At 45.3% G+C, this 70418-nt stretch overlaps 3 protein-coding genes across 13 annotated transcripts; 2 read left to right on the plus strand and 1 right to left on the minus strand.

Annotated features, from left to right (window-relative positions):
* Window positions 1-18784: 18784 nt before the first annotated feature.
* Window positions 18785-30629, minus strand: BRD2 (bromodomain containing 2). 9 transcript variants are annotated; one of them, XM_060111209.1, is made up of 14 exons: window positions 28052-28148; window positions 26316-27640; window positions 24799-24960; window positions 24412-24715; window positions 23672-23809; window positions 23026-23164; window positions 22728-22942; window positions 22256-22630; window positions 21608-21736; window positions 21177-21422; window positions 20775-21040; window positions 19976-20280; window positions 19619-19741; window positions 18785-19512 (listed from the first exon to the last, which is right to left on the minus strand). In XM_060111209.1, exons 4-14 carry the CDS (start codon window positions 24601-24603, stop codon window positions 19376-19378), a joined length of 2265 nt encoding a protein of 754 aa, XP_059967192.1. In that variant the 5' UTR covers window positions 24604-24715; window positions 24799-24960; window positions 26316-27640; window positions 28052-28148; the 3' UTR covers window positions 18785-19375. The 9 variants fall into 9 exon arrangements, with proteins under 9 accessions (XP_059967192.1, XP_059967191.1, XP_059967187.1 ...); XM_060111208.1 differs by having other exon boundaries at window positions 24799-25132; XM_060111204.1 differs by lacking the exons at window positions 24799-24960; window positions 28052-28148 and adding an exon at window positions 30227-30629.
* A 12672-nt stretch (window positions 30630-43301) lies between these two features.
* LOC132497048 (HLA class II histocompatibility antigen, DM alpha chain) lies at window positions 43302-47641 on the plus strand. Of its 3 annotated transcripts, none has more exons than XM_060109933.1 (5): window positions 43302-43485; window positions 44689-44973; window positions 46407-46685; window positions 46911-47039; window positions 47381-47641. In XM_060109933.1, the coding sequence occupies exons 1-5, from the start codon at window positions 43398-43400 to the stop codon at window positions 47383-47385; spliced, it is 786 nt and encodes a 261-aa protein (XP_059965916.1). In that variant the 5' UTR covers window positions 43302-43397; the 3' UTR covers window positions 47386-47641. The 3 variants fall into 3 exon arrangements, with proteins under 3 accessions (XP_059965916.1, XP_059965917.1, XP_059965918.1); XM_060109934.1 differs by having other exon boundaries at window positions 46911-47036; XM_060109935.1 differs by having other exon boundaries at window positions 44689-44953; window positions 46396-46685.
* Window positions 47642-57642: 10001 nt separating this feature from the next.
* On the plus strand, window positions 57643-62818 carry LOC132497211 (HLA class II histocompatibility antigen, DM beta chain). The gene is made up of 6 exons (XM_060110275.1): window positions 57643-57718; window positions 58563-58844; window positions 60102-60386; window positions 61811-61927; window positions 62274-62309; window positions 62672-62818. The coding sequence occupies exons 1-6, from the start codon at window positions 57664-57666 to the stop codon at window positions 62686-62688; spliced, it is 792 nt and encodes a 263-aa protein (XP_059966258.1). The 5' UTR covers window positions 57643-57663; the 3' UTR covers window positions 62689-62818.
* The last annotated feature ends 7600 nt before the right edge of the window (window positions 62819-70418 follow it).

Raw genomic sequence — 70418 nt, forward strand, 5'->3', positions numbered from 1 at the left:
CACGCCCCGCAAGCTCCTCCTGTCACTTTCTCTGAAAGAGGATTCTGCATGGGCAGCATCCACATCCCCTCTTCCAATCTACTTTCTTTCTTAAAATTTTAATTTTTAACAACGTAATTTTATCCACATAGTTTAGAGAATCCAATAGTTCTACCAGATTCGCGTAAAAAAAAAATTCCAGTCTCTAGCCCCTTCTCCTATCGTGTTCTTGTCCCCAGAGTTGATAAGTTTTCAACTGTTTTTAACTAATTCTGTTGATACTGACCTTCTGTCTCTAAATAGTATTCTTGCTTTGCTATATCTTGATTTTTCAGCTTCAGGCCTTTTCCCTTTACTTCCTGCTATGGAAGAAGAGGATTTAAATTTTTTCATTCTCACACCACACACATGCACCCCTTCCTCCAATATAGTTATATTGTACTTTTGGCTAGGTTGGTGTTCAGTGTTTATATTATTATGATCTTGTGAAGGGTATTCATAGCCAAACTACAGAGTAAACCATGCTTGCTCTTCCTTTCCTAGACAACTTTGTGTTTTCCCTGGGATGAGTAATCAGCCTCTTTTCTCTTTGCTTGGTTTTCTTGGTACCTATCATTAATGAATCACAAATTTCTTCACAATACAATCAGCTACCCTGGGTATTCTGTCCATTTTACTGTCAGATAAAACTCCCAGAACCTTGTGTCGACTTCGATCTTAACTAGTTGCTCTCAGTGAGACAGCTGTCATCCTGGGACCACCATTTACCATCCTTGTCAGGATTTACCTGTCCTCTGTGTTGGACCTTCTGTTTCTCATATCCAACTAGAAGAATGACCAGGTTTTGGAATTACTGATGAGATGTTACTTCTCCCAACCATTCATGTAACTCCTCTTTTTCAGACTTTCTCACGTAGGATAGACTCTCAATTCCTTACTGGCTAAGGCTCTCCAATCTCACCCCTCCTCCGGCCTTCCTTCTTTCATTAAGTTACAGCCACACTCTCTTTCCTTAGAATCCTCCTGCCTGTGATCTTAACATCAATGCTTCCAACTCATCATTCATTCACAACACATGTGGTACAAATTCAGAGGCTTCCCTGATCAGCTTTGCTAAATAAACCACCCAGCTCCAGTCCTTCTCGATCACAAGACTCCATTTATCTTTGTGGACAGACCTCTCTCCTGGAATGGAGGCCCTCCTCTCAGGCTTTCTTTCCTCCTTCAGGGGAGTGACCCGTCATGTAGAGACGTCACTTCCTCCCTTCTCTCCATCTCTCCCCTCATCTCCAGTCATTTCCACTAACTGTGGTTTGGCTCTGTCTTGTGGTTTGATTCCACCTCCTGTGGAGGCTCCAAATTTGAGTAAACCTCCTCTTCCCAGGAGAAGACTCCCTGGCATTTCTGCCCCCCGGAGACTTTCTGTTGCCCCATCCCTAGAGCCCCAGCGCCACTCCTGAGACCCGGTTGGATTCCCACTTTTCCTTCATTCCTTCCCTCAGGCCTGCAGTATATGCTCTGCTCCAGGTACAAGTTCTTACCATAACGCCTGGAACATGGCAGTTACTCAGTAACTGACCAAAGAGTAAGATGTAGTCTGCTCAGCTCTCAAATTCCTTGATGACACACCCAAATGAAGAAAACATTTTAAAACTTTCTGCTGTTATTGACATGATTGCTTTTATGATTACTATTAGCTTTCATGTATTGAGCACTTCCAATGTGCCAAGCACTAAACACTTATATCTGTCAAAGCTATGAGTTTGCACACTTACCACGGTGCTTCCTAAATTGTTCCATGGAACTCAAATGTGCTGAAGGATGTTAATAACTAAATTAAAAACAAATCAATGTAAGTAACCTTTTTTTTCTAAAACATATTTTAATATGGGTAAGGAAATGCCAAACATAAGTATGCAGGTTTTAGTATATAGCAATCTGCCTTTCAAAAATGACATGTCATGTTTGGTAATAGGAGAAGATTGGAAACATGTCCAACAAGAATGGAAAAGTTGAAAGAGCTATGGTACATCCATGAGAAGGAGAAACATTAAGCTGTTAGAATGAGGAAGATCTCTTTAAGCTGATATGGAGGGATCCCTAGGACGCAGTGGAAAAATGCAAGATACAAAAGAATGTACATACTGTGTGCTACCTTGGGGTAAGAAAGAGGGAAGATATATGTTTGTAGAAAGCCACACTGGAAAGATAAACCAGAAATTGTTAAAAAAAGTAGTAGGGGGGAAGAGCAGAGTTGAGGGAATGCATTTGAGGCAACAGGGATAAAAGTGAATATTGACTTTTGAAATATACAAATGCTTAACAATTTTTATAAACATGAAACAAAAAGCCCTAAAATTTAAAACAAACATAAACAACTGAACCAAGAGAGAAGACTTATTTTAACTCCTATTAGAAAACAGTACTGTATATTCTTAGTGGACTATAATCTAAGGACAAGTACTAAAGAAGTACTAAAAACGTTGATAGTCATTCAGTAGTTTTATCATTAGTAATAATATTGTATTGTTATTTTGAAACTATGTTTATATATATTACAGGATAAAGCAACTCAGGAATGATGTAATGCATTTGGGAACTGTGATTTTAGTGTATAAAAGGAAAGAAAAAAGTAGCTGAATTAAAACCCTAATATTAAATTTGAATTAGAAACATCAATTTAAACTAATGATTTATAAATATATATATTTTCTAGCTCTAGCAAATGAAAGAACCTGGAAGCAATGGTCCTTCAGGAGTGATGGGCATCCTTAGAGCACAGATTGTGGTTTCTTAATACCATTACCCAATAAAAGGAACTGGAGTTTCTTAGAGAAGTGACTTATTTCAAGTCTAAGCTAGGGAAAACACAAAGCAAGGTTGTTTCAGAAAACAAGAAAGTGCTCAAAGACTACCAGAGTCATGTCAAAAGAAAAGAGCATCCACCTTGAAGGGGCTCCCACTGGCCAAATTCGGGACAATTTGAGGATTAAAAAAAATTACTATAATCAACTTAAACACATTGAATGGATAAAAATGCATGAGTCCCTAATAATAATCAAATAAAGATAAAACAAACAAGCAACAACAACAAGACTTTTCTATCACCACTGGTGTAATATTCTATTTCCAACAAAGAAAATTGATACTTAAACAAAACAAGCGGGCTTCCCTGGTGGCGCAGTGGTTGAGAATCTGCCTGCTAATGCAGGGGACACGGGTTCGAGCCCTGGCCTGGGAAGATCCCACATGTCGCAAAGCAACTAGGCCCGTGAGCCACAACTACTGAGCCTGCGTGTCTGATGCCTGTGCTCCGCAACAAGAGAAGCTGTGACAGTGAGAGGCCCGCGCACCGCGATGAAGAGTGGCCCCCGCTTGCCACAACTAGAGAAAGCCCTTGCACAGAAACGAAGACCCAACACAGCCAAAATAAAATAAATAAATAAATAAATAAATAATATCTCTCTCTCTCTCTCTCTCTCTCTCTCTCTCTCTCTCACACACACACACACACACACAGAACAAACAAACAAAACCCAAGCAGATATCCTGACTTTTCAGAAGGAACTCTATAGTTCCCTGGTTGAGAAAATGTCTTCCTTTCAGATGATGGCCAGGTGGGAAAAATAGAATGATAAAATCAGTATTTTGCAACCCTAATAAACAAATTGTTTCAGGGAAGGCATCTAGATGTTAGGAGAACAGATGACTGGAAACGGGAGAGTCCCATTACACCAAAGTATCATGCCTACAGATTATTTACTATTGATGAAAGGGAGAAAATATCTTCACAGAGGAGAGAGATCTGGCTGTCACTGCCTCAGCTCGGCAGTCCAACTTGGCTTCACCAATAATGAGACAACAACACAGTCATCACATCATTCTTGATGAGATGAAAAATACACAGTATCACCTATGAAGAATTATAGTCAAAAAGATCTTTAATCTGAATCTAATCAAACCTTCTGTTCAAAGTTCTAGTTTATAAAAAATACATTGGATAGAGGAATAAGTCAAATGAAGCCAGGAAGAAATAATCATACAAATTCAGAATGTGAGATATTCTATAAGAAAATTGCCCTGGTCTCTTTAAAAACAACATTAGAAAAAGGAGGAGGGGGTGATTAAGAGAGACTTGAGAGACATTACAATCAAATTCAGTGGGTGATTCTTGTCAACATCTTTGGGGGAAAACAGATATAAAGACACTTTTGAGACAAATGGGAAAAGAGACTGGGTAACCAGTGATATTTGGAAATTATTTTCAATTTTTTTCAATATGATTACTGTACTGTGGTTATGTAGCAAGACAACTTTAAGTATTTAGAGATAAAATGCCATGATGTCTTTATTTTGAAATGGATGCAGATATACACACACACACATGCGCAGTTGCAACAAATATGGCAAAATCTTGATAGTTGTTGAATCTATGTTATGGGTAGTCAAGTATTCTTTGTGCTTTTTCCAGCTTTTCTTTACATTTGAAATTTTCATAATATTTCATAATAAAGTGTGTGTGTGTGTGTTTGTGTGCTGTTTTTGAAAATAGCAGGAAATTAAATGAGAGATCATTGGATTCCTGAACCCATGAGTTGATATATGCTACTGATTGAATAATTACTCCTCTGTAATAGATATTTTGTACTTTAAATATAAATAAGTTTAATCTTTTGTCCTTTTTTTAAATTAAAATAAAGTAAGCATGATGTAATGCCTTTTTTTGGTTACATTACATGGTTATTAAATACACACATAAAATTTGGCCATTTCTTCCAGCAACCTTTTCATCCCCAGGTTCAAAGCACAGCCTCATTTTATTCTGGAAGCCCTACAATTGCTTCCTCAATATCTTATCCTTTGAGAAAATGTTCTGTAGTCAAAAGTTACTATCACACTGCCTGTAGTCATCTCAGGAACACCAAGAGTAAGTTCAACAGTAAAAATATTAAGATGGTTTGTAATTTTGTACTTTTATCCATGTTTGAGATTTTTATTGTCAATCCCAATCAGAAAAGAGAGAAGATTAACCAAAACATTTTTAAAAAGGAGAAGATACAAAATTTCCAAAATCTTACAAAGTTCATGTAATTTTTATTATTCTTATTATTTTTTATTTATTTTTTGGCTGCGTCTCTGTTGCTGCTCGCAGGCTTTCTCTAGCTTCAGCGAGCAGGCACTACTCTTCCTTGTGGCGCTCGTGCTTCTCTAACTGAGGTGACTTCTCTTGTTGTGGAGCATGGGCTCTAGGCACGTGGGCTTCAGTAGTTGTAGCACGTGGGCCCTAGAGCAGGTGGGCTTCAGTAGTTGTGGCATGTGGGCTCAGTAGTTGCGGCACACAGGCTCTAGAGCTCAGGCTCAGTAGTTGTGGTGCATGGGCTTAGTTGCTCTGCGGCATGTGGGACCTTCCCGGACCAGGGATTGAACCCGTGTCACCTGCATTGGCAAGTGGATTCTTAACCACTGCACCACCAGGGTAGCCCTGGTCTATAATTTTTTCATCCTTTTTCTCTCCTTTTTACACAGTCAATACAAGCCAAGGTATCCCCCTCCCCAACTTTCCTCTTGTGGATCCTGTCCAGCTGGTCAGAGCCCCATCTCCTTCACATCCACCACCTATACCCTGGCAGCCTTTTTCCTTCACAAAAGTCCCAGTCTCTAAGCCAAGCCTGAAGGATGGTAGGTATGAATAGTCACCATTCAGATATTACTCAGTGATATTACTGAGTGAATACCACTCAAAGTGAATAATTACCACTCATCTTGGTTCCTCTTCACACAGCAAAAGTCATCATTGGGGATTCCCTCACCTGTACTGATGGAACAAAGTTGTTTCATTTTTCCTTTTGTGTCTTCACACTTCCTAATATTTCTTCAGCTAAGCTCAATTTAGTTGGGTTTGGTGAAAAAAAAATTATTTTTCCACAGCATGGTGAAATCTTGGACAAAGCTACACTTAAAAAGATGTTGAGGGGCTTCCCTGGTGGTGCAGTGGTTGAGAGTCTGCCTGCCGATGCAGGGGACATGGGTTCATGACCTGGTTCGGGAAGATCCCACATGCCGTGGAGTGGCTAGGCCCGTGAGCCATGGTCGCTGAGCCTGCACATCCGGAGCCTGTGCTCCACAACGGGAGAGGCCACAACAGTGAGAGGCCCATGTACCACACAAAAAAAACAAAAAACAAAAAACAGATGTTGAGGAGGCGGAGTCAAGATGGAGGTGTGGGAAGACACAGAGTTAGCATCTTCCCACAACTAGGGTACCTGCTGGCTGCTGGTGGGGGACTCTGACACCCAGGGAGATGGGAGGAAACCCAAAGTGAACAGGTAGGATGTAGGGGGACTGAGGGGGAGGAGAAGTGAAGGCCAGACAGGATCGGTTCACCTAAGGCTGGGGAGGTGAGGAGAGGCAGGCAGGAGGAGCCATCCCAGATTGGAGGAGCAGGAGAGGAAAGGAGGGTGTTTGCCCCACCCACTCGAGCTCATGAAGCCTGCTGGGCTCCCAAGTGAGGTCCCCTGCCCTCTGAGACCAGGGGTGGGGGGCACGCCTGGGCCCCTTCTGTTCCTTGAGCCTAAGACCCACCCCCACAGACCCCAGGGCCTTTTCCATCCCTGTGGGTCCTAAGCATTGGCCCTGCCCACCACCCAAACCTCGCCCTTGCTTGGCCCTGCCCTCCACAGCCAAGGCCTTCCCCCCCCCCTTTTTTTTTTGCTGCCCCAGGTGGCTTGCAGGATCTTGGTTCACGGGCCTGGGGCTGGGCGGAAGCTCTTGTGGTGGGAGCTCCAAGTCCAAACACTGGACTAACAGAGAACCTCAGACCACAGGGAATATTCATCAGAGTGAGGTCTCATGGATTTCCTCATCTCAGCGCCAAGACCCAGCTCTACCCAACAGCCTACAAACTCCAGTGTTGGAAGCTTCAGGCCAAACAACCAGTAAGACAGGAACACAATCCCACTCATTAAAAAAAAAAAAAAAAAGAGACAGCAAAAAATTATATCACAGATGAAGGAGCAAGGTAAAAACCTACAAGACCAAATAAATGAAGAAATAGACAATATACATGAAAAAGAATTCAGAGAAATGATAGTAAAAATGATCCAGAATCTCAGAAATAGAATGGAGGCATGGATTGAGAAAATACAAGAAATGTTTAACAAAGATCTAGAAGAACTAAAGAACAAACAAACAGAGAAGAACAACACAATAACTGAGATGAAAAATACACTAGAAGGAATCGATAACAAAATAACTGAGGCAGAAGAATGAATAAGTGAGCTGGAAGACAAAATGGTGGAAATAACTGCCGAGGAGCAGAATAAAGAAAAAAGAATGAGAAGAATTGAAGACAATCTCAGAGATCTCTGGGACAACACTAAATGCACCAACATTCGAATTATAAGGGTCCCAGAAAAAGAAGAGAAAAAGAAAGGGTCTGAGAAAATATTTGAAGAGATTATAGTTGAAAATTTCCCTAACATGGTAAAGGAAATAGTCACCCAAGTCCAGGAAGCACAGAGACTCCCACACAGGGTGAACCTTAGGAAAAACACTCCAAGACACATATTAATCAAACTAACAAAAATTAAAGTCAAGGAAAAAATATTAAAAGCAGCAAGGGAAAAACAAAAAATAACATACAATGGAATCTTCATAAGGTTATCAGCTGATTTTTCAGTGGAAACTCTACAGACCAGAAGGGAGTGGCAGGATATACTTAAAGTGATGAAAGAAAAACCTACAACCAAAATTTCTCTACCCAGCAAGGATCTCATTCAGATTTGATGGAGAAATCAAAAGATTTTCAGACAAGCAAAAGCTAAGAGAATTCAGCACCACCAAACCAGCTTTACAACAAATGCTAAAGAAACTTCTCTAAGCGGGAAACACAAGAGAAGAAAAAGACCCACAAAAACAAACCCAAAACAATTAAGAAAATGGTAATAGGAACATACATATCGATAATAACCTTGAATGTAAATGGATTAAATGCTCCAACCAAAAGACAGAGACTGGCTGAATGGATACAAAAACAAGACCCATATATATGCTGTCTACAAGAGACCCACTTCAGACGTAGGGACACATACAGACTGAAAGTGAAGGGATGGAAGAAGATATTCCATGCAAATGGAAATCAAAAGAAAGCTGGATTAGCAATACTTGTAGCAGATAAAATAGACTTTAAAACAAAGACTGTTATAAGAGACAAGGAGGGACACTACATAATGATCAAAGGATCAATCCAAGAAGAAGATATAACAAGTATAAATGTTTATGCACCCAACATAGGAACACCTTAATACATAAGGCAAATGCTAACAACCATGAAAGGAGAAATCGACAGTAACACAATAATAGTAGGGGACTTTAACACCCCACTTACACCAATGGACACATCATCCAAACAGAAAATAAATAAGGAAACACAAGTTCTAAATGACTCAATAGGCCAGATAGATCTAATTAATATTTATAGAACATTTCACCCAAAAGTGGCAAAATACACTTTCTTCTCAAGTGCACATGGAACACTCTCCAGGACAGATCACATCTTGGGTCACAAATCAAGCCTTGGTAAATTTAAGAAAATTGAAATCATATTAAGCATTTTTTCTGGCCACAACACTATGAGACTGGAAATCAATTACAGGAAAAAAACCTGTAAAAAACACAAGTACATGGAGGCTAAACAGTGTGCTACTAAATAACCAAGAGATAACTGAAGAAATCAAAGAAGAAATTAAAAAATACATGGAAACAAATGACAACGAAAACAGGACGACCCAAAACATATGGGTGACAGCAAAAGCAGTTCTAAGAGGGAAGTTTATAGCAATTCAAGCTCACCTCAAGAAACAAGAAAAACCTCAAATAAACAATCTAACCCTACACTTAAAAAGACTAGAGAAAGAAGAACAAAGAAAACCCAAAGTCAGTAGATGGAAATAAATTATAAAAATCAGAGCAGAAATAAATGAAATAGAAATGAAGAAAACAATAGCAAAGATCAATAAAACTAAAAGCTGGTTCTTTGAGAAGATAAACAGAATTGATAAACCCTTAGCCAGACTCATCAAGAAAAAAAGGGAGAGGACACAAATCAATAAAATTAGAAATGAAAAAGGAGAAATCACAGCTGACACTGCAGAAATACAAAGAGACTACTACAAACAACTAGATGCCGATAAAATGGACAACCACGAAGAAATGAACAAATTCTTGGAAAGGTACAATTTTCCAAGACTGAACCAGGAAGAATTAGAAAATATAAACAGACCTGTCACAAGTAATGAAATTGAAACTGTAATTAAAAACCTTCCAGGGCTTCCCTGGTGGCGCAGTGGTTGGGAGTCCGCCTGCCGATGCAGGGGACACGGGTTCGTGCCCCGGTCTGGGAGGATCCCGCATGCCGCGGAGCGGCTGGGCCCGTGGGCCATGGCCGCTGGGCCTGCGCATCCGGAGCCTGTGCTCCGCAATGGGAGAGGCCACAGCAGTGAGAGGCCCGCGTACCGCAGAAAAAAATAAAAATAAAAATAAAAATAAAAACCTTCCAACAAACAAAAGTCCAGGACCAGATGGCTTCACAGGCAAATTCTATCAAACATTTAGAGAAGAGCTAACACAGATCCTTTTCAAACTCTTCCAAAAAATTGCAGAGGGAGAAACACTCCCAAATTCATTCTACGAAGCCACCATCACCCCGATACCAAAACCAGAAAAAAATCACAAAAAAAGGAAAATTATAGACCAATATCACTGATGAACATATATGCAAAAATCCTGAAAATACTAGCAAACAGAATCCAACTGCACATTAAAAGGATCATACACCACGATCAAGTGGGATTTATCCCAGAGATGCAAGGATTCTTCAATATGTGCAAATCAATCAATGTGATACACCACATTAACAAATTAAGGAATAAAGACCATCTCAATGATGCAGAAAAAACTTTTGACAAAATTCAACACCCATTTATGATAAAAACTCTCCAGAAAATGGGCATAGAGAGAACCTACCTCAACATAATAAAGGCCATATTTGACAAACCCACAGCAAGCGTCATACTCAATGGTGAAAAACTGAAAGTATTTCCGCTAAGATCAGGAACAAGACAAGGATATCCACTCTTTCCACTCTAATTCAACATAGTTTTGGAAGTCCTAGCCACAGCAATCAGAGAAGAAAAATAAATAAAAGGAATCCAAATCAGAAAATAAGTAAAACTGTCACTGTTTGCCGATGACATGATACTATACATAGAAAATCCTAAAGATGCCACCAGAACACTACTAGAACTAATCAATGAATTTGGAAAGGATACCAAATTCACAGAAATCTCTGGCATTCCTATACACCAACAATGAAAACTCAGAAAGAGATATTAAGGAAACACTCCCATTTACCACTGCAACAAAAAGAATAAAATACCTAGGGATAAACCTGCCTAAGGAGGCGACAGACTTGTACTCAGAAAACTATAAAACACTGATGAAAGAAATCAAAGATGACATAAACAGATGGAGAAATATACCATGTTCTTGGATTGGAAGAATCAATATTGTGAAAGTGACTATACTACCCAAAGCAATATACAGATTCAATCCCTATCAAACTACCAATGGCATTTTTCACAGAATTAGAACAAAAAATTTTACGATTTGTATGGAAACACAAAAGATCCCGAATAGCCAAAGCAATCTTGACAAAGAAAAACAGAGCTGGAGGAATCAGCCTCCCTGACTTCAAACTATGCCACAAAGCTACAGTAATCAAGACAGTATGGTACTGGCACAAAAACAGAAATATAGAACACTGGTACAGGATAGAATGCCCAGAGATAAACCCATGCACATATGGGCACCTAATTTATGACAAAGGAGGCAAGAACATACAATGGAGAAAAGACAGCCTCTTCAATAAGTGGTGCTGGGAAAACTAGACAACTACATGTAAAAGAATGAAATTAGAACACTACCTAATGCCACACAAAAAAATAAACTCCAGATGGATTAAAGACTTAAATGTAAGACAAGACACTATAAAACTCTTAGAGGAAAACATAGGAAAACACTCTTTGACATAAACCACAGCAAGAGCTTTTTTGATCCACCTCCTAGAGTAATGGAAATAAAAATAAACAAATGGGACTTAACTAAACTTAAAAGCTTTTGCACAACAAAGGAAACCATAAACAAGGCAACCCTCAGAATGGGAGAAAATATTTGCAAATGAAACAACAAAGGATTAATCTCCAAAATATACAAACAGCACATGGAGCTCTATATCAAAAAAACAAGCAATTCAGTTAAAAAATGGGTGGAAGACCTAAATAGACATTTCACCAAGGAAGACATACAGATGGCCAAGAGGCACATGAAAAGATGCTCAATATCACTAATTATTAGAGAAATGCAAATCAAAACTACAATGAGGTATCACCTCACGCTGGTCAGAATGGCCATTATCATTCTATCATTATCAAAAAATCTAGGAACAATAAATGCTGGAAAGGGTGTGGTGAAAAGGGAACCCTCTTGCACTGTTGGTGGGAATGTAAATTGATACAACCACTGTGGAAAACGGTATGGAGTTTCCTTAAAAAACTAAAAATAGAACAACCATATGACCCAGCAATCCCACTACTGGGAATATACCCTGAGAAAACCATAATTCAAAAAGAGACATGCACCACAATGTTCATTGCAGCACTATTTACAATAGACAGACATGGAACCAACCTAAATGTCCACTGACAGATGAATGGATAAAGAAGATGTGGCACATATCTACAATGGAATATTACTCAGCCATAAAAAGAAATGGAATTGAGTTATCTGTAGTGAGGTGGATGGACTTGGAGTCTGTCATACAGAGTGAAGTAAGTCAGAAAGTAAAACAAATACCATATGCTAACACATATATATGGAATCTAAAAAAAAAAAAAAAAGGTACCGATGAACCTAGTTGCAGGGCAGGAATAAAGAAGTAGACATAGAAAATGGACTTGAGGACATGGGGTGGGAGGGCGAAGCTGGGGTGAAGTCAGAGTAGCACTGACATATATACACGACTGAATGTAAAATAGCTGGCTGGTGGGAAGCAGCAGCATAGCACAGGGAGATCGGCTCGGTGCTTTGCGATGACCTAGAGAGGATGGGAGGGAGGCTCAAGAGGGAGAGGATATGGGGACATATGTATGCATATGGCTGATTCGCTTTGTTGTGCAACAGAAACTAACACAGTGTTGTGAGGCAATTATACTCCAATAAAGATCTATCTAAAAAAAAAGATGTTGATAGATCAATAGATGATAGATAGACAGACGTGTGTGTGTCCGTGTGTGTGTGTGTGTGTGTGTGTGTGTGTGTGTGTGTATCTCTAGCCTTATTCTTCAGTTCTGGTTGGTGGAGTTAACAAAAATTTCACTTCTGAATTCCTTTTTTGCTCATATCTATAATATAACCAGAAACTCTGGGCATAGAAGAAAGAATATAAACTTTGAAATCAGCACTACCCGGTCTCACCAGCTCTACGATCTTGTACACATTGTTATTATTTCCTCATCTCTAAAATAGGAACAATACATATGCCATAGGGATGTTCTGTGGACTAAAGAGATCACTATGAAAAGTGCCCATGATAGGACTTCCCTGGTGGCGCAGTGGTTAAGAACCTGCCTGTCAATGAAGGGGACACTGGTTTGAGCCCTGGTTCGGGAAGATCCCACATGCCGTGGAGCAATTAAGCCTGTGCGCCACAACTACTAAGCCTGGGCTCTAGAGCCCACGAGCCAGAACTACTGAAGCCGTGCACCTAGAGCCCATGCGCCTGGAGCCTGTGCTCCGCCATCGCAATGAGAAGCCTGCGCACCTCAAAGAAGAATAGCCCCCGCTCGCAGCAACTAGAGAAAGCCTACGGGCAGCAACAAAGACCCAACGCAGGCAAAAATAAATAAAGAAAGAAAGAAAGAAAGAAAAAAAAGAAGTCTTCATAGTGGAGTTAACACTATGTAGATTGTGTAGGATTTGCTGATGGGTGAAAGAGCATATTTCAGGCAGAGAGAACAGCACGTGCCAAGGTCCAGTGGCAATAAACAGTATGGGAGAATCCGGGAAGGCCTCTCTTCAGCTCTGAGTTGAGCACAGGTTTCAAGGAAGGGTGGATGAGGGATATATCCTTATAGAGATGACAAGGGCTAGAGAGAGGCCTTGCAAAGCAGTTTAATCCTTAAAGGTAATAAGCAACATGACCAGATTTCTTTTCTAAAGGATCTCCCTGGCAGCAACAGTGTGGGGAATGGATGCCATGGAAATAGGACTGTGGCTAGAAGACTAGAAAGAGGGGAATTCCCCAGTGGTCCAGTGGTTAGGACTCCACGTGGGTTGATCCCTGCTGGGGGAACTAAGATCCCACATGCCATGCGCTGCGACAAAAAAAAAAAAAAAGACTAGGAAGAAGAGAGTTGTGACAGTCCAGCTGGGGGGTTGGGGGGGCACTGAAAGGAGAGAAGAAGAAGGCTCAGGAGGGCTCAGTGGCTGAGCAGAGAAGCAGAGAGCAAGGGTGAGACCAGCAGGCAGGACACCAGGGAAAGTAATGATACCTTAGCAATACTGGTTCTGCTAATTATCCACTGTAGAACAGAATGGTTCTGAGCCTCAGTTTTCTCATCTGTGAAACGGTGATGGGTACCTACTTCGTAGGATTATTATGAGGACTTACTTTGTTTTTTTGGCTGCGCAGCACAGCTTGCGGGATCTTAGTTCCGCGACCAGGGATCGAACCCGGGCCCAAGGCGGTGAAAGCGTGGAGTCCTAACCACAGCACCGCCAGGGAATTCCCTATGAGGACTTAATTTTAAAGGCATTCTAAGTGTGGCACATTAATGAGTTCTGTACGAATGCTTGTTACATAATCAGATAACTCACAGAGGGAAATGTTTGGGGGAAAAGACAGGATCTTTTCTAGGTATGCATTGAGTGCCAGGAGCCTATGGGACATTGCTATGAGGTCGCTGAAAAACAGATTTGGAACTCTGGAGCAAGGTCTAGACAAGAGATAGATTTTATGAGTGGGAGTTGCCTCCAGAGGAATGGATGAAATTGCTTAGAAATACTGTGCAAATAAGAAGAGGGCAAGGACGGTAACATGACAGAAAACATCTCATGGAAGGCTGAGGCAGGGACCCCAGAGAAGTCGACCAAGAGGGGCTGTCTACAGAGGATGAGCGCTAGGAACTGGGGTATCAAAGAACCAGGGATGCTTCAGAGGTAAAGGGAGATAATGGTTTCTGGGTCAGAAAAGTGAAGGCTCATGTTTCAAGAGCTGAAGCTGGAGGCAAGGCAAGAAAGACCTAAACGTCAGAGGATGGGGGGAATTCCCTTGTGGTCCAGAGGTTAGGACTCCGCGCTTTCACTGCCGAGGGCTCGGGTTCGATCCCTGGTAGAGGAACTAAGATCCCACAAGCCCCACAGCGCAGACAAAAAAACCGAAAAACAAAAGATGGGAGGGTGGGCACAAAAATATCTACAACAGAGATTCAGGAGGATGTCATTGGTAACATGCTCACCAGGTGGCGCCAAAGGCCCTCTGTGGCGATTAACACGGGCCTTAGCACTCCTGCCCCTTAGGGGAGCCTCGCGGCGGTTGCTCTTCCTTTGGTACGTGAAGATAAAATAAGAACTTTCAGAGAATAGTCCCGTCCATTTTATTTCCTACATAGTTTTCAAATCTACCCACGTCTTTTCATGCGCTTTGCTACCTCTCCATTCCAAACCACTATGCTCACTTGCTGGGACCCACTACCACCGATGCTTTCTAAATTGTCACTCTGCATCCATTCTCAGTGCCCCACTAACCCAATGTGACTCTTCCCACTGCAATTTCTTCCAAGTAGGTATGTCTCCTAGCTTCCTACCAGACCACAGTATTGGAATTCTTAGTGTAGTAGTTCCTGGAGCCAGATTGCTGGGTTCAAATCCCAGTTCCAGCACTCACTGGCTGTGTTGCAATTTTGGGCAAGTTCCTTCACCTCTCTGCCTCAGGTCTTCATCTGTTACATGGAGATAAGATTTACCTCAGGGACTTCCCTGGTGGCGCAGTGGTTAAGAATCCGCTTGCCAATGCAGGGGACACGGGTTTGATCCCTGGTCCGGGAAGATCCCACATGCGGTGAAGCAACTAAGCCCGCCCACCTAGAGCTGATGCTCCGCAACAAAGAGAATCCACCGCAATGAGAAGCCGGCCCACCGCAATGAAGAGTAGCCCCTGCTCACTGCAACTAGAGAAAGCCTGTGCGCAGCAACAAAGACCCAATGCAGCCAAAAATAAAAATAATTAATTAAAAGAAAAAAAAACTTACCTCAAAGGACCATAATGAGGACCAAATGAGTTTACAGTTTGTTTTTAGTACACTGCTTGGTACACAGTAAGTGCTCGATAGATGAGAGCTGTTATTAAAAGTCTTCAGGATAAAAAGTCAAATTCTTATTGTGGCCTAATTGACCTCCTTGATCTAGCTTTGCCCGACGTCATGGACTCATCTGGAAGCACGCATCCTTTTCTGCTGCCTCAGCACCACCTGCTCTCAGGCAGTTACCATCACTGTTTCTTTTTTTTTTTTTTTTTTTTTTTGTCATGCTGCATGGCTTGCAGGATCTCAGTTCCCTGACCAGTGATTGAACCAGGCCACGGCAGTGGAAGGCCGGAATCCTAACCACTAGATCACCAGGAAACTATCATCACTTTCTTCTGCTGGCAGTGCTCACTCCCGCCCTCCCTGACACAAACACTAATCCTTCCCAGATATGTCTGAACAGTTCTCAGAAATCTCTCAGATCAGAACCCTCCTAAATTCTTTACAGATCTCTGTATATTGCACTGCTAAAGCTTATAAATTTTATTAAAAACTGTGATCTGTTGTCTAATGTCGCCCCTTTCCCTGCTCCCAGAATGTAAACTATGGGGACAGCAAGACCTGCAGAGCTTGAACTAGGGTGACAATCCAGGAAAGGGGAAAGAAGCAAATACAGAAATCATCAGATCAGTTCCATCTACCATTCCCAGTCCCCTTCCTGGCTCTCTGGGAGTCCTTTTCTCACTGATCAGCGAGTCCTCCCGTGTGTTATTCTTGGCAAGCCTCAGAGAGTAACTCCAACCAGCTTTGGTTCTTGTCCTGGGAGCCCCTCGGGGAAGCAGGGCTTTTCAGCCAGGATAGTGCTGAGAGAATCCAAGAGCAAGGCTGGCAGGGCTTGGACTGGGGTGCACACATTTGGGTGCAATTAGAAAGAATCATCTGGAAGACTGTCATGCCTTCATCTGAGAGCAAATCAGCCCAGTTAACTGCACTGACAAAGCAAGATTCAGACAAGGCAAGGGCCTTGTCTTTATCTTCAATGCCACATCTCCTGATTGAGCAGTTTGACAACGTCTAGATCTATTGATGCAATGGTGTTTATTGAAAAATAAGACAATCAAAGGAACTCTGAATAAATGATTACTATGGAAACATTAAAGGGGAGCAAATGGCAAGAGGCAGCAAAAAAAAAAAAAAAAAAGTCAGTGTAACCCATGCTTACAAGAGCTGGAAAGAGCATGGGAGGTAATACTGCCCACGGTAGGACTCCATATTGTTCCTTCTGGTTGTGCTGGGGACTGTGCTTGTTACTTTGGAAGATAGTAATTCCAGCCAAAATGGGGATCTGACTCCTGAAACTATTACAATGCCTCAGTTAGAGGATGGGATAGAGCTAAGGTTTGGACCAGTAAATTCGACTAAGCAAAAAAGTAAATCAAAGGGCTAAATGGCAACCTCAAGGGTCAGGAACCAGGGAAAGGACTCAACAGACTTACCATCAGGAAATTCACGAACGTTTGTAAGCTGTCTAGTAAAGTGGAGAGGGAGGTGTAAACCAGGTCCAGAGCCACTCTTGCCCAGTCTCACTCAGCCTGCTCTGTAGTCAAGGGAATAAGCCAGGCCACCTACTTTTATAGCACTTAGACTGTCCTGGATTCAGTCTATAGGGAACATTAAATTGCCTCCACAGGTACAATGTCAGAAACTCACCTTTTGAGAGTTGAAGTCTTTATTTTCCCAAACCACAATTTAAAAAGACTTAAATGACATGAACAGAAGGGGATGCAGCCACAGACAGTCTTCCAAGATTGCATGCCTGGTCTCCTCCCCAAACTAATCTCACACCTTAAATGCCCATTTAAATGAGATGTAGTGTTAGATTGACACACATCTATTTGAAGTCAACATTTATCCCTTTGGACTTAAATAAATCCTATCCCACACCCACAACTCTTAAGTACTTCTGAACTTTCAAAATCCTTTCCATCACTTTTCTCTAGATGAACAAAGCTCAAAGGGAGTTGAAGAGTTCACTCACTGAGCTCCACAATTAAGTGGGCTGAAAATCCCAATCAGGGGGCTCCTCCCCTTTAAAAAACTAAGGGCCTTGGCAAAATGGTAACAAGTGATTCCCAGCCCTGCTTGGGTATTACCATCTCTTTGAGCTTTTGAAAAATCGTTGCCCAGGCCTCAATTTAAGAATTCAGGGCTTCCCTGGTGGCGCAGTGGGTGAGAGTCCGCCTGCTGATGCAGGGGACATGGGTTCATGCCCCGGTCTGGGAAGATCCCACATGCTGCGGAGCGGCTAGGCCCGTGAGTCATGGCCGCTGAGCCTGCACGTCCGGAGCCTGTGCTCCGCAACGGGAGAGGCCACAACAGTGAAGGGCCCGCGTACCCGCGTACCGCAAAGAAAAAAAAAAAAAAAGAATTCAGGGAATTCCCTGGTAGTTCAGTGGTTAGGATTCTGCACTTCCACTGCAGGTCTGGGTTCAAGCCCTGGTTGGGAAACTAAGATCACACAAGCCCCGGGGTATGGCCAAAAAAGGATTCAGACAGAAACCCAAGTTACAAGCTTTTAGCAGCTCTCGAGTCCAAGTATGCAAGGGGTGAGTCACTGCTAGAGCCCAATTTATTGCTACCTCCAAAATCATCACTACCATCTCCACCATATTCCACTTTCCACGTTTTCAGCAACATTACAGCAAAATAAACCATTAGGTTTACATTCCCGGCCTTCCATTTAAAAATTCAGATTTTCTACTACGGCCCATTATTTTAAACTGTCCCCTTTTGCAGGGTGTAAAGCCCCCAAAATTCCAGAAACCAGACATCTCATCCTTCTCATCTATAGAACCCTTCTGTCTATATAGCATGAGAAGGGGTTGGACTTGTGGAAATGAGTTCTTGTGATTTCATTTTGATAAGGATCACTGGAATTCTCTGAACTGGCATTGTATTAACCAACTTTGCAAAGCTATGTACATGTGCAACTTGAGGCCAAAGCAGCAAATTATAAAAGTAGACAAACTGCCTTTTTAAGGCAGATGCCCAGTGCAAGTACGTACTGTTGGCTACCTCCCATCCCTTTCACATCTTGCTAAATGTCCAGGAAACAATCCACATATCCAGCACCAGAGGAGAACTTGAGCCTATTTCACATCTTGAGTTTGAAACTCTTGGTTAAGATATGAATGAGCCAGAGAATTTAGTTTTCTTCATCTAAAACCAGAGCAAACTGCAAACCTTAAGTTTATTTTGGGGGATTCGCTTTACAAAGGGCAGATGCACTTTTATCACTACAGCAACAGCCTACTGGTTTATTTAAAACAGGATGGTCCTTCTTCCCTCACCTCAGGAGTACTTTCCTCAAAATCTCAATTGTATCACATTCCTTTTGAAGCACTAGAAAAAGAAATGTCATTAAAGTAATAACTCAAAACTTGAATAATATTTTCTTTATTTACAAGTTAGAATCAACAGACAAAGAAGAGACAATCTAGGGGACCAAACGGGGAGATGACTGAAACCCCCAGGGGCCCCAAATGGAGCAGAAAGGAAAACAGAGTAGAAAAAAAAAGTCAACGTAAAAAAAGAACACCTTCCTCCCTCCCCATGGAGGCTGAGGGGACCACGGCCCCACCCTGCCTCGGCCTTACCTAGCTTAAAATAAATTAGAACAAACAACCTCAAAACAGGGCCCTTACAAGTGAACAGGGCAGCTACGGCCTCAGGTAACCCCGTATCAGGGCCTTTGCCCATTCCCACCCTTTACCCCTGCCCCACCAGTCATTTTGAATAGGGGCTCTATGCCTAAGAGGTCACTCTCCATGGGGCTGGGAACGCAGTCGTATTTTGTCCATTTATGTACCTCCTTCAGTAATTGTCCCTGCATTCCTCCCCCCTGCAGAGCCAGCTCTCCTACAGTGGGGGGAGGGGGTGAGATGAGGAAGTATCACAGCAAAGGGAGAGTAGGGGTGGGGCAGGGTGGTCTAGGGGTCCGGTCCTGCGGAGCCTCCTGCCCCATCTGGCCTGGCCCCTTAGCCTGAGTCTGAATCACTGGTGTCTGAAGAAGAGGAAGATGAAGAGGAGGAGCTGGAATCTGAGCTGGAGCTGGAAGCACTGAGGCGGGACACTGCTACCTGCTGTGCTGATGACGTCTCGGTTTTCTCACTCGCTGGAGAACAAAGTTGAAGTTTAACGATATTTAAGTCTGATTTCCATTTTTCAAGAGTCAAGAGGGCAGAATGTAGTGAATTCACAGTGGCTTACTGAACACTCACCTTTCTTGGGGGGCTTTTTGGTAGAATTGAGCTGCCCACTAACATCTTGTAACCGCTTTTCTAGTTCCCGCTTCTTCTCCAAAGCCAGTTCCTCCTTTGTCTTTCCCACAGGTTTCTTAATAGCTAGAAAAAGAAATATACCAGGATTAAGATAGCCAGAAGCACCCTAGTTTCTCTGTCCCCTATTGTTGCCAAATTCCTTTCTTGAACATTGGGAAGCAACTAATCCAACCCTTATGATCCCAGGAGCTGATGATCTCAAGTCCATCAAGCATATGCCTACTATCCTTCTCTAACTGTCCTCAGAACCTCGCGAGGATTTGCTGAGTTAACTGGTGGGCCTCATTTCATACTCACTATAGGGCTTCCGAGGTTTCTTTCGTAGGCAGGAAAGGACATAGCGTTCAAGCTCTCTAAGTGTGGATGGCTTGAGCGTTTCAAAATCAATCTCAATTTCTTCTGGGTTTGAGTCACGTAAAGAGGGCTCCCTGGCTTGAATTATGTGTACAACTCGACCCAGTTTCTCCCCGGGCAACTTGTTGATGTCCAGGCTCAACTGCCGCTTCTCGTCGTAACTCATGGGCCTGCTTTCTTCCTCTTCCTCTGAATCATAGCCTGCAGGCGGGGCAGGTGGGGCTGTCTTTGTGGCCTTTTTGGGGAGTCTACGGGCAAAAGAAAAATGTCAATTGTGGGACATTCTCTCTATTCAACCCAGTGACCTGGATTTCATGCCTGAAAAACTATTTTCCATTAAGGCAAATGAGTGGGTTACTAGACACTGTATCAGAGAGCAGAGCTTCTTTACATGCCAAACACTTTTATTAATCTCAGACTTTGAGAACTAAATGTAAGTACACTGGCACAGGTCCACTTGTTTTGCTCCCTAAAGCACTAACCCACCCTCGACCACAGAAGAAAACACGAAAAAACAGATTCACTGGTTTAGAGAAGGGGTAGGCAGACTACACTGTCAGAGTTAAGCAGCTTTGAGAGACTACAGTCTTGAAAGTCTACTTCATCACCTGGCCACTTGCAGAAAAAATTTGCTGGACCCCGATTTAGAGAAACCTTTGCAAGGAGTGGGAGAAATCATCCTCCCCGGAGAGATTAGAGACATAACTGAGCTGTCTCTGCCTCCATGATAGATAGTACTCACTTGGTGCTACTTCCTCCAGAAGGTCCAAAGCCAGGAGGGCCTAGTGTAGCAGCGCTGCCAGCCCCACTGCCACTCGCTTTCTTGGACTTCTTGGGCTGAGATGGGCGAGGTGCCCGAGGCCCTCTGTCATCTTCCTCAACCCCAGCTCGGCCTCGATGCTTCTCTGCCTTCCGTTTCTTCTTTTTCTCTTTTTTTTCTCTCTTTCGCTTGGGCTTGGATATTGGGCCTTGGGACAGGGCAGCCAGTTGTTCATGTACTGCTCGAAGCTAAAGAGGAAAAAGAATCATGTGAAATAGAAAAAATAAATAGGTAAAACGATAGACTAAAAAAAAAAAAATTTAGGGCCAAGACAGTGCATGAACCTCACCCAGTAAACTGAACAGCAACAAATTAAAGTAATACCTGCTCCTGTAGTTCAGCCAAGCGATGAGCCCTTTCTTCCTCAGAGTCAGAGCTTTCACTCTCTTCTTCCTCTTCATCCTCATCTTCCTCCTCCTCCTCCTCAGAAGAGCTCTCACTGCTACTTTCCTCACTGGAGGACTCTGAAGATGATTTGGCCAAGCCAGGGGGCAAGGCAGTAGAGACCGGTAAAGGCCCTGGTTCCAGTGGTTCATCTGGCATCTTGGCATAACGGAACTCAAATACATCCTAGAAAAAGACAGCAGACTCAAAACCATGCTAGTGGATATGCCCTGATCATACTCAGCCGTACGGCAGCTCCAATTTACAACTGTAGAGACTGGGAGAGCCCCATGTTGAGGTTGTGCACCACAGACAGCAAAATCTCTCTCCCCAGACCCATTCATTCTTCAAACTCCGACCTTGACACTCACCTGTAACTTTCGTGCCATGGCCACAACATCATGGTCTGGGGGATTGTACTTATAGCAGTTGGAGAACATTAGCCGCACGTCAGCAGCAAACTCCTGTGCATCCCGGTAATCACGATTCTCCATCTTCCGCTGCAGAAGGAGGCAGCATCAGAAGCTGCACAGGCAGGAAGACTCACCTTTCCCTGCCAGCTCCAGACACCGCAAGGCTAGCCCTCTCGAGAGCACGGGGGCGGGGCGGGGCGGGGGCAGCCTTAAGGATCTATGCCCTGGGGCTCAAGTTTGAAATCAAAGGAATTTGGGTGGGTTGAAGAAGTATCTATGTCTAGGGAAAAAAATCATTTCTAAGTTAAAAGAGTGGGTGGCCTCTGACTAACCAGCCATCCCTTAACTTTCCTATCCTAACCCAACATTCCTAATATGTAGGACCTAATTGTAGATGAGTAGCGATGCTCTGAACACAAAACCCACCACACTCTCTCAAATTTCAGAAAATATGGACTCCTAACAAGTACTTGACCTTCTGCCCCATTACTATTTTGTAAAAATAAAATGCCAAGACTGCTGTGTGCCCGGAAAAAGTGACCGTTTTATTGATCCCTAGGCTCCAATCACTGCCTGAGTATCCCATCTGCCCCATGCAGTGGGTACCTTGACAGTGCTGAGGTCCATGGGGTGCTTAATGATGTCATGGTAGTCATGCAGGCCAAGAGCAGAAGCGTCCACTGGTTTATAGAAAGGCCAGGCATAGGCAGCATGCTTCTTAGAGAGTAATTCCTTCAAAATGCCATTGCAGTGTTTTAACTGTTCTGACAGCTTTCCCTTCTTGGAGCTTTGGTGCTGTTGCTGAGAGTCAGGCAAGTCTTTGCGTGGGGGCTTGATAGGGCGGCCACTCTCTCTACGCATAGGGGGAAGCCGTGCTGCCTTAGGCTCAAGACCCCCGGGAGGGCTAGCTGGGGAGCCAGGAGCCAGGATAGCTGTAGGTGTAGGGGTGGTAGTATCTGCTTTCCGCTTTACCCCCTTTTTCTGCAGAGAAAAACAAGACAGGAGCCTTTTACCCTGGGTCCACTCCATTCAAGACCTTTCCCTCTTCACTGTCCCAAAGTTATCCACAGATGTATACCTTGGCAAGGGGCTGGGCTGGGGGAGCTGCAGAGACAGCAAGGAGCGGGGGTCCAGCGGAGTGCAAGGACTTGAGAAGGGGCGAAGAGATGACCGATGGGTGGGGAATGTTGAGGACAGTGGTAGGTATCTCAGGTGGTGGAGTATACAGGGCTGTGTGAGACACAGAAGAGACAGCAGGCACCTGATGGGCACTGGTGATACTGCCCTGGAGTGCTGGTGGGGGGGAGAAAAAAAGTTTAGTCTGATTATCTTTCCCATCTTTCCGTCTTCATTGGCAAAACTCCTACTCTTCCTACCTGCCAATTTGGCCCCTTTCTTGTGGCTGTTCTTAGGGATAGTCACCACAAGCTCTTGTTCCTCTTGTGGCATTGACGCCACCTTCTGTAGAAAGATCTTTTCCAGCGTTTGTGCCATCAGGACAATATCATCAGTAGGCTACAGGAAACACAAAGAAGTTCAAATGCTAGCAAAAGACAAGCAAAACCATTTTTCTCTGAGGAATTCCTAGCCCCAGGCATCACCACCACCCGCCTTACACAACTTCACCATCAAGTACTGAAAATCACCTATATTGGGCCATTAAATTCCTTTTTCTCTTCCAACTCTGCCCCTCAAGATGCAACAAAGAAATAAAGTTCTGAAGTAAGAAAATGAGAGCTGATAAAAAAAAAAAAGGTTCCTGCTCTACGCAGATCTCTGGAGATTTCTCTGAAAAACAGGGCCACTATCCACAAGAATAAAAAGTGTTCTACTTAAACACCTCTTAACTCTGGATCTCTGAAACCACATCACTGCTTTCAGTGATACCTTTTGGAACTCAGACTTTCTAGGATCCTGACTACTAAGAACACCTACAGTAAAACCCTTAAACCTTTCATTGATAAAGTAGTGATAAAAAATACACTCTCTCTCCCCAACTACTAATAACACAAAAACACTCACCTTGTTGTAGATATAACAGTTGGTGAACATGGTATTGAAATCCTGCATACACTCTGAGGCAGCCCAGTAATAGTTGTTTTCAAGTCTCCTCTTAATAGTACCCATATCCATAGGCTGCTTTATAATTTTGTGATAATCCTAAAGAAAAAAGTGGTAGGTCAGAGCTACAGAAAGATAAACACCTGTTCTTCTAAGCAAACTACCGACCCAACACACACGCACGTACACACCCCCTATGCATCAAGAATACAGTCTCCTAAACTGCGGCCCCAATTAAATCTAAGGGATAGGAAAAAAAAATGGAACAGGATTCTTATCACCCATAGGGAGGCCCCTACTGCCTTTCTCTAACCACCCACCTCCCACCCACTCTGGAAAAGCTTCCCATCCTGTGACATTACCTCTGGGGCTGGCTATCCATGGGCTGCATGAGGGAAAGGAAGAAGCTAAGAATTTTGGCCACCGTGGTCCTCTCCCAACCTGGGGTGGGAATCTGTAAAATGGAGCCAGGGCACAAAAGTTAAGGAAGGACACATGGAGGGCACAATGAGAGATGCTAAGATAGCAAGCGGTTGGATCAAACACAAAGGACCAAGAATCCAGAAATCTGGTGGCTATCTGTCCTACAGGGTAGAAATGGGAACTCCTAGGGGCCGCAGCAGCTATACTAGACAGCCCACCTCCACGCACACACATTCTTGTTCATTTCCATACCTCCCCACTCCAATCTCTTTACTCACCGGCAGACCCAGTTTGACAGCATCCACAGGCTGCCGGAAGGGCCATGCAAACTGATGTTTCCACAGAGCCTTCATCACCACCTTGTGCAGGTATTGCAACTGGTTGGTAACCCGTCCTGGCTTTTTGGGATTGGACACCTCCGGGGGTGGTGGGTTGGCAGGGGTTAGTTGCAAAGCCGGCACTGAAGCCATTGTGGGGCTCTCGAATCCCTCATACAACAGGGAGGGCTTTCGAATCCTTTTCCCAGGCGCTGCTGCCTCTGGGCCCAGCCCCAGTAACCCTGCATTCCCCTCCCCAGGGAGCCTGTGAAGACAAGGAACAAAACCATATGTGGTAATCTTGTGGAACTTGGGAGAGTACAATTTACACTAATTTACGCTACGTACCCTCAATAAATCCAGGCTTGGAATCTAGTGAAAGGTGGTCAAGATTATGAAAATGAAACCAGTATCCAAACAATCCATGGAGCTTTTGTTCTTGTACTTCCTACCACCTCTTCTGTTCTTAGTCCTACATTATGAATTCTCAAGTCTGATGGACTCTTTCATCTGTTTTTAAAATTTAAAGTGAAAAAGCCCAAGGTAATTTCTCACAGGGCACAGCCATTTGAGAATCACAGCATTATTGGGATGGGACTTAAGCAAAATGGGTGGAGCCGAGAAACTCAAGCCCCAAGCTTCCTCCTCACTAGGGGCTTGGTGGTTGCCATGGTGGTTGAGCCTGAGGGAAGCGGGTAAAAAGGAAACAAAATAGAACAATTTCATAAAACGCTAATTAAACAGACACTTAAGAATCCACCTGTGCAGAAGGAATCAGCATCCTCCACAAGCTCTGGATAGTTAACTCCAAACAGACCAGACATCTAACGGAAAACCCAATCAACTCAAAAAAAGAAAAAATCAGACAAGGGAGTATTTGTCACACTTCACAGCATGGAATACCCCAAGCTACCAGCCTCCAGAAATTATTCACAAATTCATCTCCTCCCTCGGAAGAACTCAAAAAATAGAACTGTCCAAACAGTCAAGGTCAGCGAGTTCCCTCAGAAAAGTGATACAGACCTCCCCTGCAACCCCTAACAGAAACTGCGATGCCGTTAACAGTTCCCACTGTAGCATCAACTCTGAAGAGCAAAGGCCAATAATGCACCAAGTTTACATTCTCTCTGGTGCTCCTCGACACCAGGTGTTTCCCAAGGCCCAAGTCTAAAGACGTTATACCGAAATCTCATTGTTTACATCCGCAGAGCTGGACTACAGGATCCTTAGCTCCACCCTCCTACCCTGAATGAAACTCCCAATTGTATCACAAAAACAAAAACAAAAAACCCAGTCCTCTGCAACAAGACACACAACTCTCAACACAAAGCCGCACCAGTCAATGAAGGACTAGCAGGAACTTAATGACCTACCCCAGACATTAGGAAAGAGAGTGATCCTTCTACCCTACTCAGGAAATCTCCGTTTCCAGTCCCGGAGCTCTATCACCATGGCAACCCTGTAAAGCACAAGATGTGGCCACGAACCCACCCCCCCAAAAGGCCCAACAAACCGTCGCTAGACACCAAGCCCATTACCCGCAGGACCTACTCCCCAATCAGCGTCCTTCCCCATTACATTTTGCCGCCACCTCCCTCTGCCCGACTCGGCCAAGATCTGACCACAGAGGAAAAAGCAACGTATAAACTGACAACCTGTGCTCCCTCCGTACTCAGGATCTGGGCCACTGCCTCAGTCCCAAACCGCCGCTCAACCGGCTGTCCGAGCCCGGCGAGCCAACGGTTGCGCCACGAAACAACAACGCGCCCCACTCGGTTCCGCACTCCCTCCGAATCCAACGCCCCACACCCGCGCGCTGCAACTCCCAAACGCCCCCTTCCCACACGCGGCTCGCGGGGACGTACTTATTGTGGGGAGTCACGTTTTGCAGCATCTTGATCACGGGGAACCGGCGCTGCCCTCAGCCGCGGAAAGTCCGGGTGGCCTCGGTTCCCCTTACCTTCCAGTCCAGCATAACCCGGGAAGTGAGGGGGGGGTCGGGGGCCGTTGCCCTCGGCCCACCAGGCGACAACCCCCCCCGCCGGGCCGGCACGAAAGCAGTCTCCTCCGCTGTTTCTCGGAGAACTCCCGGCAGCTTGGCGCGCTCCGCAGGAGGCGGACAGCGAGAAAATGGCGGCGGCCCCAGCTGAGGCGGGCGAGCGAAGGGGGACGGACTCTTCAAACCCCAGGACAGTCCCCGATCCCAGACACCGTCGTCAATATTGCCCGCCGTTGGTCTGCAAGGATCCCCTCTTCCTGCCAGGACCGTCCGGCGCGGACGAGGTCCCGTTTCGATCTCGGATGGAGGCGGATGAACACGAAAAGTGGTTTAGGGAGCCGCCGCCTCCATCTTTGAAATCCTCTTGAGGGCGGAGTAGAGGGGGTGGACAGACTCCGAGGACTGGGCGGGGCTCGAAAAAGGGGAGCTTCGGGGGCTTCTATGGGGTCTGTACTGTCCGCCGGGACCGGTCATAGGCCGAGACGAAGGCCATTTCCAAGCGGATGGACGTGGATTGTAATGGCGGTCCCGGACGACACGAAGGCTCTGTATAAGTAGGCAGAATCCTCCAGCTCGTTCTAGAGGCTGCTCCACTCCAGCGCGAAATGGCGCCGCCGAGCCCCGCGCCAGCCCTTTATATATAGGCAAGGAGGCGGAGCTTCGCCGCTCATGCGCGCCACCGCGCTCGCGACTTCCCCCACCCCCTCCGCGCGCGCGCGCTCGCTCACGCGCGTGAAGAAGCGCAGTCGAAGGGGGAGGAACACCTCTCCGCGGGAGCGTTTTCTATTGGTCGGCGGATGCGATGACGTCATAAGCCTCATTTCCAACGCGTTAGTCACCAGGCAGAAGAATGCCGCATAGACCCACAGGGAAGCGTCAACCCGCCACATCTCCGAGCCAATTGGCTGCGCTGTGGTTCGGCAACTCCAGGGAAAGAGGGAGGTTGGCAGGGGTGCAGCACCCTCTCCCCGCCTCCCCTTCCAACAAAGTCTTCCCAGGCGTCCAAGCCCGGTGCGACTGATGACTGCCAAGCTCGGGCAGGTCGTGCCGTTTGTAGCTCCTCCATTGGCCAGACTGGCAGGACTGGAGGCGGCCGCGTGGGCGTAGTCAGTCTGGGCCCGCCGGGGTGTGGCCACAGGACGCCCGCGGCTCGTTGTTCTCGGCAGTGAGGAGGCCGCCGCAGTGAAGAATCTGAAATGAGGAAGGAGACGCCATCTTAGAAGCCGCGGCCTGCCACTGGCAAACAGCTAAGGGCTCCCAAACGCAGCGAGGAAGGAACCGAACGTTCCCGTTCTCCGCAATCAAAAATACAGAATTTATAGAGTATTAAAATCCTCCCTTTCCTTCCCCAAGCGCAACAATCGAAAGACAAAGGCAAAACTCTCCCCAGAATCTACCATCTGTGAACTCTTAAAGGCTTTTCATCAACAAGGCAACCGAACAATACGTTCCAAACACTTGCACCCCAAGCACCTCTCCAATCCCTCCCACTCATACCTTCAGTTACCAATACAAATATCTGCCTGCTCGACAAAACCTCGGCAACCATTAACGGAGCAAAATCTCCAAACGCACCCATATACCCTTTAAAATGAAACCCACCTCCTCCCCAAACTTCATTCCGGTGTCTGGCTCAGAACGGAAAAAACAAGTCCCGCGAGGGGCGAATCAGGGTGAACGCCCTCCCCCTCTGGCGAGCTCAGACCTTTCCCCACGCTCCCCGCCCTCCCCCCACCCCGGAGGCAGGCCCACACCCTCTAAGGGTCCTGGCGTCGCGGGGCGGAAGGGCCCCCCCATCCCCCCCACCAGGGTTCGGAGTCCTCCCCACGGAGCGGCTGGTCCATCGGTCAGCGCCAGGGAGGAGGGCGAGCGGAGGAGGCGACGGCTGCGGCTCAGACTAGCCCTCCCCCTCCTTCTCTCCCCTCCCCCCTCCCCCCGGGCCGTCCGCCTCCGAGGAGGGGCAGGAGCCATTTTGGGAACTCAATTTCGCCCCCTCCCCCCAACCCACTCAACTTACATCTTTCCCACAATCTAGTACAGTAATCTGAATAGGGTTACAGACTACGTGTGAATAGAGCCAAAGCACAAGGTCAAGATCTCTAAAGCCATCTCTGGGGCTCCCCCGCCCCCTTACCGGAGAGTGAAAGAATTTCCCTCACCTGGGCTTTAGTGGGGGGCCTTCCCCTCCTCCACGTCCCCTCTTCTGGCTACCAAGGAAGAAAACAGACTATGCATGTCTGAATAGAAAATTAATGTAAGTTAAGGAATATAAGAGCCCCCCCCCAAACCCAGGGCTTCGGGAGGGCCTAGGTCCTTGAACTCCAACTGGGTCACCCTCCCACCGTAGCGGCCCTGGAACCCTAACCTCGCTTACTGTGTCTAAAATGGCCATCAATTCTCGACCACCCGAGTCCGGCAAACCCTGGGGGGGGGGGAGTGCGCACCGGGAAAGCAGTCTCTCTCCTCCCCCCCACCCACCTCCGATCAGACCTCGGCCCCAAAAGTACAAGCGGGCCCTCCCGGGTGGCTGCAGCAAAGAGAGCAATGACACAGCAACTTTGCAGAGGCCTTCTCCCCTCCCCCATTCCCCTCCCCCTAATGGCCCAGCCTCCCCAATCTGCCTTTCTCCACCCGGGGCCTTGCAGGTCTGCACACAGGCCCATCAGGGGGCCGGCCAGGGAAGAAAATTTAGGAGGTCGAGAGAATACAGGGCCCTATTAGAAAGGTAAAGGGCAGCCAGACAGTACTCTGGCTTATTTCCCTGCATTCCGGAAAATCACAGCTCTCCGCTCCCTCCCAGTTCTCCCTTCCCCTACATGAGTCACAGGGGAGGCTACTGCTACTCAGTAATTTGGAAAAGTAACTCTTCCCTCCTTTCCGTTCCCTCCCCCGCAATACACAAGAAGATAACTGTTCAGGAATGGGGGAGGGGATGAAGGAGGCAAAAGACGCCACCCAGGAGAAACCCGAAACCTTGGGAGCTGTGAAATCGTTCCAGGTCCTGAGACTCACTCTCTCCTGTCTCAGGCCACGATTTCCAACCCCTCCCAAGACGCCAGTTGGGCCGGTTTCTGCTCCCAAGAGGACCCCAAGCTTCCAGCCTGCAAGCCCTCCCCAGCCTGGGGTAGACACATGCTCAGCTAAGACCCCCGCCGCGGCAAAGAAGGTTTGTTCGGAAGGCTCCTTAGGCCATGTCCACGTGAATGCACACAAATTCGATAAGCGACTCGAAGCGTAACCTCCACCGTGCCATGTGGTGACTGCCAGTTTCCTACCGCTGACACAAAGGAAGCACAGAAATGCTCCTTAGTCTCTGCGGAGAAAAGGAGTGGGCGCCTGGGAACAATCTCAGTTTACAACCCGGGTTGCCAACTCTCAGCATTCCCATCTACGAGTAAGAACTACAGTCACCACTCCCACTCCTCAGCCCACTAGGTCACCCCACCCTCCGAACGCCAAAAGGATCCCTTCTCACCTGGCTCCAAGCTCCTGTACCCCCAGGGGACGAATGGAATGGGGGGGAACACCGCCCCCACGCCCCTTTGCCCTCCAATTGGTATTGAGACAGAGGTTGGCCATTCCCCTCCCCCACCCGAGGGGCCCTCTCCTGCTCGCCCCCCTACACATTCCCATTGGCTGTAAACTGTTTGAAGGACAAATCTTCCCACCCTCAGGATTCTTCTCTGCACCCCAAGAATCTCCCTCCCGGACTCCCCACCATTGGTTAGGCACTTAAATGACTGACAACGCCCCCGCCCGCCAAAGGCCCCTTCTCACCTGGATCCTGGAACCTTCCAGGGGGGCTCCAATGTTCCCCTTGTCTTGGTGCGGGGGGAGGATGTAATCCGGGGTGTCACCCCCCCGGAAACTGAGGTTGCTTTGGGGGAGGGGGCGTAGCCCCCAGCCCCTCCCTTCCCGACTGAGCTGGGGGGTGGGGAGAGCATCGGGGCCGCGCGGCCACGTCAGCAACATCCAGATTGGCTGACCCGGGTCACGTGCCAGCCGCCCCCTCCCCCCGCCACGGGGGCCAGTTTTCCGTAGGTTCCTAGGGGTCGCTCAGGGGGCCAAGGGGGCCGCATGGCCCAGGCATTTCTCCACAGACCCAGGGCACTCTAATGACGCTGCTTCTGCATATCCCCGGCTTCCCATCCCGCTATCGTCGACCCTATCCCCCCCACTCGCCTCTCCGTACGGGTTCAGCATGGCTGCCGCAGCCCGGGAACGTGCACAGCGCAGGCGCATGGGTGCGACCTCTTTGGGGGAGGGGAAAGGAAAGCGGGAGGCCGCGGGGAGAGCAGTGCGCAGGCGTGAGGGCGGGTTCCGTAACTCCCGCGGCGGGGCTCGGAGCGCGCGCAGTGGGTGGGGCGGAAGCGGGCGCGGCGCGCCGCCCTCCCGCCTTACCAGACCTTCCCCCACTGCGGGCGGCCTCGCGGGGCAGCCGTGGGGAGCCCTGCCTCGGTTCCTTTTCCGCAGGTGGAGGGTGCGGCTTGGGACGCCCGAGCCGGAGTTCAGTGGGAATGCGCGCCGCCGTGCTGTTGTCAGTGGAGGAGAATGGGGCCTGGACCTGGAGTTGTGAGGGTTTGCAGCGTGGGGTCTCTCCCCGGCTGCAGTGTGGTTCCACGACGGGGGTGTTGTCACCGCCCTCATCGTGCTTGCGGCGGGGAGAGGAGGTGCGGGCGGTTGGTGTGGGCGTTTTGTTCGGTCTCTTTGTCTTAGGCCGCTTTCTAACCTCTCATTTCCCCTGAGTCTACCTGGAGTTCCTTACTTTATTGAGACCTGCCGGAGCCTGGACTCCTTTGCCTGCTGCAAAACTTGACAGCCTTTTGATCACTTTTACTTCTTTACTGGGCTCGTCTCCACCATTTAAGTTAAAACACTTAGGCTTTTTCTAAGGCTTTACCCTCTGCTCATCTTGAATAAAACCCATAAAAATCTAATCTAGGGATGGTTGCCACCTAAAGGCGACCTTTTACTTGTTCATGGGCAGTAATGCCTCCCTTGACCCTCAGAATGTGGTTCAAATTTTCACTCTAGTTCGTAGCCCCCCCCCCCCACTCCCCACCCGCAGAACAGAACAGGAAGGCCAGCTTGAGCGAGAGTTCGCTTTCCATCTCCCACCTGTAAACTGGGCAGTGTCTGTGTTCCTTTACCACCATTGTACTCGAAGTCCTCTCTTCTGATTAAAGAAATGTATTTTCCTTTTGACCTGGTCAATCTTATCTGTTACTCTGAAGCTCTCCTCCATTTTCTACCAATTAGCATTTTTAACATCCCTTAATATGGGTTTCCCAGCCTAAAAAGAAGAAAAGAAAGGCAGTAACCTTATCAATATTGTATTCCCTTGTGGACTCACTTATCTAACAGTTCCCCTGCACAGTCAAGACCTGAAATTGTCATCTTAATTTTCCTCTCTCTGCCTCATTCCCCACTCTAGCTCATTTCTTCCACTACTGAAACTGTCCTGGCAAATGTCACCAGGAACCTCCTAATTGGCAAAGTCAGGAAGCAGTTTTCAGTTCTCACCTTATTTGACCTCTCAAGTATTTGACATTTGATCACGCTTCCTTCCTGAAATTCTCTACACCCTTTATTTCTGTGACTACTTCTCACTTGCTTCTTTTCCTACTTGTCCAGCTGTTCCTCTGGTCTCCTTTGTGGACTCTTCTTCGGCCCTGTTGATGTTTGCCAGGATTTTGCCTCAGTTTGCTTCTAGTTCTGTTCATCGTCTCTAAGTAATCTCAGTGGCTCAGAGCCTCTCAGATCTGTATTTTTAGTTCAGAGGACTCCTGAGCGAAACTCACTACTGAATTGCACCACTTGGATAATCTTCAGACACTTCAACATTTTCAAAATCGATACAACCTGTATGTACCCTAGACCTGCTCCGTCTGTATTATCCAGGTTGATGGCAGCTATTCAATCAAAAAGCCTGGAATCTGGGAGCCATTCTTGATTTCTTTTTCTCACAACATTATATCTCCTAGGCTTATATTGTGCCTCTAATACAGCCATTGACTTACACTCTGTCCTAGTCCTATCACCTGAGCTGTATCAACAGCTTCCTAACTGATTTCCTTATTTCTAAAGCTGCACTGTTCACTATGGTAGGCACAAGTGGCTGTTTAAATTAACATTAAATACTGTTTTAACTTTAGTTCCTCAGATGCCCTAGCCTCATTTTAAGTTCTCATTAGCCATGTGTGGCTAGTGGCCATCATATTGGATAGCACAAATTATAGAACATTTCCATCATTGAAGAAAGTTCTCTCGAACAGTGCTGCTCTAGATTTTTCTCTCTGCCTCTGCCACAATACTGCCAGGAATGAGCTTTCCAAAATACAACTCTAGCCATATGCTACTGTTTAAGCCCCGTATTAATTTCTTATTGCCTGTGTGATAAAGTCCAAATTCTTGTGCTTGCCAGAAAGGTCTGCCCAGCTCTCCAGTGTCATGTCTAGCCACTTCCTCTTGGGCCCTATATTCCAGCCGTATTGAACTGTTGCCCAGATACACCATTTTGTTTTACACTGTATTTCACACATACTGCTCTCACTACATGAAATACGCTTTTCTCCAGTCCATCTAAGCCCAAATACCATCATCTGAAAAGCCTACCCTTGCCTTCCAAATTGAGTTGACTGCTCATCCCTTGGTGTCCCTTTCTCTTATGATTGCACCTTTCACAGTGAATGGCATATATGTGATGCCACATGTTTCTCTCCCTTACTAGACTTTGATCTTGAGAACAGGGCCATGTTGTTTTGTTTTGTTTTGTTTTTATTTTAAATGCCCCCAGCTCCTGGCTCAGGACCTGGCCAATATGAGGTGCTCACAAAGTGAGCAAATGTTGAAGGAAGTTGATGTTTACATAAGTATGTGACTTAGGTAAGATTGTAATGTATGTGTTTGGAGGGGGGGCTCCATGCGTAGTATTGGGGAAATAATCATAGACAAAGTTATTGTTGTCAGATAAACATTTGAGACACGGGGATGGTGTGAGGAAAGACAGAACAGAGCAGGTCATTTTCACAGAGCATTGCAGTCCAATCTGGCCCGAATAAAATATAAGCTACAAGAAGGAGAGCTGGAGGAGATTGGAAGTTACATTTATTTGAGGCAGTATGATGATTTCCAGTGCTGTTAAGTTTGGACCTAGTGGAGAGCCACTGAAATCTTTTGAGCTATGGCTTGATTGGAATTATGTCATTAGATAGGAATTCTATCTTCATATCCCCAGTGGCTATCACTATACCTGTTAATAAACACCAAATAAAAATGCCACGTGTTGGAAGGAGGTGAGACTGGTGATAGCTAAAATTCATTGAGTTTTTGAAATGTCTCAGGCCCTATTATAATTGCTTTATATGTAGGAACTCTTCTAATGTTTATAACCCTATAAAGTAGATACTATTGTTATCACTCCCATTTTTCAAATGAAGCGACTGAAGCAAGAGATGTTAAATAATTTACTCACAGTTACATGTTTAATAAGTGTCCAGAGCTGGGATCTGAACCCAGGCAGTCTGTCTCTGGGTGGTATGTTATTCTGGTTGTTAGGCACAGCAGGTATTTTAAAATCAAAGATTGAAGTTCGAGGAAAAAACGATTAGTAGAGGTAGATTTGGGAGTCACCTTTGAGGTGTAGTTTGAATCAGTCATGCAGGTAAGTAGGTGAGATTTATAAGGAAGGAAGTATGGAACAATTTAGTTGTGGGTTAAAGATCACGCTCTGGGTTGCATCCTCACACAGAAAGAATAGGAAGAGAAACCAGTGTAAGAGCGTCAAACAAGTAAAAGCAGAACATAATATGAGGAAGCCAGAACAAGAGAGGGCTGCAGTGAGGATTTCATGTTTATTGAATGAATGACTAACCAGGAGTTGTGTTTTTTTTTTTTTTTTTCTGTACGCGGGCCTCTCACTGCTGTGGCCTCTCCCGTTGCAGAGCACAGGCTCTGGACGCACAGGCTCAGCGGCCATGGCTCACGGGCCCAGCCGCTCTGCGGCATGGGGGATCCTCCCGGACCAGGGCACAAACCCGTGTCCCCTGCATCGACAGGCGGACTCTCAACCACTGCGCCACCAGGGAAGCCCTAATCAGGAGTTTTTAAGCTTATTTGTGCCATGGACTTCTTTGGCAGTTTGGTGGAGCCTTTGGACCTTGTCTGACAATAATATTTGTAAATGCATAAATAAAATACACAGTTATCAAAATATTTAAAGAAATGTGTGATGATCTAGTAATAATGTGTTCCCTTATTAATAGGATACTAATACAATAAATAAAATGATTTATTGCAGGTCTAAACTCATAGTTGTAGAGGTATTTTGAGATGTCTATGATATGAAAATATTCATTGATGGTGATTTCTATTGATGACATTACAGGTGCTGCTAGTACTACAAAGACTTGTTTTCTACATTCATAAAATTAAGTTTCAGTTAATTAGATGTTCTTAAAAATAAAGGTGACTCTTTTTGTTCCATCCAAGTTCATGGACCCCTGAATTTTATGGCATGTGGACTGTAGGTTAAGAACCCCTGTTCTTTTTTTTCTTTTTTTTTTTTTTTGCCACGCCATGCGGCTTGTGGGATCTTAGTTCCCTGTCCAGGGATTGAACCCGGGTCACGGCAGTGAATGTGCGGAGCCCTAACCACTGGACCACCAGGGAATTCCCCAAAACCCCTGTTCTGATTGAATGAAGAGACAAGATCCTGCAGAGGGTGTGAGAGAATGAAGAAAGGGGAAATCTCACTAGGTTGGTGATTGGGGATCATTACTGATATTGGAGAGCAGTTTTGTAGTCTGGGGATAGAACTCAGAATATGGGGAACCTGAAAAACCCAGGCCAAGTAATTCAGACTGAATCTCGTAGAAAGGGGGGAGCCGTTTAAGTTTTGAGAGGAGAAGGAAGAGCTACCTTTATAGGAAGTTACTTGGCACCAGTGTGCACCATGGATTGGCTTTGGAGAGACTGGAGGTAGGTCAGGTAGGAATCACAGCACACATTCACCCATGGAATGAAAAGGAATAAAGTCATAGCATTAGAATTAATCACACTTAGAGGAGAATGCAGACCTCGCTGTGGACCACGAGGTCGCACGTGGTCTTGCTTCTTCCTGCCTCTGGCCTCATCTGCTGTCTGTGCTCTCTTATTCACTAATAATATGCCAGCCCCACAGGTCTTCACCTCCCTGAAGGAGCCAGCCCCTTGCCTGCCTCAGGGCCTTCTTCTTCTTCCCCCTCTGCCTGGCTAACTCCTACTCACCCTTCAGATCCCATCTCAATATCACTAGGTTTCACTTAGTGTCTCTTATGGATCTCAGTTCTTTTCCTTCACAGTACCTTTTACAATTTGTTTTTGTAGGTTTGTATGATCACTTGTTTAATGCCTCTGTTTTCATTAGACTATAAGTTTGGTCATGTAGGTGTCTGGTGCCCAGCATACTACCAGGTACACAGAGGGTAATCAGTAAATATTTGCTAAATTAATAAATGAATGAACCTTGTTGAACCACAGATTTCTTGTTTATATAATGGCAATAATAAATTCCAACCTTGTAGTGTAGTTGACAGGATTGCTGTATTCAAATAATACAGCTAAAAGGGAACAATGAATATGGATGTGAAGAGATCACTGAGCTGGGAATGAGGGTAAAGGTGGGAGCTGGATGGCCAGTTTTATTCTCTGAATTAGGCTGTGGCAGGGAGGAGGAAGAAAATGGGAAGAGGAGTGGGGTGCACAGGGAAGGCAGTGGGAGTGAAGATGTCTGTAGAGTGGCCCACAGACACGCCTGGTAAGATTTACTGGTTTTTTTTGGCTGTGTTGGGTCTTTGTTGCTGCGCGCGGGCTTTCTCTAGTTGCGGTGAGCGGGGGCTACTCTTTGTTGCGGTGCGCGGGCTTCTCATTGCGGTGGTTTCTCTTATTGCAGAGCATGGGCTCTAGGCGCGCGGGCTTCAGTAGTTGTGGCACGAGGGTTCAGTAGTTGTGGCTCGTGGGCTCTAGAGCACAGGCTCAGGAGTTGTGGCACATGAGCTTAGTTGTTCTGTGGCAGGGATGTGGAATCCTCCCGGACTGGGGCCCAAACCTGTGTCCCCTGCATTGGCAGGGGGATTCCTAACCACTGCACCACCAGGGAACCCCAGATTTACTGTTGAAATATCCATGTTAGAAGGAATGACCTAACATTCATCTAATGCTTGAAGGCTCTTCTAGGCCCAGCTTCAACACCTTCAGTAACCAACAGCCCATTTATTCATCCAATGAGTAGTCACTTGCTGGTGGGCCTTCTTGGTAGATGCTGAAAATGGAAAAAAAACAGGAAGAGATCCTTGAGACCTTGCAGTGGAAGTGAGGTGATCGAAGCAGACATAAACAGGAGAGCATAATACAGTACAAATGATGGTAAGGACAGGCCAGTGCTGTGGAAGCATACTGAAGAAGTCACTCATCTCCACTCTGGGTTCCAAGGCTCCTTGAGGGAGGTGAGATTTCGTCTCAAAGGATGTATAGAGATAGGTTAAGTGGATCCAGGTCATTAAGGATCATGCCAAGGAAAGCAGATTGTAGAGAGCCATTGAAGGCTTTCTTGCAAAAGTATGATGTGATCAAATGTGCCTAATAAAAAGATCCCTGCGGCAACACTGGAAAATAAGAATAAGATTGGAGAAAGATCTGTTCTAAGAAAATTGCAGTGATCCAGGAAAAAGACAAGCAAACCAATGAGGGCCTGAACTAGTGGGAATGGAGGACAGACTAAAGAGATATGGAAGAGGTAGAATTGATAGGACTTGGTGAACAGTTGGTTGAGAAGGTTTGAGGAAGATGAAGGTCAAGGTTATCAAGGCTGACTGCCGTATTTGTGACTCATCTGATTGGGTGGACAGTCAACTTACACACTGAGGTCTTGAATACGGGAGCTTAAACATGCTGGGTAGGGAAGGTTTAGTTTAGCTTTGTAAACTTTGAGATAGAGCTACATTCAGTGTAGTAATTCCTGAACTTAATTTGCCTAAAAATTCATTATTGAACATTCAACAGAGGTTTATGAGACATCATGTAAAATAGAAAACTCACTAAATTTTAAAATATGAAGGTACAGTTTGAAAACCACAAGACTGCTTTTCATTTAAAACTTTCCCTTAGACATTTTTGAGATAGTTGGGGGAAAATGAACACAGATTGGGTTAAAGGAAGTTAAGCAATCATTTTTAATTTTGTTGCTTGTGGTGATAGGATGGTAGTTACGTTAAGGAAAAAGTCATTATAGATACCCGTAGAAATGTTTCCTGGTGAAATATAATGATAGAATTTGTTTAAATACTCCAGAAAAAAAGAAAAAGTGTGTGGAACAGGAGAATAGATGAAACAAGAATGGAAGACTTTTAGAATGTTGAAAATTGTTGAAATTTAAACAAGAGTACGTGGAGGCTTACTAGATTCTTTTGTGTATGTTTGAAATTTTCCATAATAAAAAAGAAAAATTAAACTTAGTCATAGATCCAAAGGAAATCAGTTAGTGGAATGTAAATATTATAATTATATAATTAATCAACACTGAGGTCATAAGTATATTTTGAATTTGTGGCAAGACTTGTGACAGACCAGAGGCTAAGTAGATAACATATATCACTCGGGCAGTTAATTGGGAGATGCTTTCTGAGTGTTAATGCATAGACTTAACCTCACGTTTATGCCTCAGATGATCTAATGCAGTTGTCTGGGATGCCGTATGTTTAAGATAATTATACTGAGGTGGTTGGTTTGTGGTAATTCTCGCTTCTCTGGGAATAGCTCTAAGACACAGAGGTGATATTGTGCCTGGCCATCACTAATTGATCCGGAGGTCCACACCTGATAAAAGCTGAGCCCGTCAGATTGTCCCTCTCAGCAACGTGAAATTTGAAAGATAGAGGCTGGAGGACTTTGAAGTTGCGGCATATTAATGGCAACTCAACCCTTGCTGCTAAGGACCTTGTGACTCCTCTTCCTGAGCCTAGCTGATTCCACCCATCATTTGATTTTCTGAGCTAGCTCAGTATCCGTCCAATAAATCGCCCCTTTAAAAGTTAAGTTAGCTAGAGTTGGTTTCTGTTGCTTACAACCAGAAAAACCTTATTAAACATAATACATTATTACATAATAAAAATTACTGTGTAAACATGTTTGGTGTTTTATTACATCTGTGTTGAAATAAATTTAAAAATGAAAAATTGCTACTATCAAATTTACATTTTAAACAATTTCTTGAGGGACCCTATTTTGTGGAGAGTACAGTTTGAGAACTGCTGTTGTACAGCATCCAAGTGGAGGTACCTAAAGGCAGTTGGGTGTATGGATGGTGTGGAATCAGAGCCAGATCTGGGCTGAAGGGGGAAATTTGGAAAACGTCGGCAAATAGATGGTAACGGAAGACAAGTGAGAGTAGATGCCATTGAGAGCAGGGGTATAGTATAAGAAGAAAAGAGGATGAGGGCAAAACTCCAGGGATACCAACACTTAAGGGGTAGCTGAAAAAAAGGAGTCCATGAAGGTGACAACACGCCAGAGAAGTGGCAGGAAAAACTAGGAGAGAGTGCTGTCAGGGATGCCAAAAAAAAAAATAGACTGTTTTAGGAAGGAGGGCATGGCCAACAGTGTCAAATGTTGCCAAGACTGCAAAGAGTCCATTTGATTTAGCAACACAAAGATGTTGAACCACTTCACTGTTGAGTGTTAAGGATTATATAGAAAGTATGAAAGTAGAGAGATGGTTGCTCGTGGCTTTTTCAGGAAACTTGGCTCTGTCAAGAGAAAGAAAATGGGGCAGGACTAGGAAGGGATGAAGAGCTGAGTGTTAGAAAGCTGTGACCTACTGGGTTTACAGGTGTGATGCCTTTATTTTCAGAGGCATTCATGTCCCATGACCAAAGACACTGAGTTACTGGCATGCAGAACTGGTGCCTTGCCCTTCTCTTGACCACAATTCCCACTTCCCCAAACTGATGAGAGACTGTTTTTGAGATATGTATTAATGGAGGTTGTTGCAGGGTCCTGACAGGAAGAGGATTACATAGAGGGAAGGGTAGTTATAAATGTTTGAACTGGTTCGCATTTGTTCTGGGAGAGAAAGGAGTTAACCACAACCTTGCCTTCGTCTTGATGATGGGTAGTTATATTTCTCCACATGCTGGACTTGTCTACACTGTAATCTCGGTGGAGAACTTGGACCCCCTTTGCCTCATTCCTTCCACCCAGAGTAGTTGCAGGGTCTGCTCTAACTCTTCCTAGCCCTCCCACCATTCCTCTTCCTCCTGTGCCCCCTCCTTCCCCAGACATCCTTCCAAACAGTGTTGTATCTGGGACATGATACATTCATTAACCAACTGCCACCCCCAAAAAGGAATGGGGCTCTTTGGAGGGTGGGTTTATTTTGGGTCCCCCATCCCATTTCTGACCACACATAGAACAATGTTCAGCAAACAGTGGTTTCTGAGCAAAAGTCAGCCCATATATTTTTATATGGCCCAAGAACTCAGAACGGTTTTTACATTTGTAAATGGTTGAAAAAAAAAAGCAAAAGAATTCTATTTTGTGACTCATGAAAATTATATGAAATTTAAGTTTCAGTGTTCCTTAGTAAAAAGGTTAAGAACAAAACTCCAAGGAACAAAGATTTGCTATCGGGTCTTTTACAGAAAATATTTGCTCACCACTGGTTTAGAACTCCAGGTGGCTGTGTGTCATCTATCTCCACCAGCAGTTCTGGTGATGTCAGTAGACCTCCTTTCTATCAATACTTTCCTAAGGGGCTGCATCTTCCCCACCGCAGGAGCTACTGACGGATTAATCCACAAAGGATGAGCCATTAGGAAAATGTTCTACTTTTTTTTTTTTTGGAGTGTAACACAATGATTTCCAAGCCCAGCCCAACCCTGGCACTCTGCCCACCCCCACCACACATACACACACTCACACACACATATGTACCCTTTTCAGAATATGCAGGAGGTCATGGGGGTGTTTTTGTTTGGGGCTGTTATGGCTGCTGTCATTTGTTTCTCAAAAGGGAGCATGGATTTTGAAAGGACCATATTCACATAGATTGATTTCTAAGATTACTTAATTGCCACATTAGATCTTTCTCACTGTCTCTTCCCCCACCCCTTCTGTCTTTCTTTTTCTTATCTATCAAACTTGCAGCATATACACTGACAGTTTCTTCCTCACCTCCCACTTACTTCTCAGCCCACCACAATCTGGAGTCCACTCCCACTCCAACGCTGAAACTGCTTTCAACACATTTGTCACCCATCTCATAATTACCAAATCTAAGGACACTTTCCCGTCCTCCCTTGACTTCTGAGTAGCATTTGATAATGCTGACCTTGCCCTTCTTCATGGAACACCTCTATTTCTCTACATCTGCTTCTTCTTAATTCTTCTCTTAGCTCTCTGGATGCTCCTAGTGCCACCAGATTCTTACAAATTAGTGTATTTCAGTGACCTGCTTACTATCTAGCATCAGTGCCAAGCCCAGCCTCCTATACTGTGTTCTGGACTGCTTGGCCGTGTATTTTCCAGCCTTCCTGGACGGTTGTCTTCCTGTTAGATTCTCTCAGTAGGAGGTAGGGGTGGCAGATCAGATGGCAGGAGAAACCAAGAAGCTTCCTGCTTTAGTTTCTAAGAGAGTGGCAGCTCCTGGTACCAGCAGCAAGAATGGGTGATTCTGGACTCCAGCTTCCTGGGCAGAGGAAATACCTTCTCAGTGATCCAGCTTTGATGGAGATGGCGCCTTTTTGGTAGATCCAGAAGTGACTGTGGTGGTGTCTCCTCCAGGACAACAGCAGGTGTAGACATGAATTCCAGCTCAGGGGCGAGAGCTGCTTCTGATATCCAGGTTTTCCTCTTTCCTATTTGCACCTCCAGCCTCTCTCTTTTTCCCTCTTGCGTGTCTTGCCTTTTAAAAAATACCATTGTAACCAATCTCTATATTCAGTCCCCTCAGTCTGAAATACCTAGAATGATCATACCTTCCTGACTGGATCCTGGATGATACTGAATAACTGGTATGAGGTTGGGGTTTGAACCCAATCCGACCTGTGTCCTTGTGTCACTTCCCCCTCCCTCTGCACAGTCTACATGGGTGATCTTGTCCACTGCCTCTGCTTCAGCATTTGTGCAGATGACTCCCAAATTAAGGTTCTTCAGCCCACACCTGAGATCCATACCCATCTACTTCATGCCTCCTGGTTACCCTGGCACCTCAAATTCAACACAAAACCAAACTTAATTCTCTGCTTCTATGATTTTCTTTTCTATTTCAACTCAGTCCATCATTGATCAGCCACCTAGGCTGGAGACCTTGGTGTTACCTCTCCTTGACCCCTCCACATCTAATTATCAGCCAAGCGCTTTAGATTCAACTTCCTAATTACATCAATATTTGATTCCCTCCATCTCCTCTGTTCAAGACTTAATTCAGGCTCTTACCATGTCTCACCTAAAGTATTGCTATGCTGCTACCAGAGGGCAGTGTGTGTGTATGTGTGTGTGCAACTTTTAATTTTGATGTCATATACGTCACAAAGTCTATGTGTGGACTCTTGACCAGCAGTTTGGTCTCAGTTCTTTTCAAGCTCCAGTCCATTATTGAAAGCATCAGAACGATTTTTCTAAAATGTTAAAAATGATTGTGTCACCCTTCGGTTTAAAGTCTCTATCATCTGTAAAATAAAAAACACCCTCCTTGGAACTTCCCTGGCGGTCCAGTGGTTAAGACTCTGCACTTTCACTGCAGGGGGCACGGGTTCCATCCCTGGTCAGGAAACTAAGATCTCGCATGCCACCTGGCTTTGCAAAAAAAACCCCAAAAAACAAAAAACAAAAACACCCTCCTTGTGGCATAACAGAGCCTATGTGATCTGGCTCTTGCCTAAATTTCTAGCTCATCTTAAATCAACTATACCCCAATCAAAATTTAAAAAATAAATAAAAAGTGAGTAATTCCTCAAAAAAATTTTTTTCCTAGCTCATCTTGACACCCCACCCCCACCCCCTGCCCGTTACCAAACAGGGAAACGTGAGCACCCTCCAAACGTTCATGCCCAACTATACAGAGGTCTGCAAAGAAAGGAGCTCTGAATGCCTTTGACCTTCACCCATTTGCCTACCCCTTGCCCTGGAAGGCTTTTCTCTTCTCTCCCATTCTGCTGGTCTAACTGTTTTTCCTTCAAGACTCTTAGTAGCCTTCCTGATTACATCCCACCTATTTCTCCATCCTCATGAAATTACTACTTCCAAAACACACTTGACATGGTCTTATTTGAATATGTTACATTGTATGTAATTATTTATTCAGTGACCACCCCCACTCCCCCCAACTTAGACTCTAAACTCTTTGAAAGCAGGAATATGCCTTATTCATCTTGGTATTTCTAGCCCTGGACCTAATGCTTGTTACATTTTCAGTCTATTTCTGCAGAAGGAAGAGAGCTAAAGCCTGAAGGAGAATAAATTTTGTGAGAAAGAGGAGGGGGCTTGGGAGGTAGAAGACAGGGTCTGAAGAGCCCTGGGGGGTTACCATGGGAAGATGAACTTCCCCAGTTTATTATTCGGCCACAGGGTGGTGCTGCTCAGAAGAGTCCCTTGGTGGGGTTACAGGCTGAGGCTGACTGCCAGATACTAAAGAGGGATCCCCACCAGGTGGCAGACATTCCTCCACTGCCTCCCCAACCCATCTACAGCCCCTAGGCTGGCCTGGTAAAAGAGCCAAGTCCTAAGAAGGTTGCTCGCTACTGGTCTCTCCCCAGCGACCGATGACGTCAAACCCTACACTTTCTGTGATTGGCTTAGCCTGAATGACAAGGGCAGTTATGGGAAGTGAGCTGGAGAAACATGATCTGGGAAGGAATCTGGGGACCTGGGTCAGCCGTCTGGTAGCTCCAAGCCCACTGCGAGGTGTGAAGATATGGATCATGAGCTGAGCCAGAGAGCTGCGCTGCTACGGCTGCTACCCCTTCTGTGGCTGCTGCCCCAGTCCTGGACTGCCCCTGAAGGTATGGCAGTACCTCCCCTTTACTTCCATCCTGACTGGGGTAGAACCTAGGGAGCCGGGGCATTTGAAAGCGGTGAAAGTGCTTTGTAAGTGGTGAAAGTATTATGAGAGAGTGGAAACGATAGCAGAATTGGGAAAGAGAGCTATACTATGGATGGATGGCAAACAATGCCGGATGTAGGTTTCATTGAATGAATGTAGGTTTCATTGAAGACAATCTCTTGAAGCAGAGATTATTATATCCACTTTCCAGATGAAGGAAATGAGACTCAGAGTTTAAGTAACTTGTGGAAGTTCACCCCATTGGAAAGTGGTAGAGCTGGGATTTGAGCAAAACAAATGTTATTTCCACTGTTCCTACTTAGGAGTCTACTCTGCACTCTGTCATCAATTCACCTTATGATTCTTGAAAAATCTCTTAACTTTATTGGTCCTTAGTTCCTTCTTTGAAAAAGATGGGGCAGAATGGAAGAAGAATCTGGAAGACCCCTCTTACTCAATCATTCTGGGTATTGGGTTTTGAGTAGAAGATTTCCTCCTGGCTGGGGAGATTCCTGCCAGGAGCTTCAAATAATTAGAGATTATTTCCTGCAGCTATGGTGCCATTCCCCCAGTCCTATCTTTGCAAGGTCTGCAGGGTTGAGGGAGGGGAAGGTATTTTCAGAGAGGCCTGGTGCCAACAAAGTGGCTGAAAAGAAGCCTGGAGAGTGGTTTTTCAGTCTGCCATGTGTGTCTGGGGATGGGATGGGGCGGTGCCATCTATGGCTTAGGGAGGCCACCACCATTCCTTCACATATCCACGTGAAGACTGGGAACCCATCCAGGCCCTTCACAAGTCAATAGGATGGCCTCCCGGGGATCAGGCAAAGGTGGAGACCTTTGGGAGGATGTAACCCTATGCCAGGATGCATGGCTTGTTGAGCAGAATGCAGGTTAGATTTCAGCCGCCACTTACCTCTTTGGCTGGGTGCCTTTAGGCACAAAGATACAATCAACATCGTGATTCTGAATTACTTGTTACAACTTTAGACGGTTGGCCTTTTTATGCGCTGGGTAAGTTTAGCGAGATCCCGTAATTTCTTTTCTGCTCCCACTGGGAGGCAACCCACCTCTCCCCACTCTACCTGAAGCAGGGCTTGCTGTTTTCTAAGCTAAAGAGGAGGTGACTCCCACCTCCTTGGATGCCACTCTGTCTCTTTTGCAGCTCCTACTCCAGGGTGGAGGGATGAGCTGCAAAACCACACGTTCCTGCACACAGTGTACTGCCAGAACTGGAGTCCCAACGTGGGGCTCTCCGAAGCCTACAACGAGGACCAGCTTTTCTCCTTCGACTTTTCCCAGAATATCCGAGTGCCTCGCCTGCCTGAATTTGCTGACTGGGCTCACAGGCCTCAAGATACTTCCAACATTTTCTTTGACAAAGCCTTCTGCCGGGCGATCGTCGAGGAAATTGGCCCAGAGCTTGACAGGCAAATCCCAGTGTCTAGAGGTCAGGGGTTTTTTGGGCGGTGGGCTGCCCTCTTAACCTCATGATACACTGAATTACTCCCCTTCTCACCAGCTCCCCATCTCTCCTGCTTTCTGGTTCTCTCCTTGGATATTGATTTTTCTACCACCCATGATCTGTACTCTGTTTTTGTTGTGGGGCAGAAGAAAAGTCCCTGGGATGTAGTAGGCATTCAAAACCATGGAACTTAATGAATTCAACAGAGACCAACTGACGCCTGCTTAGTATTAGGGCTTGTGTTACGATGCTCAGCAAGATGGAGGGGAGAATAGAAGCATCTGATGATGTGTCTACATTTTATTTTATTTTATTATTTTTTTCAAAAAAATTTGATTTTATTAGGAAATGCTGATGGATCATAGTAGAAGAAAGCCCCAGCTGAGGTAGTGAAATGGTACTAACTGCCTTGGTAAACTAGGCTTAACTACATGGGTTAATCAAGCTCTGTTAATGATTATTTATTTTATTATTCTACCATATTTGTTTGAGCATCATAATGTGTTTTTTTATTGAAGTATAGTTGATACACAATGCTGTGCCAATCTCTGCAGCACAGCAAAGTGAGCCAGCCATACACATACATACATTCCTTTATCCCAGGAAATTGGATATAGTTCCCCGTGCCACACAGGAGGACCTTATTGTCCATCCATTCTAAACATAACAGTTTGCAATCATAATGTATTTTTAATGTACATTTGCCAAGATTTAAACTACAATACCATATCAAAACTGAGTTGACATTAATTGGATGATGAGGTAAATTTTAAAAAAGTATGGGAGTGATCAGAATGTCTTTCAAATATATCCAAACATATAGTTCCTTGAAACTACCGTTAAAATTAGTATTTTCAATTTTTTTTTTACTGATTAGTTCTTTTTTTTTTTGGTGGTGGTATTTATCTTTATTTTCTTAAATTTAACTTTTATTTTATATTAGAATATAGTTGATTTACAATGTTGTGTTAGTTTCAGGGGCACAACAAAGTGATTCAGTTATACATATACATATGTCCATTCTTTCTCAGATTCTTCTCCCATATAGGTTATTACAGAGTATCAAGTAGATTTCCCTGTGCTATACAGTAGGTCCCTGTTGATTATCGATCTTATATATAGTAGTGTGTATCTGTTCATCCCAAAGTCCTAATTAAAATGTGCCTGCATTTTAATGAGAAGACAGCGTGTGATCAGTTGCTGATGTGAGGTCCAGACAGGAAGTGCTGCAGGAAGTCAGGGTGGAGGCTCCAGAGTGGCCTGGCTCTGGTCCAGGTCTGGTTCTTGCCTAGACGAAGACCTCCCTCAGAGCCCTAGCTCCCCCCGTCTCGTGTCCCCTCCGTATGCCACATCCCTTCCACACACAGGGCTCCCATCTAAGTTAGTCGCTTCTTTCTCTCACCTCAGTACCCCCACAGGGCTCCCCACCGCTGAGGTGTTCACTCTGAAGCCCCTGGAGTTTGGCAAGCCCAACACACTGGTCTGTTTCGTCAGTAACCTCTTCCCACCCACACTGACTGTGAACTGGCGGCATCATTCGGCCCCTGTGGAAGGAGCAAGGCCCACTTTTGTCTCAGCCGTCGATGGACTCACCTTCCAGGCCTTTTCTTACTTAAACTTCACACCAGCACCCTCTGATCTTTTCTCCTGCATCGTGACTCATGAGATTGACAGCTACACAGCAATCGCCTTTTGGGGTAAGACACTTCTCCATGGTAGCCTAGTTCCTTTGGGGGGCAGAAGGGGGTAGACCCACAGGAGGACTTCTTTCTCCACTGGGCCCTTGTTTATTCTGTTCTCACTCTGAGCTGACCTCAATCTTCCATGCCTCAGTTTCTCCCTTGTCATCCCAGACACCCATGTCATTCCCCTGGGGCTCCCCAACCAGGTCTCTGGGATGACCGGCTCCCCTTTTGCTCTAGTGCCCCAGAATGCGCTGCCGTCCGATCTTCTGGAGAACGTGCTGTGTGGTGTAGCCTTTGGCCTGGGTGTGCTGGGCATCATTGTTGGCTTAGTCCTCATCATCTACTTCCGAAAACCTTGCTCAGGTGGTATGTCAGGGCATCTGGAGAGGGCATGTGTGGGGGTGCCGGGACCGACCTGTGGCCTGGGGAGCGCATACAGTGGTCCTCAGGCCCTTGGTGGGGAGGCCTGTGTTGGGCACCGTGGGACATCCTCCTGGTTGAGGTCCCAAATACACACCCAGTTCTAGGTCATGAGAATGGCTTTGCGTGGGAGAGGAGTGATGTGGGGGGCTGGAGGAAGGGTGCTTGGAGTTGATTTGGAGAGAAGGAGAGATCAACTTCTATAGGATGTGTTGCAGGCCGGAAAGGGCCTTTGGGGACGAGGAGGATCCCCCTGATGGCTTTCCTCCATCCTTCTCTCTCCTCAGGCTGACTCTTCCTGACCAGGGTCTGAAGCCAACAGCTGCAGCCATCCAAGAAGAAATGTTCAAGTTTCTCACATCCTACCCAGGATCTCTCCTTCTCAGAGCAGGAGGCCCTGGGTCTCCCCCCGGGGTGTGTGTGTGTGTACAGGTTTCTCAGCTGGGGGCTCTGCTGTCTCTGGGCTTTTGCATCCAGGGGAACCCAGAGTGGCTTTCCTATCATGACCACATCACTGCCATGTCAAGGCAATAAATCTCATTTCTTAATATCCGTGTGGCTTCTTTTTTCACTCATGATGTTTATTTCTGGATATTTTAACTTGAGTACGTTGTCATGTCAAATTCAACAAGCCTTAACCTGACACGTCTGCCCTCGTTAGGGAGAGAAATGGGAAAACCCCTAATTCCTCAGCTGATTCCTGTTCCCTGGTCTCAGTACAGCATGATGGCTTTTACTCCTATCAGTTTGTGCAAAATATGTGAGCAATGAAGGCAGAGCCACTTTCTGATAATCTGCTCACAAAATGGTGGAGGAAGCTGCTTGCGGGTTTTTTTGGGTCTTTTTTGCAATTTACTGTTTGTGAAAATGTTTATGCCTAGTATAGGCTGCCTTGAGGAATATATAACTGCCTTCAACCTACATCATAGCTGAGAAAACAAGAGCTCATAATGGAAAAATAAGCCTTCAGATGCTATTCTAACTCAGTCATTCCCGTTTTGTGAAAACAGTAAAATCCAAAGTTCTTGAAATGAAGCGTGAACAGCCTGGAAGGGCCCAGAATTCATGTGTCCTTTCAGACGATCTGTTCGTTGGCCTGAGTGGACCATCCAAGGAGAATTGTGATGATGCTGTCTTGGGTGGATGGTGGGGGCAGGGGGCACATGTCTACTAGTGGTAATTTCCTTTGCATGTGCTTTGTTTCTTGCTTTTCTTGGTGTTTGGAGGAGGGGGTGGCATTAAGTTGAAGAGTGAAATTATTTTGGTATCGGTGCAAGAGTCTCTGTTCTTTGCATCATATCAGAATCTAATCTAAGGGAAAATATCCACTTCTTCCCAGGAATTGGCATCTCCTCTGAACCATCTCATTTCTAAGAGCAGCACATGTACTGGTTAAGAGTGCGGAGTCCAGGGCTTCCCTGGTGGCGCAGTGGTTGAGAATCTGCCTGCCAATGCAGGGGACACAGGTTCGATCCCTGGTCCGGGAAGATCCCACATGCCGCGGAGCAACTAAGCCCGTGTGCCACAATTACTGAGCCTGTGCTCTGGAGCCAGCGAGCCACAACTACTGAGCCCACATGACACAACTACTGAAGCCCACATGCCTAGAGCCCGTGCTCTGCAACAAGAGAAGCCACAACAATGAGAAGCCCACTCACCACAACGAAGACCCAATGCAGCCAAAAATAAATAAATAAAACAAATAAATTTATTAAAAAAAGAGTGCGGAGTCCAGAACCAAATTGCTGGGAATTCAATCGTGACTGTCAAATTTTAGCTGTGTGCCCTTGGGCAAGTTACTTAACCTTTCTGTGTCTTGGTACCATTTTCTGTAAAAGGATGATGATAACAATGGTGCCCACCTTAATAAGGTTGTTGTGAGGCTTAAATAAATTAACATCTTGTAGAATGCTTAGAACAGCGTTTGGCATGTAGAAAAGGTGCTCAGTAATTTAGCGAGGATTTTCACTGGGGAATTTAGCAGCATCATTAACTTTTTTTCTGGAAACTACTTTGAATCTACCTTCAAGTATTGTATGTTCTCCCTTTGAGATGTTTTTCTTTTCTTTTCACTTTACCATTCTACATCTGTCTCATTGCTTTCTAGTTCTTGCTGATTTCTCTCTCTCCATTTTCCAACTTATCCAGAAACTTCCTGCCAGTCAAGCCTTAAAACTGCTTTTATTTATTTATTGGTTGCCCTGCACAGCTTGTGGGATCTTATTTCCCCAATAAGGGATTAAACCCAGGCGTTCAGCAGTGAAAGCGCAGTGGTCCTAACCACTGGACCACCAGGGAAGTCTCAAAACTGCTTTTATTATGCTGTGTGACCTTAGACAAGTCACACACCCTCTCTGGGCCTCAAACTCCTCATCTGTAAAATGATGGGCTTAGGTTAGATGCTCTCTATCAAGCATTCTATAATACTGTCACTTATAATACTCAGGAAGCCTTCCAGATCCTCTCTCGTCTGGTGTCCCCCCTTTAATAAAAAAAAAAAAAAAATAGTGCCTCCTCTTCCATGAATCTGTTCCTAATACTCCAGCCCTGACTGACCTTGACTGAACTCGGAATTCCAAGACTTGGCACACTCAACCCAGACCTTGCTCTCAGTGCTATGCTGCCTTGGTTTATATGTTAGTTTTTTTTTTTCATACAACTACTTTGTAATATCAGTGATTCAGGGATCATAAACAGTTTACACTCCCACCAACAGAGCAAGGTCGTTTTCACTTTCCTTTATTGTCACTAACACTTGAAATTATTTGACTTTCAAATGTTGGCAATACAGTGGGTGTCAAGTGGTCTCACGTTGTTTTTTGCTTTAAAAAATTTTTTTAATTTTTAATTTAATTTAATTTTTTAAGCAGATATTCGTTTTAAATTATTTATTTATTTATTTATTTATTTATGGCTGTGTTGGGTCTTTGTTTCTGTGTGAGGGCTTTCTCCAGTTGCGGCAAGCAGGGGCCACTCTTCATCGCGGTGCGCGGGCCTCTCACTATCGTGGCCTCTCTTGTTGTGGAGCACAGGCTCCAGACACACAGGCTCAGTAATTGTGGCTCAGGGGCCCAGTTGCTCCATGGCATGTGGGATCTTCCCAGACTAGGGCTCGAACCTGTGTCTCCTGCATCGGCAGGCAGATTCTTAACCACTGTGCCACCAAGGAAGCCCCCAAATTTTTATTTTTTAACATCTTTATTGGAGTATAATTGCTTTACAATGGTGTGTTAGTTTCTGCTTTATAACAAATTGTATCAGCTATACATATACATATATCCCCATATCCCCTCCCTCTTGTGTCTCCCTCCCACCCTTCCTATCCCACCCCTCTAGGTGGTCACAAAGCACCGAGCTGATCTCCCTGTGCTATGCGGCTGCTTCCCACTAGCTATCTATTTTACATTTGGTAGTATATATAAGTCCATGCCACTCTCTCACTTCATCCCAGCTTACCCTTCCCCCTCCCCGTAGGGGCAGGACAGGAATAAAGATGCAGACGTTGAGAATGGACTTAACTTGCCTTTCTCTCCTTGCTAGTGAGGCTGGACATCGTCTTATAGGTTTATCTCTCTGTGAATTGCTGATTCATATCCTTTATCTATCTTAAATATGTCTTTTTCTTGTGAATGTATGGGAGTTTCTGAAATACTTTATATAGCAATCCTATGTCAGTATAAATACTGCAAGTGCCTTCTTCCACTTTGCTGCTCATCAGTTAAATTTGTATACGGTTCTTTCCCCAAATAGAATGATTTCATTTTGACAGTCAAAACCCATATGGTTTGTGTTTTCATAACCTTAAGAAATCCTTTCAAACCCCAAGGCAGTAACGTTACAATTTTTGCTGGAACATAAAGTGATAAGGGGAGTCTCCATTTTCTCAATGAGAATATTTTAAAATATTTTTGACCAAGTTCAAAATTTAAAGTTTTAGGAATGTCTAAATGTCTGCTAACTGCCTTTATTTAGTTACTAACTCACAAATTTAAAATCACATATTTTATAACATAATATTTTAATGTAGGCATATTGCTGTTTCCACTTTTCACATTTCATAAAACAATTTTTATTCTAATTCTTGTGTATTTATTTGTGATTATGCTAATGACTTCTAAATTCTTCGATTTATTTAAAAAACAAGCCCATTTATTTAAACTAAAAAACCCACCAAAACCAGTTTGTTCATTTCTCCTACCTGCCCACCCCTCCCTGGCAGTCTCTGGCAACCACGAAACTGTTCTGTTTTCTGTTTCTATAAGCTTGGTTGTTTTTTCGTTTGCGTTTGCTTGTTTGTTTATAAATTTATTTATTTATTTTTGGCTGCATTGGGTCTTCATTGCTGCACGCGGGCTTTTTCTAGTTGCGGCGAGCGGGGGCTACTCTTCGTTGAGGTGCGTGGGCTTCTCACTGCGGTGGCTTCTCTCTGTGGAGCACAGGCTCTAGGCGCGCAGGCTTCAGTAGCTGTGGCATACGGGCTTAGTAGTTGTGGCTTGCGGGCTCTAGAGCACAGGCTCAGTAGTTGTGGTGCACAGGCTTAGTTGCTCCGCGGCATGTGGGATCTTCCCGGACCAGGACTTAGACCAGTGTCCCCTGCGTTGGCAGGCGGATTCTTAACCACCGTGCCACCGGGGAAGTCCCCGTTTGTTTGTTTGTTTTAGATTCCACATATAAGAGAGATTATACAGTATTTTTCTTTCTCTGACTTATTTCACTTCCCATAATGCCCTCGAGGTCCATCCATGTTTTTGCAAATGGCAAGACTTCATTCCTTTTTATGGCTGAATAATATTCCATTGTATGTATACACCATGATTTCTTTTTTTTTTTTTTTTTTTTCACTACGCGGGCCTCTCACTGCTGTGGCCCCTCCCATTGTGGAGCACAGGCTCCGGACACGCAGGCTCAGTGGCCATGGCTCATGGGCCCAGCCGCTCCACAGCATGTGGGATCCTCCCGGGCCGGGGCATGAACCTGTGTCCCCTGCATCGGCAGGCGGACGCTCAACCACTGCGCCACCAGGGAAGCCCCACCACGATTTATTTATGCATTGATGGATAATTAGATTGTTTCCATATTTATAGAGATATTATTATACTATAGAAATATAGTAAATAATGCTTCAGTGAAAATGGGTGCATGTATTTTTTGAGTTAGTGTTTTTGCTTTCTTTGGGTAAATACCCAGAAGTGGAATTGCTAGATCACATAATAGTTCAATTTTTAATTTTTTGAGGAACCTCCGTACTGTTGGTGAATCCTTATGCAATGTTGGTAGGAATGTAAATTGGTGCAGCCACTGTGGAAAACAGTATGGAGGTTCTTCATGTATTTATTAATTGAAATCATTTTAGGATAATGTATCTTCTCCAAACGGCTTTGAGAGAGTGGCCATAACTTGGAAAGAAAAAAAACTTAAGGGCTTATATAGAAGGTAATTCTCTCTTTTCTGATGAATAATTTTAGGTAAAAAAGCTTTGCCTTATATCTGGCCATATATGATATTTCACTGTGCTTTCTTCTATTAGGGTTATTGTTCTCCTTTCACAGTTAGGTCTTTATTGATCTGGAGTTTTTCCATATGGTATGAGTATGTTTACAACTTTCTTTTTCTCCAAACACTAACTTGATTTTAATGCCATGTATCAAATATTTGATTTATTCCCAGGAATTTTATGCCAAATTCCCCCATATGCATGGATTTGTCTCTGGATTATTCAGTTCAGTTGGTTTGTCAGTTTCTGTGTCCACTTAATCACATTTAAATTATTAGGGTTTTTTTGTGTTTTAATATTTGGTAGGGCTAGTTTCCATTTCTTTGCCACTCACCTCCCAGAAAACCACATTTTGCTCTTCTTTATCAAAATTGTCTAAGATTCTTATGGACTTTATTATCATGTACATTATAGAATCAGCTTGTCAAGTTCTCCCCAAATTCTGCTATGATTTTGGTTAGAGCTATGGGGGGAAAGTGACTTCTTCATTATGTTAGGATGCCTAATCCATGAATATGGTATGTCTCTTCACTTCTTAAGGTCTTCATTTATGTACTTTAATATAAAGCTTTCCTTTTTTTCCTAGAAAGTTTTTATACTTTTGTATGTTAATTTCTAAATATATTTGGTTTAAAATTCCTATTATAAATGGCTGACAATTTTCAATTAGTTTCTAACTGATTATTAAGATATTATTATACTATAGAATTTAGAATCAAGTCATGGTGCTATTACTTGTTACCTGGGTAAAGCTGGGCAGTCACTAACCTCCCTCTGCCTCCATTTTCTCATAGTTAAAATGGGGAGGTAATAACATGATTCAAGAGTTGTGGTGGCAAATCAGGTAAAATATCTGCTAGTAGTTCAAGTAATCTGGCTGCAGGATAGAAGGAGGTTGAACTAGTTACAGCAACTGTAGCTCAAAGGTCAAGGTCTAGAGCAGTGAATCCTAACAGAGAAGAAGGAGAGTGAGGAGAGGAGAGGTGGGAGGTGGGTGGGGGTGAAGTTGGACAGACTGGGAAGTCATGTAATCCTGATAGGGTGCAGAAGTGTGTAGTTTTGAAAAGACATTGAAGGAAGTCACAAATGTGGTCTCATGCTCTTGGTTTTCAATTACAAGTGATGGACAAGTTGAACAATTTTTGAGTTTATAAAATGGAGGCTTGAGTTAAAACCATCTGTCCAGGACTTCCCTCGTGGTGCAGTGGTTAAGAATCCACCTGCCAATGCAGGGGTCACGGGTTTGAGCCCTGGTCCGGGAAGATCCCACATGCCTTGGAGCAACTAAGCCTGTGCGCCACAGCTTCTGAGCCTGCGATCTAGAGCCCATGAGCCACAACTACTAAGCTCGCATGCTGCAACTACTGAAGCCTGCGTGCCTAGAGCCCGTGCTCCACAAAAAGGAGAAGCCACTGCAATGAGAAGCTCGCGCACCGCAACAAAGAGCAGCCCCCACTGGTCGCAACTAGAGAAAGCCCATGCGCAGCAACGAAGACCCAACGCAGCCAAAAATAAATAAAATAAAATAAATAAATTTATATATATATAAAAAACCACACTATCCGTCCAGAAGAGGAACCTGTGAACATACAGGGAGGGATGTTAGGAAGGACCTAGAAGAGATTTTTTATTATGGCCATACTCTCGAAAAAGCATAAGACCACATTCCTGACTTCTTTCAAGGTGCCAATGATGTCATTTTAGTTCATTTTTGTTTTTGTCAGTCCAGGTAGCTGGTAGACCCCCAACAGCACCTTATAACATTGCCCAACTCATGTGGTTATATGCCAGGACCGGGATGCCAACTGCCTTCCTCCTCTCCAACACGGATCCAGCCCACTTCCAGTCCCCCTCAATGGAGAGGACTTCCTGTCCACCAAACACACACAATGTCTTCTCTTTTCTCTTTTAAGTCCACTGGCCTGATTGCTTATTTGCATTAACATAAACTCTTCTCTTTCTAGATGTTTCTTCTCACTCCCCAACTGAGCTGTAAGTGAATGACATGGGAACGGAGCCCACATCTCTTAGCTCTTGGGAGTCCCTGTAATGCTTTGCAGGTAAACACCATGGTCAGTCCACTTCTGGCCTATGGTGGCCAGCTTAGCAGAAGAGGCAACAGGCAAGGAGGGGACTCACTCTTTGGGCCCTTGTGTAGTGGCAGTAAAAGAGGGACAGCATATGGGAAGCTGCCTGGGGTTCCCCAACTTCAGTCCTGGGTGTTACATAAATAGTTATCCAATCACCAACAATGCACAGGACAGTTGAAACATTCTTTGGGGTTGACTAGAAGTGGGGGACAGAGCTATGTCTGTAACAACAACAACAACAACAAAAGTAGGGTTAGGAGGAAGAGGGGAAGGAAGAAACCACTTCGCTGAGCACAGGTCTCTGGGTTTTCCTGTCCAGTTTGATTCTAAAAATCACCCTCAGACTTCTCATTAGTAGAGAAGTGAAATTGTCTACATTTCCTGCTGCTGCCTTATGGAAGGTTTCACATCTCCTTTGGCTGCCCGAGCAGAGAGCCAGACATGAGAGGGAGCTTGCTGAGCCTCAGGGAGCTGGCGGAGGGCCACACAGGCCCTCTTGTGTGGAAAGCATTCCTGTGCCAGGCGGGCTTTGGGGACCTTGAAAAGGATCCCAAGACCTGGTTCCTGAGGTTAGGTTCACTGCCTACCTGGAGGGAGGAGGAGAGACGTAAGGGGGGAGTGAGCGTGTGTGAAGGAGAATTCACAGTTTTGAGACTGTCAAAAGAAAAAGTGGAAGAGACACGGGTTCTAAGAGCAGGAGGAACTCTGAGCATCAGAAAGATAAGACTCAGAAGGATTGGGGTGGCTTTTCCCTTTTTCCTTTTCTCAGTGGAGGCCTCCATGAGTTACCTTTACTTGGGTCATCTCAGTCCCAGGATGTAGTGAGTGTGTGGGCACACTCAAGTGTGTGTGTGTGTGTGTACCTCGAGACCTGGGGTGTGAATCTTTGGATCTGTTTTCCAAACTGTAAAATGAGGACCATTAACAGGTCTTTTTTTTTTTTTTTTTTTTTTTTTTTGCAGCATGCGGGCCTCTCACTGCTGTGGCCTCTCCCGCCACGGAGCACAGGCTCCAGACGCGCAGGCTCAGCGGCCATGGCTCACGGGCTCAGCCGCTCCCCGGCATGTGGGATCTTCCCTCACCGGGGCACGAACCCGTGTCCCCTGCATCGGCAGGCAGACTCTCAACCACTGAGCCACCAGGGAAGCCCAACAGGTCTTTTAAGATTAAATGAGATAGCATGTAAAGGATTGACTTAGCATAGTATCTGTCACAAAGTAGCTTAACAAATTTTGGACTCCCCCTCCTCCATTTTCTGCCCATTCAACACCCTTAATGGTTCATTAGAGACGTTCAAGTGTAGCAGTATAACCCAGGTGGGGCTGAGTGTATGTGTGTGTGTGGGAACGTGGGCAGAGCTTCAGTGAAGCTCAACTAGTTATACAAAACAACTCTTTTGTTCTTGATATTCATGTATGTTTTCATCTTGGGGGTAAGCTTCCCCCCCTTCCTTTTTTCTTCATAAATATCAGATTCTCTGGGGGTCAGGGACTTGGAAGGAGGACAGGTAAATGTGGTGTCAAGGGCTTCCCTCCTAATCCTCTTTTATTTAGCTCACTATCAAGTCAAATTCAAGAGCTTTCAGAAAGCAAGGTGAAACTTGCTTGGACTTCCCTGGTGGTGTGGCAATTAAGACTCCACGCCCCCAGTGCAGGGGGCCCGGGTTCGATCCCTGGTCAGGGAAATAGATCCTGCATGCCACAACTAAAAAGATCCCGCATGTGGCAACGAAGATCCCATGTGCCGCAACTAAGACCTGGTGCACCTAAAAAAAAAAATAAATATTTTTAAAAAAGAAAGCAAGGTGAGGAGAGGCAGCCATGAAGCCTAGTGGGGAGCACAGAGAAACCAATTTAGGGTTTTACATTTGTAATGGAAAAATCTATCAATCGTATAGTTCACAATGAGAATGAATTGCTATTTAAAATTTGTCTTTTCCTGGGGAAGAAAAGTAGGGATGTTTTATCTCACTTTTCTAGTGGCTTCATAATGTGGGGACCTGCCCCAGGACAGATGGGACCTGTGGGGGAAACACATAGGGAGTTTTGAGTTTGGGGGACACCAGTGAGCTTTGGGCATTGGCCCATCACCAGCTAATTATCAAGGGGGTTAAGTGGTATTGCCCTGCGGTCTGCTCTGAGATGGTTCAGGGGGTAGGGGGTTCGGGTTTCTGGCTTAGGAAAGCAGAAAGGAGAAAATGAAGCTCATCTGGCTAGGACAGATGAAGCAATGGAAGCCCAGGGAGGGATTTTTCAGGGCTGTGGCCCTGATCTCTTAGGAGCTGCTTCTCTTCTGCAGTCTTGCTTTGAGGCCAGCTAACTGCACTCTCCCTACATCTCCTTCCTTAGCAGCCCTGCCTCTACCACTGCCCCAGAAGGGCCCCTTGTCTGCCTGTTTCCTGGGTGACAGGACAGACCAAGGAATATGTAATCAAGGGATGAATTCCCAAGTAACTTCCCTTAAAGGAGCAAGAGAGGTTACCTAGTCCCCAGTCTTTGAGGAGGACCTTGAGCGGAAACAGTTAAACCAGTGGGCAGTCTAGGCTGCATACATCTTGGGAATATTGGGTTTATTCTCTCCACTGAGCTAGGGAAATCCACCTACAGACTGTTCCTTAGGAGAGGTAAGAGACCAGTTGTTAAAAGCCCAGGGCAGGATGAGATTTACCTAGTAACTGATGATGCTGGGCTGAGGCGCTCAGCGATTTGTCTCTACACTTGTCCCCGCCTACTTAGCCAATCTGACAGTTCTCAGTTTGGGACACTGAGTTAGATGACCAGGTAAGGAACAGGTATAGTATCTAGGGGCTTGGTAGCTCCAAATCGCTCATTTAGAGAGCATCGAGGGGCCCCGGCAATACCATATTCCCACTCAGTGTTTGGAGATCATCTACCCAGGCTGGGACTTCTCGGGCAGGCAAGGACCCAGGGCCCCTGGAAGAGCTGGTCCAGGGAACGGGATTCTCCGTGTCTCCCCCGAGGAGAACATGACTGCCCTCCTGCCGCTGCTGCTGGGCCTCAGCCTGGGCTGCACCGGAGCAGGTAAGGACCCTCCCTTCCTCTGCTCCCTTTGGGTAGGGTGTTCAGTGTGTTATTGGATTCGGATACCCCAAACTATTCTGTCTCCCTATTACATACTCCCATAGCACTTTGTGCTGTACTTTTGTAGCAATTTTTTAAATTTATTTTTTTTATTGAAGTTTAGTTGATTTACAATGTTGTGTTAATTTCTGCTGTACAGCAAAGGGACTCAGTTATACACATGTATACGTTCTTTTTTAATATTCTTTTCCATTATGGTTTATCCCAGGCTATTGACTATAGTTCCCTGTGCTACACAGTAGGACCTTGTTGTTTTTCTGTGTAGCAATTTTAACGTTATTAAGCTGTATAATTATTCGTGTAATAGACATTTCCTGTTGGAAAGTAGGCAAAGACGATATCTGCCCAGTTGAATGCTGCATCCCCAGCTCCTAGCACGGTGCCAAGCACACAGCGAGTGCTTCAGAAATACATGTGGCACGAATATTTAATAATGTGTCCAGCACAGAACAAGGCTGACTCTTTCTTTTGACCCCTTTTCTCACTCGATCGCTGGCCTTACTGAAGGTCTTATTCTGGGTAAGTTGTTGTGTTTAAACATGCAAATAATTTTGGGCTACTTGTGTCCCCATGCTTAGTCTCACATAAAGAGAAAATGGGATCTAGAAACTTCTCTGCTAGGACCATCTATGCCCTTAATCGGGACTCTCAGAGACTCTGGTCCATGAGCTTGGTCAGCAGATGTTGCCTCAGTCGGGAAACCTGTGCCCCACTCACCAGGTGTAACTGAGGCTTGGGCTCCTGCAGAGGACTCTGACCTATCCCCCTTCTCTGGCTCCTGCAGGAGGCTTTGTGGCCCACGTGGAAAGCACCTGTCTGCTGGATGACGATGGGACTCCAAAAGAGTTCACATATTGTATCTCCTTCAACAAGGATTTACTGACCTGCTGGGATCCCCTGCAGGCCAGTATGGTCCCTTGTGAATTTGGGGTACTGAACGGCTTGGCCAAATATCTCTCAGATTACCTCAACCATAAGGAAAGCCTGATCCAACGCTTATCCAACGGGCTGCAGGACTGTGCCACACACACCCAGCCCTTCTGGAGATCTCTGACCCACAGGACACGTAAGGAGAGAAGGGAGCAGAGGGAAGGTTAGGAAGCACAGTTAGGAGAGGGGAGGCCAAGAAGGGTCCCTCACCTGCAAGGGGTTTGAGCTGTGGGCAGGAAAGAAGCAGAAAATCGGAGGACCTGGGATGTAAAAAGAGGGAGGGTTGACCCTTACAAGGACACAAGGTGGTTGACAGGGGTAGGGCAGGAATGAAAAAGGGGAGGTGATGTTTGAGCCAGTGAGGAGTTATCGTGGGGAGAGTCAGCTAGTTTTCCTTCAACTTAGGGCATCTCAGGAGGCAGATCCAAGTTCAACCAGTGGTTGAACTGTCAGCATAACCAGAATGGCTCTTCCCAAAATGCTCATGCCACTGTAGCCCAGGTTCTGGTGTCCCAGGTCTGAGACAGGCCCAGGCATGGGAATATTTGGAAAACCTCCCAGGGGATTCTGATGAAAACTCTCTCACCCTTAATCAGTTGCATTGAGAATGACTTGACATTTTTAAAAGAAAACTTGAAGTTCTCTATCGTACAGAGTATTGTGTCTTAAGATGTGATTTCTCAGAATTGCCTGGGGAAGGTGCTTGTTAAAAACACAAGCCCTTGAGAACCGCTACAGATCTGTTGGATGAAAATATCCAGGGATGCAGGCTCTGGAATCTGCATTTTAACACAATATCTTGGATTTTTATTGAAGATTTTGTTTGAAAAACACCCAAGCAAGCGGAAGGGTCACCTAGAAGAATAAACTATTAAAAGATGGCAACATGAATGATCTCATGAATTAGGATCCCCTCGTCCAAATTTAGGAGAGCTAGTCCTGAGTTAGTCTTGTTTCCTTAAACTATTCAAGGAAAAGAAAAAGGCTTTCTTTATCAAGTCAATTTGTTCAATGAGATTTGAGGACAAGGGTGTTTTCCTACTTTTGCAAACCCCCCACTATAACTCTGGATGACAATTCACTTATGCACTTGAAATGAATACAATAACTTCTGAAACAGCCTGTAGTTCAGCCCTGGCTTCTACTTATTGTGAACAAATATAATTTTGGAGGAAAAAGAAAGGAAGGAGCAGTGATGAAATGGGAGACAAGAAAGAGTGAAGCAGGAGTACATTCTAACTCCTCATTTTCAAAGGGATGCATGTGGGAATGAGGTGGGGGTCGGGAAGGTCGGTGGGCAAAATCCAGGAAGAATTCAAGTAGGAAAGAAACCAGGTTGGAGGAAAAGCCAGAATGTTGCCCTCCTTCGTGACTCTTTTTTCCTCCTCTGCAGGACCGCCATCTGTGCAAGTAGCTAAAACCACTCCTTTTAACACAAGGGAGACTGTGATGCTGGCCTGCTACGTGTGGGGCTTCTATCCAGCTGATGTGACCATCACGTGGAGGAAGAACGGGCAGCCGGTCCTCCCTCACAGCAGCGCCTATAAAATCGCCCAGCCCAACGGAGACTGGACATACCAGACCGTCTCCCATTTGGCCACAACCCCCTCTTTTGGGGACACCTACACCTGTGTGGTAGAGCACAGTGGCGCTCTTGAACCCATCCTTCAGGACTGGAGTAAGTGTGGGGCAAGTGGGAGGAATTAGCGTTAAAGCAAAGAGCTATTGTCATTCCCTGGCGGTCCAGTTAGGACTCCACGCTTCCCCTGCGGGGGACACGGGTTCCATCCCTTGTCGGGAAACTGAGACCCTACATGCTGTGCAGCGTGGCCAAAAAAAAAAAAAAAAAAGCAAAGAGCTACTTCAAGTGGGTGGTTGTAAAAAGAACACCAATATTTTGGCAGAGGGAATGGGATGTAGAGAGGTCCTCCACGGTACAGGAGAGAGAGGGAGATGCTGAGAAAGAGTGAGTCTGGAGAAACTTACGGAGGGTTCACGACCAGAGATGGGGCCAGGGGATACAGACACGGAAAGAGTTAGTTATTGTTGGACTTCCCCAGCGGTCCAGTGGTTAAGACTCCGAGCTTCCAGTGCAGGAGTCACGGGGTTCAATTCCTGGTCGGGGAAGATCCTGCATGCATAACAAGAGTTCCTGTTGCTGTTGCTATGGTGCTGTGGTTGGTGTTATGTGCTTCTCTGAGGGTGGGAGAGGAGCCTGACTGTCCTGAAAAGAGGATGTCGATTTGGTAACCATATTTTCAGAAGCCAAAATGGTGATGCAATATTCTAGCATTCTCAGATTTCCGCTATTCTGTTGTCAGGTCAGGAATGGGAGTTGGAGAAATAAAGAAGGTCACGGAAGAAAGGGGACTCTCTCGGTCTGGGGGCCGTACTGAATTGGGGCTGCTCTATCAGGGAGGAAGAAGCCAGGGCTGGCAGACACTTTGGTGTACGTGCTTGGAGGCTACTGCATAAAGCCAGTCACCATTGTTTGAACCCCAGGATTGGAAGTAGTTAAAGGAAAGGAATCCGGGTTGGGGACAGGATTCAGACTAGGGCCAGCTCCAGGAAGTGAGAGCTGTGGAGGGGGGTGGAGACAGGTTCTGGAAGGACTCAAATCTGGAAGTGGGCAGGTAGGAGACACATAAGTACTTGGATAACTCATGAAATGAAACCTTGGAAAGTTAGGAAAGGCGGAAAGACAATTTCATAGGAAAATGCTCAGATAGAATGGTCAAGGGAGCAAGTATTGTCACCACAGGCAAATGGAGAGAGGGATGGGGAACGCTGTATTCCTCAGTGAGGGTGCTGTTGGGGTGAAGGAAGAATACAGGATGCCTTGAGAGGCCCCACCATCTTAGAGAGGACCTGGAAGCGGGGGTACTAACTCAGGGAGAGTGGCTCCCCAGGGAACCACAGGAGTAGAGACCCACAGGATGGGGGTTTTGAGGAAAGGCCACTTCCTTGGGCCTGGATTGGTGTGAGCTAGACCCTTGGGGTCTGGATAAAGCACCTTTGAACCTGAGGTGGAGGTCGCAGTAAATGAAATTGCTCTGGGAATGAGCAAGAGAAATCGGTTCTAGTAAGTTTCTATTTCCGCAGCTCCTGGGCTATCGCCAGTGCAGACAGTAAAGGTTTCCGCGTGTGCTGTGACTCTGGGCCTGGGCCTCATCATCTTCTCTCTTGGTTTGCTCAGCTGGCGGAGAGCTGCCCCCTCTTGTGAGTGACCCTCCTGAACTCTCAATCCCAACCTCTGCTCACTTTAAAAAATTTAAAAAATTTTTTTAATTTGGCTTTGTTGGGTCTTAGTTCCAGCATGGGAGATCTTTAGTTGAGTCATGCGGACTCTTAGTTGCAGCATGCAGTCTCTAGTTCCCTGGCCAGGAATCGAACCTGGGCCCCCTGCATTGGGAGCACAGAGTCTTAACCACTGGACCACCAGTGAAGTCCCTCTGTTCACTTTCTGTTTGTGACTGGTTCTTGCATGGCTACCCCATTGGCTGTGAATAATACGAGAGACTTTTATCCACTAACTGTCCTCCACTCAAATATTTTCTTCTCCTAGGCTACGTTTTCCTCCCAGGGTCCAATTATCCAGAAGGTAACGTGTCTGTTGGTCTGTCTGCTTGCTGGTCCTTTGGAGGGGGTGAAAGTTAGAGGGAGTCACCGTTGGGTTCAGCTAATGGTGCTGATATTTGGAGAGGGGTTGAGCTTCCACAGGCTCGGGCTGACAATGTGATTGGAGCTGCCGTTGCTGGGATCAGGAACAGAAGGGAGGAGCACCTACCCCCTTCTCTTCTACCCAACGGAGTGTCTGAAGGTGGCTCCTTAGTGTTTGGTGATCTAGAATTTTCCATATCACTGTATTAAAAGCTCTGGCATGGCTGGTTATAGGGACAAACGATGGTTATAGGGGTCAAGTTGGTTTGGAGCTTTATTATCTTGTTTTCATTTCTTCTGCAGATCAGCACATTTCCTAGAGGCAGAATCCTACAACTTCCTCTCCACGTGAGGAGATTCAAACTCTTTTTTTTTTTTCCCCATGGTATGCGGGCCTCTCACTGTTGTGGCCTCTCCCGTTGTGGAGCACAGGCTCCGGACTCGCAGGCCAGCGGCCATGGCTCACGGGCCTAGCTGCTCCGCGGCATGTGGGATCTTCCTGGACTGGGGCACAAACCCGTGTCCCCTGCATCGGCAGGCGGGTTCTCAACCGCTGCGCCACCAGGGAAGCCCCGAGATTCAAACTCTTAAGGATGCTGCTGTGCTCCTCCAACCCCTCCAAGCTTCCACATTTTCTTGGATCCTGTGGTTTCTCTATTTGATTCTTTGAATTTCCCAGTCCCTGCTATGTAAAGCTTACAACTTGGGGAACTCATTCCTGGGAATATTCTGTAACCAAGCTGTGGTCCATAGGTAGAGCCCAAGGCTACGTATCTGGGGTGAATATAATCTGGGGAGGAAGGTCAAAGGCCCTCTTGGGGGCCCCCTGTGCCACAGAGGCATGAGTCGCTGGTGATCGTCTCTGAGGAATAAACTCTGGTGGAAATACAGCTTTTTCCATGCTTTTTCTTGAGGCCCTGAGGAGGGACTGTAGGCAGTTAGGGGCTGGGCTTGATTCCCTCTCCTACTGCAGTCGAGGAGTCAGTGTTTCCTCCCATTTTCCCATCTAGACATGTCAGAACTGGGGACAGTTTCCTGATGGATAATTCATAAGAAGGTAATAAACTGTGGTGGAATGGAGTCACAGAGTCAGGAATAGGAGGGGGTTAACAGTTTTCTGACCTCATAAGGGATCTTAATGAAGATTAAATGAGTTCATACTTGTAAATGGCTGAGAACATTACCTGGCACACAGCCAGCCCACACTCGTGACATATCAGTCACAACTTTCTGGGCCAGGCGCTCTGCTAGGTGCTTTACATGCATTGTTTCATCTGATCCTCATCACAACTCTGACACAGACCCTCAGATAGTCAGTATTCAAGGGGCAGAGCTCAATTTCTGATCTGAGTTCTGGGCAGTTATTTCTTCCATAACCTATGTGGGAAAGGGACGGTAACTCGAGTGCTTATCACGACCTAGGCACTGGGCTAAGTGCTTTATGTTATATCTCATTCATTCTCCACAATCACCCGGTAAGGAAGAATGGTCTCCCTCTGAGTCACAGATGAACGTGAGGTTCAGAGAGGTTAAATAACTTGTCCAAGGTTGAACAGCAAATTCTCTATAGGATGTCTGTCTACCTGAGTTGGAAGTAACTAGGCTGCTGTATTCTGAGGACCCTCATGCTGTCGAGCACACCACTCTTCAGAGCCCCCTTTACATTCCCTTCCACCCCAAACCCAAGGGGGGATCCACCCTTGGGGGCTGGATTTCACACAGCGGAAGAGAGGTGCTCTTCGTTCCCAGTGAAGGGCGACACCTGCTGGACACAGGTGGCATTGTCTTTGGAATGAGAGTTAGATACTAGACTAGGCAACCGAAAGGAACCAGAAATGAAGGTAAGTACTGGAGGAGTTTAGCCTAACAGAGAATTGTGGAGGGAGAACAAGGGGTTAGGGATGCATGTGTGTGGGTGTCTATGTAAGAACACATAAGAGTAGAATCTGATGAGCTGGGGGAAGGGGTCAGAAGACAGACGGTGTGTGGAATCTTCCTGCATTGTTGTCTCCATGGTTGTTTGTGTGGGTGGGTGGGAGGGTGGTCATGGGGACTGGGACCCTTCCTCCTTGCACAGTTTCTGTGCTGATGGAGGCCTGGAGAAGTGTGGGGATAACACTGTTCATACAGACTTGATATCCAAGCTGGTGCTCAGGTATAAAAAAAGAACAAAATAATGCCATTTGCAGCAACATGGATGGACCTAGAGATGATCATACTAAGTGAAGGAAGTCAGGAAGAGGAAGACAAATACCATATGATATAGCTTATATATGGAATCTAAAATATGACACAGGGACTTCCCTGGTGGTGCAGTGGTTAAGAATCCGCCTGCCAATGCAGGGGACACGGGTTCGAGCCCTGGTCCGGGAAGATCCCACATGCCGCGGAGCAACTAAGCCCGTGCACCACAACTACTGAGCCTGTGCTCTAGAGCCCGCGTCCTGCAACTACTGAAGCCCGTGCGCCTAGAGCCCGTGCTCCGCAACAAGAGAAGCCACAGCAATGAGAAGCCCACACACCACAAAGAGTAGCCCCTGCTCGCCGCAACTAGAGAAAGCCTGCTCACAGCAACGAAAACCCAATGCAGCCAAAAATAATAAATAAAATTATTAAAAATAAAATAAAATAAAATATGACACAAATGAACTTATCTATGAAACAGAACCAGACCCATGGACACAGAGAACAGATTTGTGGTTGCCAAGGGGGAGGGATGGACTGGGTGTTTCGGATTAGCAGATGCAAGCTATTATATATAGAATGGATAAACAATAAGGTCCTACTGTAGAGCACAGGGAACTATATTCAGTATCCTGTGATAAACCATAACGGAAAATAATAAGAAAAACAATGTGTATATATTTGTATGACTGAATCACTTTGCTGTACAGCAGAAATTTATACAACATTGTAAATCAACTATACTTCAATTAAAAAAAAAACAAAGTGGGTGCTCAGGGTTTGTCCAATCAGTGAATTGATTTCCACTATGTCCATAGTTTCCCCAGATGGATCCTTGTGATCAGGGCATCTCTTCTGGAAGGAGTTTCATGAAGAAGTCAATGGTAGGGGAAAATGCTCATGAGTTCAAAATAGCTATTCTCTGAGCTGGGCCATATAATGTAGGAAGCAGTGGAGTGCCGTGCACTGTGATCCTTGTATATAAGCTCAGAAACTAATCTCTACAAATTTTATCAGTTTTATGTTTCATTGAAAAAAAGTTTTTATATAACATTTAATTAGTTAGCTTGTATATCATGTAAATAATCTTTCACCTCTACCCCACTACCTGCTTTCTTTAAGAACTTGCTGTTTGAAGTCTTGCCATATTGTTTCATTTTCATTTTTCCATTCGCTGTTCTTGTTTTTGTTTGTTTGACAAAGCTAATTCCTTCTGATATTCTAGTCTAGTCTGGGTGGGGCTTTGGGTCTTGTCTATGCCTGGCCATTTGTGAAGGAGACGCTGTACATCCCAAGGGTCTGGGTATGGTCTCAGCAGTGAAAATCAGAGTAGCAGGACCCCAGGGGAAGGAGGGAGAGAGTCAGTTAATTAGAGAGCTTCCAGTCCCTCTCTGGAGACCCCGTGCAAACTTTTCTCTGCCCTAATCGTGTAGGTGTTTGGTTTATAGGGAAAGCTTTCCCCTTCCAGATGGGGAGTAGGAAAAAAGTGCCACATAGATCTCCTGGGATCCAAGAAGCCAGATTACAGGAGGGAGAAAAGGGAGGATGTGTGTGTTACACAGGCAAGTGAGTGGTGCCTGGAAGGAAGGCAGAAGAGGGATAACCATGTGCCACCTCCTGACTGTTTGAGGAGAATAAAATGTTACCCATAGCAAAGTGCCAAAAAGGTGTGTGTGTGTGTGTGTGTGTGTGTGTGTGTGTGTGTGTGACAGGGATAGAGAGAGAGAGAGAGAGAGAGAGAGTTGGGCTTCTGTGTTATATCTAATCAAAGTGGCACAACGATTGGTTCTCTCCCTTCAATGTCTTGTTTTAAAAACTGAACATGAAGCTGGAATTGACTTAATATGTAATCTAGGCCAACTCTCCACCCATAAAGTACACATGTTTGTGACCATGAGGGCAGGCACTTCAACCCTTGGGGCAGATACCAATACTTTAGCCAAATGTGTTGACCCCAAGTTTGAGGTTCTTCGTTGGACCATTGAAGACGATGGTAATAAAACCAAATGCACCCCACCAGAAACTAACACGACATTGTAAATCAAGTATACGCCAATAAAAATTTAAAATAAAATAAAATATAAAGAAAAAAAAGGAACGCCAAGGATTTCCAGCAACCATTGGAAACTAGGAGAGAGGCATGAAGCAGATTCTCTTTTAGAGGCTCCAGAAGGAACCAATCCTCTCAACACCTTGATTTCAGACTTCTGGCTTCCTTAACTGTGAGACAATAAATTTCTGTTGTTTTATTTTATTTTTAATTTTTGGCCATGCCACACAGCATACGGCATCTTAGTTTCCCAATCAGGGATGGAACCTGTGCCCCTTGCAGTGGAAGCAAGGAGTCCTAACCACTGGACCGCCAGGGAATTCCCTCTGTTGTTTAAGGAAAAAAAAAAAAAAAAACCCAAGCATACCAAATGCATCCCGGGAGGGTGTCTCCTTGGTGTTTTCCTGAGGGAACGCGTGTTCCTGTGTTCCAGGTTCTTTGCTTCCTTACTCAGCACACATTCATGTGAAAGGAACAGACAGGGATTGGTATTTAACCTCACTGTTTATTTAGGGAAATTATTTGTAGATCATCTTCTCAAGTAATTCTGTTTCCAAAGTAAAACCGGGTGAATCAGATGACAGATGAGGGTGGAGTCAAACCATACCCCCGCCTTTGTCGTGGATGGAGTGCCTGCCATTCCCAAGAGTCCTCAAACTACCCTGGAGCAGGGCCTGGGGTATCCTCCTTGGTGCTTCCTGCCACCCCTTGGCCAAACCAGTCCGCAGGGGCTGCAGAGAGTGGAAAGGCCCCAAATTCAAAGAGGCTGCTCCCAGACAGGGGCTCACTGGCTCTTCCAACACCTCCTCTCTTTTCCATCGCATATGGGGCTTCCACGAGCCCCCTGGTCAGACTGGACCAGGGCAGGGAATGAAGAAATAAGTGACTTTCATTGTATCAAGGCCTCAATGGAAAACGAATGGCACTTACACCAGGATAGTTCAAGGAGACTCTATTTACAAGAAAGTGGGTGGAGTACAGTACAGTGACCTGGAGCTAGCAGCAGCTGAGCTGTCACTACCCCCCGGGATGGGAGGGGTTATCAGAACCCAGAGCAGGGCAAATTCTGTAGAGTCCCCGCCTTGCCAGCAGCAATGACCTACCCTTCAGTCCAAGGGACACAGCCAGCCTAAGCTGACCTTGCAGGGAGGAGGCCAAGGGAATAAAAACCCTGACCTCACTCTCCTCTTCCCTCTGCTCTCTGGGCAAGGCTAAAAGCAAGAGGAATCCAGGGAGCAGGGAGCCTGTGATGCCATATAGGTTAGCGCCCCGGGGCAGTGGAGAAGTGCAGAGTGGGACTGAAAGGCAGAGGGAGGACAGTCAGCACATTTACAATATGAAGGAAAGAAGCCAAGGTTCGGGGGTGGGGTGGGGGGGGGAGAAAGATGCAAAACTTGGGCTTTTGTTGGCCTTGGACAAGACCTCAGTTGCAAGAGAAGACCAAGTTTGTACTTTCCTGCTGGGAGACCTGGGAGAACACTCTCCCTCTCCACCCCTCCCTGCCCGAAGTTTCTGTAACTCTTTCTGAATCTTTCTTTTTTTCCCCCTACATAGTTTACAGTAAGTTTATAGAGTTCTCAAAATGAAAGTAGAATTTTGATTGAGGTTATACTGAATATATAGAGCAATGTGGAGATAATTGGTTTCTTTTTACGATCAAGTCATCCCATGCAAAAACAGAGGGTATGTCCTTATTTATTCAAATGACTTATTTGCTCTTCATTATGTTCCCATTCCCACCACACCGTGCAGCTTGCAGGATCTTAGTTCCCTGACCAGGGATTGAACCTGGGCCATGGCAGTGAAAGCCTGGATTCCTAACCATTAGGCCACCAGGGAACTTATTATGCTTTTTAAAATTCACTTTTTCACAGTGATCTGGGTATGATCGGTTAACTCTTGGACGTTTTAGAGCTTTTGTTGCAATTGTGATTGGCATCTTATTGTAATTTTATTTTCAATTCAGTTATTTCTGGTACAGAGAAATGTAACCAACTTTTTAAAAGTGTGGTAAAAAACATTTAACATAAAATTGACCATTTTAACCATTTTTAAGTATACATTTCAGTGTTAAGCATGTTCACTTGTTGCATATTTGTTCAGCAAATCGCTAAAATTTCTTCATCTTGCAAAACTGAAACTTTGTACATATTAAACAATTCCCCATGTCCCTCTCTCCCCAGCCCCTGGTAACCACTGTGCTTCTTTATGTTTTACTGAATTTGACTGCTTTAGATACTTCATATAAGTATAATCATACAGTATTTGTGTTTTCGTGACTGGCTTATTTCACTTAGCATAAAGTTCTTAAAGTTCATCCATGTTGTCACATGATAGGATTTCCTTCCTTTTTGAAAGCTGAATAATTTCCCATTGTATGTGTATACAACATACTGTTTATCCATTCATCCACTGATGGACATTTGTGTTGCTTCCACCTCTTGACTATTGTATATAGTGCTGCTATGAACATGGGTGTGCAAATATCTGTTCAAGTCCCTGCTTTTTTTTTTTTTAATTGTAGCCATCCTAATAGTGATATTTCATTGTGGTTTTGATTTGCACTTCTCTGATGAGTAGTGAGGTTGAACATCTTTTTGCAGCCTTGTGGGCCATTTGTATTTCATCTTTAGAGACGTGTCTATTCAAGTCCTTTGCCCATTTTTCAATTGTTTTTTGTGTGGTTTTATTTGTTGTTGTTGAGCTATAGTAATTTTAAAAATAGATTCTGGATATTGCTGAGGCCATGAATGGGGCTGAGCTCCATGAGTCTCGGCCTGGCCCTAATGTGGCTCTGGCTGCTCAGCTGAGCTCCTTTTATTTTCTGATACCTGGACATCCCTGCCCTGTTTGGCCCCACAGCTCCCAGCTAGTCAGTTTCTGTTCCTTGGTGGGATCTCTGACTGTTTGAATAAACCAGACACCCCACATGTGTCACGTAAGTTAAAAAAAAAGAAAGATTCTGGATATTAACCCCTTATCAGATACATGATTTGTAAATATTACTTTAAAAATATATCAATTCAAATTTTGTTAATTTTATTTTAAAAAAAAATTTTTGGCCACGCCACGTGACATGTGGGATCCTAGTTCCCCAACCTGGGATTGAACCTGCATCCCCTGCATTTGAAGCATGGAGTCTTAACCACTGGACCACCAGGGAAGTCCCTGCCTATATTACTTTCAACCTACCTGTATTGTTATACTGGCATACATCAGAGATATTGTGTGTTCGGTTCTAGACCACTGCAATAAAATGAGTCCATAATTTTTTGGTTCCCAGTGCATGTAAATTTATATTTATACAGTACTGTAGTCTATTAAGTGTGCAATAACATTATGTCTAACAGAACAATGTACATACCTTAGTTTAAAAATAATGCTGTTGGAAAAATGGTGCTGATAGACTTGCTCGATGCAAGGTTGCCACAAACCTGAATTAGTAAAAAAAAAATCTGCAAAGTGCAATAAATTCAAGTGCAATGAAACAAAGTATGACTGTATTTGAACTGAGTTTCTTGTAGTTAGTATATCTTTGGTTCACCTTTTAAAAATCAACTCTTCCAATCTCTTTTAATTGATGTATTTAGACTATTTACATTTAATGTAATTATTGGTATGTATATTTGTCTACTTGAGATGCCATAACAAAATACCATAGATTGGGTGGCTTAAACAACAGAAATTAATTTTCTCACAGTTCAGGAGGCTGGCAGTCTGAGATCAGGGTGCCAGCATGATTGGTTTCTGGTAAAAACTCTTTTCCTGGCTTGCAAATGTGTGCCTTCTGGTTGTATCTTCTCTTGCATGGGTCTG

This window comes from Mesoplodon densirostris, chromosome 10 (assembly GCF_025265405.1).
Source record: "Mesoplodon densirostris isolate mMesDen1 chromosome 10, mMesDen1 primary haplotype, whole genome shotgun sequence".
Lineage (NCBI taxonomy): Eukaryota > Metazoa > Chordata > Mammalia > Artiodactyla > Ziphiidae > Mesoplodon > Mesoplodon densirostris.

Bases quoted from the DNA above. Each gene is read 5' to 3' on its own strand.
- BRD2 (XM_060111204.1), bottom strand. From the start codon at position 26,344: ATGCTGCAAAACGTGACTCCCCACAATAA. The intron at 19,742-19,975 runs GTGAGTATGAAA...TTCTTTTTCTAG, and splicing joins GAAACCTCGGAAGCCCTATA to CTATTAAGAAACCTGTGGGA. The intron at 19,513-19,618 runs GTGAGTGTTCAG...TTTGTTCTCCAG, and splicing joins CAAAAAGCCCCCCAAGAAAG to CGAGTGAGAAAACCGAGACG.
- LOC132497211 (XM_060110275.1), top strand. From the start codon at position 57,664: ATGACTGCCCTCCTGCCGCTGCTGCTGGGCCTCAGCCTGGGCTGCACC. The intron at 58,845-60,101 runs GTAAGGAGAGAA...CCTCCTCTGCAG, and splicing joins ATCTCTGACCCACAGGACAC to GACCGCCATCTGTGCAAGTA. The intron at 60,387-61,810 runs GTAAGTGTGGGG...CTATTTCCGCAG, and splicing joins ACCCATCCTTCAGGACTGGA to CTCCTGGGCTATCGCCAGTG.
- LOC132497048 (XM_060109933.1), top strand. From the start codon at position 43,398: ATGGATCATGAGCTGAGCCAGAGAGCTGCGCTGCTACGGCTGCTACCC. The intron at 44,974-46,406 runs GTCAGGGGTTTT...GTACCCCCACAG, and splicing joins GCAAATCCCAGTGTCTAGAG to GGCTCCCCACCGCTGAGGTG. The intron at 46,686-46,910 runs GTAAGACACTTC...CTTTTGCTCTAG, and splicing joins CACAGCAATCGCCTTTTGGG to TGCCCCAGAATGCGCTGCCG.